Raw genomic sequence first — 72,089 nt, 5'->3', positions numbered from 1 at the left:
ATTCAACACTGAATTTCATAACAATATGTTTTATTTTATATTTTACATTACCATAAAATACAAAGATTTTACAACAGAAACATACCTGCATTAACATGAAAAATATTCCAGAGAGGCCATGAGCAGCTCCAAAATATTTCTTTTCATGCCATTCATACATTAATGGGCATTTACTGCGTTCTCGATGGGCTGTTTGTTGACCAGATTTTAACATTTTCTGGCAAACCTATAAAAAAAATTATTAAAATCTTGTTTAGTTTTTCTCTGTATAGGAAATTAAATGAATTCTAATTTAAGAGGATAAGAATCTCTTACCTGCAGAATGAGCTTTCCATCAAGAGCATCTCCAAGATAATGTCGCACAAACAGTAATGCATAAACATAGCCTGCACGACCATAAAGTATTTCATCTGGGAGAGATTCATCTTGTATGACTTGTGGCAACATGTCACACAACCTATAAGAAAAAGTACTTTGCTTGCAATAAACTGTATGGTTAACATATATCACTAGGTTATAATCGAATATAGAGAATGCTTAACTAGGGAATGTGAGTCGCAGCATGTCAAATTACAAATATTCTAGTTTATTATGATTTATACACTGATATGTTCATGGAAATGGAAGAAATTAAATGAAATATACAATTAAATAATGACTACATTTTCATTGCCATGGTGATGGAAAAAGAATGTTAAAGGATAGAATAACACTAAAAAATACTTTTTAATAAGTCATTTAATGGTGTATCTTGAAGTGAATACAGTCATAAATAACGGTTCACATTATATTGGGCTAAAAACCCCTTGGATGAATAAAAGGGCAAAAGTTATCTGTAGGACTCAAACCACACATGTCCTTGGTTGTTCTCTTTCATCATCATCATTATCATCATCGTTTAGCGTCCGCTTTCCATGCTAGCATGGGTTGGACGGTTCAACTGGGGTCTGGGAAGCCAAAAGGCTACACCAGGCCCAGTCAAAAGATAAAAATGGTAAAGAAAGTGAAATAAAATTATATGACTAACTTGCGGATACATTCTTCACTGCGACCTTCTTTACCAAGTTTACTGTAGACAACAGCTCCAATTGCTAGCGGTCCAGCATCTCCACAAAGAAATGTAAAACGATGTTCTTTCAAATGACGAAGTGGCCGTTCAAGTATCTCAGCAGCATCTCTTAGATGTTTGGAATCTCCTCTAGATGGTCCCGCATTATAAAGGTGAAAGTGTAACAAAGCTATTCCTGTAATAGAAATAACAAAAGAAATTTATAATTAATTCCTCAGTAATAAATTACTTACCTTCCTTTAGCATTTCAGAATTCATAACGAGTAAAACTTAAGGATATGAAACTCCAAAACATTGAAATCAGTTGCTTTTGAAAACTCCTCAAAAATATACAATAAAAATTGTTATAGATTTTGATAGATTCTTATGCAGGAAATTTTCAATAACTAAGTGTTTTCTGATGATGTTGAAAATGATATTCATCAAATAACCAAATATTTATAGATGAACAGATTTGACTCTCAAACAAAACTTGCATTTTCCTCCCTTTATGCATTTTACTAAGGCAGCATAGACTTGGTTTTTCAAACATGGATATTTGCTTATTTTTTAAGGAAGCACATTTATAAATTGAATCTATCTACTCCCAATTCTTTAACTATAAAAATGAAAATTCTTTATTTTCAGTGATGCAAACTGAAACAAGTGGTATTAATCATGTGCTTTGCCAACATTCATAAGGCAATAATACACCTGTTGAAAAATAAAATTTGAACCCGCATGTTTGTCCCTTCAGGTGCTGGTGTCACATAAAACGTACTTGTGTCAGTGGCATGTAAAAGGCACCCAGCATACTCTGTTAAGTGATTAGCATAAAGAAGGGTATTCAGCCTTAGAAACCATGCTACAACAGATAACTGGAGTCTGGACAGCTCCCAGCTGACCAGCCCCATGTCAAACCATCCAACCCATGCCAGCATAGAAAGCGGACATATGATGATGACAAAGATGATGATGACAATGAATGTAAAGATGCTGTTCAATGAAGGTTTTTTGCTGGAAAAAATAACCCATTGTATATCAACATCAGGACATCCCTAGAAGTGTATCGCTCATGAGTTTTTACTTAGCTCTCCTGCAATGTGGCACTTCTCTAATGCATACTGCATTACTGAAGGAGAAAATCACTGAAAGCCTCTATCTTCCAGAATTCTTGTGGTTTATAATCAAACCCAGTTACCTTCCTTTCATGTCCTTTTCAGTGTGTTAGTGAAAGAATTAGTTCAGATCATTGTATACCATTTACCTGAATTTTATTGAGATTATTGAAACAACAAACAGAAAACTTCACTGAACAATGAAGAAATCTGTCAACAATATGTTGTATCAAACACAGGTTTGAAGCATTGCAAGTAGAGACTGAAAGCAACTCCTTAAATACAGTATATGATAATTTTGTCCATTCTTGGCACCTGTGTCGGTGGCACATAAAAAACACCATCCGAGTGTGACCGTTCGCCAGCCTCGTCTGGCACCTGTGTCGGTGGCACATAAAATCACCCACTACACTCTCGGAGTGGTTGGCGTTAGGAAGGGCATCCAGCTGTAGAAACACTGCCAGATCTGACTGGCCTGGTGCAGCCTTCGAGCTCCCCAGACCCCAGTTGAACCGTCCAACCCATGCTAGCATGGAAAGCGGACGTTAAATGATGATGATGATGATGATGATATCACAGAAGAATGCTTTCTCATCAAGACAAAAATCAGAAATGCCCCATGGTAATCTAAAGCAATTCACAGAGAAGTACAATCAGCTGAAGTGTAACATCTAATTAAAGTGAAACAAATAGCACTAAATTCAAATAAACTCAACAGGATCTTATTTATACATACGAAACTAAACAAAGACACTTTGAAAATAAAACAGATTTGACTGCACATGCACCAAAAAAAAAAAAACAATCATTCTTGGCAGCAGGAAAAGAATGAATAAGTACAAACTAAAAGCCCTGAGAATAAATAGAAAGTCAAAGTCACATCCAGAATATTCTCAGCAAATCCCAGCAGCTTCAGATAGAGCCACAGAAGCAGTTATTAAATAAAAAGCACCCATGTTGGTGCCACATAAAATGCCCCAGTGCTGGTGCCACATAAAAAGCATCTAGTATACTCTGTAAAGTGTTGGCATTAGGAAGAGCATCCAGCTACAGAAACTATGCCAAAATAGACATTTGGAAACTGCTGCAGCTCTCCAGTTGGCACTCTCCTGTCAAACCATCCGACCCATGCCAGCATGAAAAATCAGATGTTAAATGAGAATGATGAAGGATGATGATGATATCAAACTTGGTGAGCTCATACTGAAATGGATCCCCCAAAATAACAAAAAATATATATATAATTTCTTTTGAAAAAGTAATTAAGACAAAATTTAAAAAACATTTTATACTGACCAGTAACTCCAGTATAGACAGTGAAGTCATTTTTATCCTGACTTTTCAGTCCATAATCTAATTTGCTCAAAAGACTTTGAATACAATCTTCCAGCTTTACAGAAAATTCTTCAGCAATCTGAAAATAAATAATATCAATTCAATTTATTGTCATTTTATTGTAATGAAAATATTTGATTTAAGCAGCAAAAAAAACAAGAATATATGAAGATATGCAAGATTAATATCCTTCCCTACAATAGACACAAGAGCTGAAATTTTTAGGGAGTGAGAGGTGGTAGTCGATTATATCAACCCCCAGCGCTTCACTGGGTACTTATTTTATCAGCCCCCAAAAAATGAAAGGCAAAGTCAACCTCAGCAGAATCTGAAGACAGAACATAAAGATGAATAAAATGCTTAACAGCATTTTGTCTGGCATGCTAACAATTCTGTCAACTTGCTACCTTTACACAGAGTAATAATGCAAGCATAACACTAATACATGATGATAAACATGCAATAATGGGTGAATGATTTAACAATCTTATGTATTGTTTCTAACTTAGCTAGAAGACCAGAAATTTGGAGAAAAAGTTTAGTTGATTAAATCAGTCCCATTGATTAACACATTAGGATCTTTTCGGTTTGAATGGCAGTTTTTTCTAGCGATGTCACATGAAATTGTCACCCATAATTATGACCCTAGTATCGATCTATTGCATTTCAATCTATTTTAAGGTTAGGAGTGGGGGGAAGGGTTTCTTTTTTTCTTCACAAATGTAAATAAACCCAATCTGTTTCTTAAACGAGGGACATATTCATACGGCACAGAATGTTGTTTACCTCAATGGATGTAATTGATTGGTTGAAATTGCAGAAATTGAAGAAAAAAACAACAAATATCTTACAAACTATAGAATTTTCTCAATAAAGCCAAGAGAAAAAGATGTTTTATAAACACATTCTACTAGTATACGAAGTTTAAAATTTTTTAGTTACCTAGAAATTATGTTAAAAACTACCATTCAAACCGAAAAGATCCACACGTTATTTTATTGACTAATCTCACTCTCCTCAAAATTGCTGGCCTTGTGCCTAAATGAAAAACAGTTATTAAAATTATATTATTGTTATTAAGGCAGTGAAGTGGTAAACTGGCAGAACCATCAGTATACTGGACAAAATGCTTAGCAGCATTCATCCATCTTTACATTCTGCATTCATATTTTCCACTAAAGTCGACTTTGCCTTTCATCCTTTTGAGGTAGAAGAAATAAGTACTAGTTGAGCACTGGAGTTAATGTAATCGATTACTTCACTCCCCTAAAATTTCAGACTTTGAGCCTATAGTAGAAACATTATTATGAAGACAGTGAGCTCACAGAATCATTAGCACACCAGACAAAATGCTTAGCAGCATTTCTTTCAAATGGCAATGAGATCAACTTTGTCCATCTTTTTGGGTGAGGTCAAAAAAAACAGAGAATAGGGGTTGATCCAATCAACTAGTCACCTCCTACAAAAATTTCAGGCCTTGTGACAGTAGTATAAAGAATTGTTATTACTGATTTGATTCAGGTTCATTCTCATTCCTAGTAGAATTTATGTGAGAAGCAGGTTACAACTAGTAACCTTAGGTATTCACAAGCTTTCAATAGTCTTTCAAGTGCTTAAGACCCTCCTGATAAGCTTTCCTGTCCCTAAAAGGCAAGCTTTCTGTAGAAGCTCTACAGGACATACTATTCTAACCTCCTTTGACCATTTGTCGACATCTTTACTTAAAATTCCCAAGGCACCAATTATTACCCAACAATTTCATTGAAAGGTGGAGAGAGTAGTGAACCAGCCTGCTCTGTGCATGTGACTGTAGATTAGAAAAGAACAACTGGGAGAGGGAAAACTTGCCTTAGTGATCAGGGTGAATGTGGTCTATGTAAGTTTCCACAAGTAATCCTTGGATGTCGCCTTTGCATTTTTTAGAAAATTTTTCTATTTTCAATTTCTTTCTTTTTTTAATCTTACTAGTTTATGTGGTTTTTATGTAAGCACAAACTGCACCATCTTTGATCTTTTTGTCAACACTTATGGTTAGTAAAGAAAAGAATTATTATTATTATCATCATTATAGATTACATTACATATCAAACAGAAAAACTACTGAATAATCTTCTTTACAATAGCTTTTTTCATGATTTTTCAGCAGCTAGGCATGATGAAGTAGAGTAAAATCTTTATTGAGAATATTCTTTATATGAAGAGAATTGCAATAACTAGATTTAGACAGATGTTGGACATAGATTACGAGTAATGATTACTAGACATTGAATAATAAATAAATTGACTTTGTTGTCTTGTGCTGATTTGCACAATATATTGGGATTACTCTCAACCAATAATGACTGATACCAGATTCCAGCACAAGCCCCTTGTTATGTTCCACTTTTCTGACAAAATTTCAGTAACTGAGTGAGGGTTCCATTTTTAAAAGTTATTATAAAAATTATATTTCACGTTTCTGTTGTTTGATTTCTTTTTTATTAGGAAGAAAGGCACAACCAATAATACAGATTTTAAATTTTAGTACAAAGTCAGCAATTTTAAGGAAGAAGGTTGTGGTGGTAAGTTGATTATATCTACCCCACTCTTCAAATGGTACTTATTTCATCAAACATGAAAGGATGAAAGGGCAAAGTCAACCTTGGTGGACCTTAAACTCAGAACATAAAGACCCAGATGAAATGCTTCTAAGCATTTTGTCCAACTTAATGATGATTCTGCCAGCTCACTCACTGCTTTAAGTAAGGCAATAATAAGTCTTATCAAATTCTTCATTCTATTTAATCTTAAAGAAAAAGTTTCCCAATAAAGTGTCATCTGGGAGCAGTTGATCAAGACAAAGTCAGTAACTAGACATGAAAATTCAACATTTTCTAGACATGTCAAAATGTGTGATAATTCTTCAAGCTCATTTTAGCTATCTTCATATTCTATGCCTTTTTTTTTTTTTTCTTTTGTAGACTCAAAATTATTAATAATGGGTGTATAAAAACGGTTGTAATATTTCTTATCTAGCATTTTTTTAAAAAACCTTTATATGATGAGGTGTCTATAAGCGAAGCATATACACACGAATGCTCAAGTAAGAAAAGATGCAGCCGCTTTTTTTTTTTTTTTAGAAAAAAGAACTAAATAAATAATTGAATCGAAGTTATCGAAAATATAATCATTAGAATTTAAGACTGATGGCAAAGATTCTCATTTTCTTAAAAATCAATACAGTAAAAGCTAAATGTTAGTGTATGTATCTATGTATGTTAGTGATGCGGAACGAAAAAAAAAAAATGACGTTTCAAAGCAGAGCCCTTCATCGGAAAAGAAAGGCTCTTTCTGAATCGATAATTTACCTCTCCCCAAAAGTAAAACTGATTCAGAGACGTTAACAATCTTAATTCTCTTTTTACATTAAAATACAGGCTAAACATTAAACAATATATACTTATTTGCATGTAAATTTCAAGCACACACACACAAAAATGTTTTTGTTGTTTGTGTGTGTGGGTGCCTGTGTTGTTTTGTTTTTCTAATTTAAGGATTTTTTTTTTTGTCTGAATAACTTTTTCTAACACTCGTTTGTTTCTTGTTATGATAATAAATTTCATAAAAAGTGGTAAAAAAAAAAAACACGAAGTTGTTGAAAACAAGGCGTAAAATATATGAAAACTATTCGATGATTGCTATTATACAAGCAACCGTTGTGTTGATATATTAAAATATGAAAACATTCTTTAATGAACTATTATCATTTTAGCATTGCAATTATCTAACAATAATCACTTTATTTAAAGTTTGAAAAAATAATCCTTGGTCTATATTTTTGAAATATGTCATCTAAGATTCAAACGTAAAACTGAATTTTATTGCAATTAACTGAATATTGACAAAATAATAATAATAATGAATATATATTATTTGTTGTTTTTTTTTCATTTTACTAAATACATGCTTTATATTCAACAAATAAAAATTAAAATTAAAATGAATTGACTAAAAATAGTTTCAATTTCCCAGATTTATAAAATTATTTTACCTTTCCCTGGGGACTAAGAAGGTTCTCTCCATGGAAGGGAGGAAAGGGATTTGGGAATTCTCTTCGATCGCCCATTTTTAAAATTCAGTGGTTTGAAGCACACACAAAAATATTGATTAGTGGATTGTACTGTACGCAAGAGGAGGCTGTGAGAACCACAGTTTTAAGGGTCCTGCATTGAATGCATTCCGTTTAAAACAGATATTGTGTTTCGGCAACAATAAAATAAAACGTCATACATACCTGCGTATACATATGTGCATATGTGAATACACGCTTATTTTAAATATCTTAAATTTTAAATTTTAAATCCAAATTTAAATTTATATATATATATGTATAAAAATTTGAATTTGAATTTAAAATTTAAAATATTTAAAATAAACGTTTGCTAAATTTTCTTGAGAACATTCCATTCTTAGTGGTAAGACTATAGCGGATCTACTTCTAGCATAATGGATGTCCACTTACAGGTCATCCTTCTTATATATATATATATATATATATATATATACATATACAAATTGAGATAGGGGTTGTAAATGCTTCCAAAATGTCATTAATGTTAGCATCATTATCATTGTCATTACCACTAATGCTACCAATATCATCATTCATATTATTATTAATAACGCTAATACTAGAAAAACAATATATAGATTCCATTATTAGCAATATAGTCACATTGTAATTATCACAATATTAAGTTGAAAAACTGTAACATTGAATGTGGAACATATGTATGTTTATTGATTTATATTATTTATATTATTATGTATATGTATAGGAGTATGAGTATATGCACTCATATGTATATGTATATGTTTTATTATGGGTATGTACCCACACCTATATAAGTGTGTATGTAATCTGATTTGTATCACATAATCTCCGAAGAGGCCTTAGGATATTTTTGTAAATGTCTCATTTATAACTACATATTGACCTACCATAAATGGCTAATATAAGTAAAATGGGTCATACTTATCTGCATGGCCGAAACAGCTGTAAGATGTAGTCTATATTTATATTTATATTTACTTATATTTATATTCTCTTATACATATTGTACTTATTGTATAACATTACTCCTTTATGTACACTGTTTTGTTCTACATTATTATGTTTGACCTTAAAGTTTCTTATGTGGTGGTTTAATAATGTATGTGATTGGGTATTATATGGTAATTGATATTTGATTTGGATGTATTTCTCCATTTTCTTATTTTGTATATATATTTGTGAAGACGTGTTGAGGCAAGTGAGGATCAGAATCGAAATCGATCAATGGAAATTGCGGATGTGCTACCAGTGCCGGTGGCATGTCGAAACTCTGCTTGTGAAGACCCATTGAGGCAAGTGAGGATCAGAATCGAAATCGATCAATGGAAATTGCAGATGTGTTACCAGTGCCGGTGGCATGTAAGAGAACTTTCCGTTTCGCGACCGTTGCCAGCACCGCCCCGTTTCGTGTCCGTTGCCAGCCTCGCCTGGCCCTCGTGCCGGTGGCACATAAAAAGCACCATCCGTTCGTGGCCGTTTGCCAGCTCTGTCTGGCACCAGTGCGGGTGGCACGTAAAAAGCACCCACTACACTCACGGAGTGGTTGGCGTTAGGAAGGGCATCCAGCCGTAGAAACACTGCCAGATTTGACTGGTGAAGCCTTCTGGCTTCACAGACCCCAGTAGAACCGTCCAACCCATGCTAGCATGGAAAACGGACGCTAAATGATGATGATGATGATGATGATATATATATATATATGCTTTCACTGCAAATGGTTTTGTTATATGGTGCCGTATTTTATAATCCTATAAATAATAATAATGGTATTTTTATGTAAGCTTGTAGATTATGGCTATCACCGTGCAATGACTAAAGAAAATAGTCTAATAACAGGGCATATAAGCCCTCGACAGCTTGTTAATCCCAGGACTTCAGTAGGAATCTCCTGAAGTGTAAGCAGGGTCCAAAGACTTCCATCCTGGAATTTAAGATGTTCCCTGGGTTGAGGAATTTCTTTAATATACTCACCCATTCAGTTACGCACGGCTTGCAACATTTGCTCCCGTTGATGTAGAGGCCCAGTTTTTCTAGGATCTATTATGAGACTACATGTGGAATCCCTTCATCTTCCAGGCTGGCTGGCCAAGGGCATGGAATATTGTCTGTTTGGGATCCTAAATGAGGATCTGGGAATGGAGAGGCCCTGCTTGAAGGTGTTATACATATATATATATAAATACATACATACATACATACATATATATATATGATCCTGGTGTCATGTAACTAACACCCATGCCGATGGCACATAAAAAGACAACTTTCAAGTGTTGGGCCTCATGGAGGCATAATGGCCAATGCTGGTGGGTAGCACCTGTGCCAGTGGCACATAAAAAGCACCTTTGGAGTGTTGGGCCATGGCGGCAGTGTGGCCAATGCTAGTGTCACGTAACAAGCACCCATGGCAGTAACACATAAAAAGAATGTTTTGAGTGTTCGGCCTCACAGAGGCAATGACAAATGACTGAGACCTTTGGCAATATGCCATGCTTGAAAAGAAGATCCATCAAGCCAAGTGGAATCGTAGTTACAACAGATACTAGTGCCATGCAACTGACACATAAAAGCACCCATTACACTTTCAGAGTCATTGGCATTAGGAAGGGCATCCAGCCATAGAAATCATGCCAAAACAGACTGGAGACTGGTGCAGCCTTTTAGCTTACCAGTACTGGCCAAACCATCTAACCTATGCCAACATGGACGACAAACATTAAATGATGATGTTGATATATATATGTGTGTGTGTGTGTGTATGTGTGTGTGTGTGTGTGTGTGTGTGTATGTGTGTGTGTGTGTGTATGTGTGTGTGTGTGTATGTGTGTGTGTGTGTATGTGTGTGTGTGTGTGTGTCCAAATAAGCAATAAGTATATCCAAGTTAGAGTGGTACAATTGTTTTATGCTACTTCATTTTATTAAACACTAAGTATTACATCAGTTTTAAAATGTCGAGCAATCTTCAGCCACTTAGAGAAATTTCCCAATCAAATGGACAATGCACATTCTTATCTCTATTTCGTTTGCCAACATTATAAAGAGGGTAGATATATAGAGAGAGAGGTTGATTTCATTCTTAAGAACATGATAGTAGTAAATTTACTCTCTGACTGTAGATTTTTTCACTTTGTTATTTAGATCTGTCAGTGGGGAGGGTGATTTTATTTTTGGTTGGATGGAGACAAAGAATTTTTCTATTTATAGATATAGGAAGGGGTAGAACAAATGTCAAAACCATAAACCTATTTCCATTCTGAGGAACCCAGGCCAGATACATTTGAATGCACAATAGCAAAAAGCTAGTATGTTGAAGTTAGAGGGCTAGGGGAACATAGATTACTAGTGCTCTAGAGGTTTTAATGTCTCTTACCATTTGACATCCAGATTCTATATTAAGAAATTTAAGTAAATATTCTTTAGACAATTTTCTAAATGATTTCAATAAACATTAATATCTTATATAGGGATAGAAAATATAGAAATCATTTCATATTTATATAAATATATATATATCCATTTCCATTAATATATAATCATAATTAGCTAGTAACTGATGATTATTTTAATGAGTTGAATTAAAAGAAAATGTTAGACATAATATTTACTAACTGTGGAAAAAACATTAATTTAGTACATATATCAGGAGTTAATAAGATATATTAAAAAGTAATGGAAGGGGGGGTAATCAAGATGAACCAAGTAATTTCTCTAGATATATAGAATTATTTGTGATTATTCCATATTTATATATCCCCATTTCCATTAATATAGAATCATAATTAGCTAGTAAATGGTGATTTGTTTTATTAATGAGTCGAATTAAAAGAATATGTTAGACATAATATTTACTACCCGTGGAGAAAAGTTTTATCAATTTAGTAAATACTAGCAGTATCGCCCGGGGTTTGTAAGGGAAATAACTATATAAGCATTTTTAGAGAGTTATAGCCAAAAAATAGCAAAAAAATGCATTAAAAATGGAAAAAAAACGATGGTAAATTTTTTTTTAAATCGTTGACTCATCGTAGACATTTTTAGAGAGTTACTTCCCTTATATAATAGCGAAAAAATGCATTCAAATGGAAAAAAATGATGGTAAATTTTTTTTTAAATCGTTGACTCATCGTAGACATTTTTAGAGAGTTACTTCCCTTATATAAAGGCGAAAAAATGCATTCAAATGGAAAAAAATGATGGTAAATTTTTTTTTAAATCGTTGACTCATCGTAGACATTTTTAGAGAGTTACTTCCCTTATATAATAGCGAAAAAATGCATTCAAATGGAAAAAAATGATGGTAAATTTTTTTTTAAATCGTAGACTCATCGTAGATGCGCGCAAATACCCAGAAGGGATCGATATGAATCACGACTATAAGATACCCGCTTTTGCTTACACTGCACCGCAAAATGTGGGAGTAGTTAGGAATCTAAATCGTTGGAGACAGACACACAACTTGACTTTTATATATAAAGACTAGCAGTATCACCCGGCGTTGCTCGGGTTTGTAAGGGAAATAACTATATAAGCATTTTTAGAGATGTAAAGTATAATAGCCATCTCAATATGGCTAACCACAAAGGGGGTGTTACTGTAGCTTTTTATGTTCTGAGATTTAATAATACATTTTTAGAGAGTTACTTCCCTTATATAATAGCAAAAAAATGCATTAAAATGGGAAAAAATTATGGTAAATTTTTTTTTAAATCGTAGACTCGATATGAATCACGACTATAAGATACCCGCTTTTAGTAACACTGCACCGCAAAATGTGGGAGTAGTTAGGAATCTAAATCGTAGGAGACAGACACACAACTTCACTTTTATATATAAAGAAGATATCAGGAGTCAATAATATATATTAAAAAGTAATGGAGGGGAGGTAATCAAGATGAACCAAGTAATTTCCCTAGATATATAGAATTTTTTTCTTTCCAATATAGGAGAGTATCAAAAAGAAAAAAAAAAATTCTAATTTCATATATTCAGATTTATATACATAATGAAATTTCTTAGTAATCTATGCAGGTTGAATAAAAGCTAGTATGGTATATTAATTTTTATTTGGTTATAAAATATTAGCATTTGAAAATTTAGCAATGGTCAGAATGTTATTATTTAAAATACTTAAATGTACGGGTAGCACAATGTATACAAGATACTCCCAGTTCGAAACGGTTATTCAATAAGTTTTCCACCTTAGGATCCATTGATGGGCAACCATTGTTGCCCACCTTCTTTCTTTTCCTCCCTTTCTTTTTCGATGGGGCTGTCTCCCCCTCAACTTCCTCTCTCTCTCCCTCCCCCTCCAATGGGGGAGCAAGGGGCTCTTCTATTAACTGTTCCAGGACCTTTGCTTGGTCCCAGCAGCAGTTTTTCTTTATGTGGCCCAATTCCAGACACAGTGACACTTTGGGGGGGGGCGTCGTTCAAGGATCCCTGGGTACCTGGAACTGGCCATTGTTAAAAAATCTGGCAAAACCAGATCATCAGCTGATTGGATCCATAGGGTCAAAATTGCTTTCGACCCCACCCAATCAGCCACAGTCAGAATTCTGACATTCAAGAGCCTGGCCTGGCTGCCACCCAGACCCTAACAGATAATGTCTTCTAACCATTCAGGCTCTATTCCAGGTGGTAGCTCACACACCCAAGCTCTTGTCAATCTTCTGCCTTCATATGTGGGGAGAAACAGAATTTTCTCCCCCTCCAATGGTTGGCTCTCAAATTCTTGAGCCTCTGCAGGGGTATCAAACAGCAACCACACCGTTGTGTATTTGATATCTCTTGCAATAAATTTAATAGTTGGCAGGTATTCTGCCAACTCCTTTTCTATTTCTGTCTGCGAGAACACAGTGATGGTGTTGAGAGACCTAAAATACATCCTCAACACCATTGTTCTCACATCACACAGCCACTCCTACGCCTTCTAGAAGTTCAGCATAATGGAAGATATGGATAACAATAGCTGAGTCATGGGATGAAGTGAAACCTCTAGCTTTGAAGGGTGCCTGGAAAAATATATAGACAGATTGTATCCATGATTTTGAGTTTTTCCACAAGGAGGAAGTCTATATCAAATTTAGAAAGATACCATGACACTTGCAGATGATGTGAGATTTGAAGACATCATGTAGGCTGATGGGATTGAGTAGCTAATGTTCCATAGAGAAAATTGTCCAACAGGGAGCCAATACAGTTAGAAGAGTAAGCTGAGAACACAAATGAGAAAATGGAAATTCTACCAATCCCTACTTAAACAAAGAACACTGCTTAAGGTTTGCAATTATGGAGCAAAATCTGCAAAGTTTTGCTGATAACAACCCCAATCATGAATGTAGTATAAAAAATACAAGGGGTGTTCGCAATAAACCCAGTTCCTCTACTAAGCTATACAAAAGGATGATGCATCATAAACACCAAACAATTTTGGATATTCTACACCACCCATCATCCTTCACAGCAGTCAACTTCTTTGGTAAGAACATATCCTATTCTTATTTATTCCCAAACATATTTCTCTTCAAATGTTTTCATGTATACATAAATATTGTACTGAATATTTTAGAAGTTGTTATTTTCATGAATAAAAGTGGTCATGTTGCTTTTATTTTGCAACAAATCTTTTGTAATGTATTATCATTTTATAATATCAAAATCAATGAGAAATTATTTTTGCAATATGGGAAGTTTTCCAAGAACATATTGCTCGTATAACACAAAGGATTCCTATATTAATTATCACGCTTGTTTTTATACTTCATATTACATTATCATAGAATGGTTTATTCAGACAATAATTATCAACTAGAAATTATTTAAAATTTTCTCAAGTAACAGTTCTTTGTTGCTGATTAAAGTTTGGTACTTGAATATCACTTTCACATTCTTTTGTGCCCTCAGCCTTGATTGGTAAATTTTTCCTATTCTAATCTTAATTTGTTTTACTTAAATTATTTCATGCTCATATCAACGCTCCACTTCACACTTATTTGAAAGACAATTTTGAACATCATCCAGATAAGGAGGATCCAATAATAGGTAAACCAGCTGGTGACAGTTTGTATTGTGCCGCATCAGAAAAGGACTTTCCTTTGGTGTCTCTGGTTGGGCTAAATTCAAGTCGATTAAGATATCTTTACTCTTTCAATGAGGGTAAAATTTTCGCTGGTTCTATCTTCACATGTGGCATTGAAGGAATATTTACCAATCTTTCCTTCCACAATTGTTTGTAGGTAGATTATTTGAAAAAAATCAACAGGAACGGCGAATAATGACTACTGAAATTATCCACACCTTTAATCTTCCTCGTGTTTATATTAGAATGAACTGGTCGAATCGTTAGAGAGCTGCTCCAAAACGCCTATTTTCCTTACAGCCTTTTATACTGAGTTCTCATCTTTTCGAAACAAACTTTAATCCTTTACAGATCGATAAAATAAAGTTCCAATCAAGTACTCAAATCGTTATAATAGGCACACGTTCGTTCTCACCCACTATCCGGCAAGTTCGAGAGTGCTTTATATATTTTGCTATGATGGCATCTAGTAAGCAATTCATGCACAGCAGCTCTTGCCTATTACCACCTCCTATGGGTGCTTGCCTAGATCCTTAAAGACTAATATCTTGAATGGGTATTAGCCTAGCTCCCTATACACCATTCTCGAAAGGTAGCTTTAATTCCCTAAACCTAATGCTGTTAGGAGAGGAAAAGATGAACAAGTGCTAATTTGGTGTCATATAATGCATTCTAGATGTCAATAAAATTATAGTGGAAGAATTTATCGATCTCACATAACGAATCTTCCAATATTTTTGTTTAAATGAAAAGTAATATCGATGTCGACAGATAGGTTATGTTTCTTCACCATATGAACTCTCTTAAAGAGAAGGTAGTTAACTATTTGTTATGGATTCAGGACTTGCTATATAGCAGTTTCAATTTATCGTTATTATAGTTTTTAATTATTTTAGTTTTTTTAATTTATTTTTCACGTTGTCAATAGTATCCCTGTTGCAAATAATTTTCTTTGTATACCATGACTCTACAAAGATTATTATTTCTTAGAATTCACTTAAAGAATGACAACATAAACATAATCGAAGTTGCCTGAAATGCAATTACTGCCTTTAAATACGTGATTGTTTACGATTCCGAGAAAGATCTGTTGATTGACTCTAGGTAATACCATATGTCTTCTTTCATTAGCTTTATTGTGCTGGAAACAGTTTAATTACGCTTATTATATAAATAATAATGACAATTGTCACATGCTTGTAAATTAATTCGAGAGAGAGAGAGTGAGAGAGACCGAAAGTTAAACTTAGTTACATTAGCGAATATAATTGATAGGAGTAACATTTCCTGATTATTATTTTTGATAGTTTTCTACAAAGTTTCTTTTTTTGTTTTATTAATTATCCATTTAAATCACGAATAACAATAATTACGATTTCGAGTAATTCTGGAAGTTTTTCAGAATAAGGATTGAAGTAAAGACAAAAAAAAAAAATCGATCATGCTGACGAGGAACTAAGTTTCCTCTAAGATGTTTTAAAATATAAATTGAAGGCTATATATAAAAACAAAAGAGCAAAAAAAAACAACATTCGAACGTTGGTACCATGTATTAAAAGAGACGTTTACTGCCATATATTTATGTAATATAGAAAATTTGCATTTTATTGGAGAAAAGAAAAGAGATTAGATGGTGTTCATGCCTTTCACAAGGTCATTAGCAACTAAGCGAAGAAAAACTTTAAAAGTAACTTTTTCATATCGCAGATTTCTCGGCCAGAACTTAGATAACTATGACAATAGATATTTCTTTTAAAAAATCTAAGCTAAAAACAAAAGTATTCCTTAAAAAAACCCTAATTTAAAAAAAATATAAAAAGGAACGTACTGATATAATTGATTTCTATGCTGTAGAAGAAGAAAATGAAAACTTTGTTGATACTATGGAAAATTTATAAGCTGAAATAACCAATAAATATTTAGAAAAGTTCCATATTATCTTAGAAAAAATAAAATGAAAATAGAAATAAATTCTTGAGTTTCGTCTTCTAGGCTTTGGGATCAAATCCTGTGAAAATTAACTTTCTCACTTCCTCAGAGCCAATAAAATAAGTACCAGTAATATGTTGCAGTTGAATTGGTCAATTGTAACCCAATTTATAAAAATTAACAGCATACCTAAAAAAAATGAACAAATTTGTGAATAAAGATTATATCAAGGATACAGCAAACCTTTAGTGAAGAATAAAATCTATTATCATAAGTCAAGAATAAGAAACTTAAGAGAACTCTGAAAAAATAGATTAGATACGAATTAAGGATCTCAGGTTTAAACTGAGTAATCAACTACATTTCCGTATATGTGATTTTATTTTATTATTTCCTGTTATAAAGGAAGGGTAATTCCTATGAAAATTTACAGGGTCTCCAAGACTGATAGGAAGAAGATCTTCAAACCAGAGACTTGATCTGAATACTCGCAACAGGTGGCAGTGTTAAACCATGTAACAGATTGGGTCTACAACTTAAACAAGCTATCATGAAATTTGAATTCACAATGCAAAGAACTGGAAAAAAATACCTCAAGGCATTCATTACAAACAGCATTCTTACACTTGTACCAATCCAGAGTTGGTGGATTGGTAGTTTTTAATTGACCCTGAAATGATGGTAAAACAAAGTTGACTTTGATAGGATTTGAAATGAGAGCACAGAGGGTCAGAATAAATACTGTGTGGTATTTTGTTTGTCACTTTAACAATTTTGTCAGTTTAGTGTCTGTTTATATGTATGGATGATTACTGATTGTAGATTTAATTCATAAGGGAACACATGATCTCTCTTATTGAGGATTTTATAAAATTTATAGAGAACTCATAGTATAAAATATTTAGAATATATAGTCATCAGTCAGCAAGTAAATTTCAGTAAACTGCTTTTTGAAAAGGTAATGAAAGTGATACTGTATTTTCTGGCATACAAGTAAAATTTTTCAGAGCAAAATTTACAACTGAAATAATTAAATTGACTTATACATCAAGATAACTTTGGAGGATGAAAAATTCCAAGTGAACTGCAGCAGGATTTGTAAAGATAGGGACAATGTTTGGATACTTACACTACATGTTTACACTGTATACTATGTTAAACTTGTATGCTGGAAATACAGTAATACTAGATAAATTTCAATTCATTTTCTTATTGTCTGGTATTCACATTCATGCTTCCACCAATCTTAAGACTTCCAATATCATTATTTCCAAAGATTATAAGCTTAGAATAAACTTTTCAATTAAGCATCTTTAAAAGCACAAAAAGCAGTTATTTTTTTTTTCATTATGAATAAGGAATTAGACAGTTTTCCACCAAGTGAGTTATTTGGTAATTTAATGCCAAACTTAACGTTATATTCATTGTCTCAATGTTTCATTTTTTTTCTTTGTTTTAATATAAAAATCATTATGAATTGTTTATTTTCTTGCATATGACAATCCTGATTTAAAGATGATTTTTCTTCAGAATGGATGAACAAATTTCTGCATTTTGTGTGGCATTGGAACGAGATGGAACTACTTTTGCTCAATCGGCTGTCCAATTTGATGAAACTGCACAACATGATATTGCAATATTTTACTACAATGTAAGTCTCTAGTTATTTTGAGAGTTGATTATTTTTTATTTTTCTAAATTCTGTTCAGAAATGTTTCATTGTATGGTTCTCTTATTTGAATACCAGGAAGCTATACAAGCATTATTTATGGCCAAAGAAGAAGGTTCGAGAATTCCAAACATTGACAGCCGTATAAAAGATTATGCTGAAAGAGTACATTTCTTGAAAGAAAAATGTGAGTTTAATCTCTCTTATGTAAATTCCACTCATCTGCTGCAAATACTTTTAGTTTTTACAATTTGAATCACTTTCTTTGAACAGGAATTCTTTCCTTTCTATTTGTAGCATCAGTTAAATATTTTCAAATATTCATTTGAAAATATTACTGTTATTACTGCTTTTATAATTGATTTTGGGAATATTTATTTTTCATATTTCTCTTTAAATCATTTAAAAATGTATACCTTTCGGAATATTTAATAACAAATGTGTATGCACAAAATTATCAGATTACAAAATTTATAAAGTAAACTTCTAAAGAATAATGTCATGAATTGTACGAGTTTTATAAGATTTTATTCAATATATGCTGTTTGCTGCAGAATGTGGAAATTTAACATATACAAAACAATACTAAAAACCAATATCAAATTAAATTAACCCTTTAGCGTTCAGATTACTCTGTCAAATATAATGCTTATTCAGATTGTTTTGAATTAATCATACATTATCTTGTAGCTCTAAGATTCCAATGATAGGCTTGTATATTTTTTAAAATGACACATTGGGGTAGATGAAAGGGGCCAGATTTGGACAGTTTGAACATAAAACATGTAGAATATTCTGACCGGATATGGCCAGTTTAAATGCTAAAGGATTAAACATATTTATTGATTAGTTTTAGTGAGACAAAGTTATCTAAATTTATCTTTACATATATTTTCATTAGAAAGTATCATCCATTCTTATTAATTACTCATTCTAATGTAATCATCTCTCTGGTATACATTGGCAGTGGAAGATAAGGAGTAAATATCTATGGGGCCTCTTAACCTGCCAGGAATAGCTGCCAAATGACCTTCAAATCAAACCATACCATCTTAAAAGTGGTATGGGCACATTAAACTAATGTACTCCCAGATATTCAAAAAGTTGGGATGGCCTGGACTGCCTTTAACCCTTTCGTTATCAACCTAGCTGAAACCAGCTCTGGCTCTGTAGTACAAATGTCTTGTTTTCATAAGTTTTGAATTAAAATCTTCCACCAAACCTTTGTCACAATTTATGTTCCTAACACAAGCTTAATGGTAACTAAGTTATTTTTCTAAGTTCATTGTTATATTTAAAATAGTTGAAAGAAACACAGAGCATCTCAAAATAAATACGGTAACGAAAGGGTTAATCATAGATCTTGATTAAGAGTGACTTAGTGCTAACCAACAACAGCAACATTGCTACTGTGTGTCTTGCTAAGATATTGAAACATTATAATGACTTTATGCTACTAGTCATTTGATAATTTACAGTTCAATGATTTATTACCTCTGTTGGTCAGAAAAAGTCTCTCTCTGCGAAGGTAGATTGTACAATGTTTGCATATGAACAGCAGTGTTATATGGTAGTGAGACATGAGTGCTGAATACAGAGGACAAGCAGAGATTAGAAATGAATGAAATTAGTATTCTATGATAGCTGTGCGCATGTATGACAAAGTGTAAATGTGTTGAGAGAAAAGTTGGGTATAAGGGGCATCAGATGTAGTATGCAAAAGAGAAGAGGGAAACACAGGATGAAATAGTGACAGCTGGTAACAAAATATTGAGTCTCATGGTAGAGATGACAAAGAACCAAAATGATTGGCATTCTGCTGTTTGATGAAATCTGTTCATTACAGCAAAAGTGAGGTCCTAAAAGTGTCATGTTTGTGTCCTTATACTCATGGGGCCCTGCTTCAGCACACAACTTATCCCCATCAAGCTAGTAGGCTCTGATTCCGGTTATGTTAGTGTTGTAAACTATCCAATAACTATTCAGACTAACACATTTCTATCTAGCCTTAAATGCATGCATTTCTCATCTAGTTGTATTTTCAGGTCAATCATTCCTAGGTTTTTGTAGTATATATCATTTTGCTTTTATTTTACTCCTATGTATCTGTGTTGTAAAATGCAATGCAGATATGAGAGAGGCCAAGAGAGTTCTGTAATTCTGCCAAGTCTGGAATGATTTGACAAATAATGGAGAGGATGTCCACTCTGAAAGCACATTGAACCAAACTCATATAAACGATCTGTAATACTGAATAAAATCTGTACAGAGTAGAGGGGGAATTCTTTAGTCCTACCACAGACAACTTCTTTAGTACTAGAGACATGATAAAATATCCTGAATCCCTGCTATAAATGGTTGGCATCCTGTTGTAAAAATCATGCTGAAATTTATAGTATGCATAACAAAAAGTGGTCAGATTTTTCTGTTTTTGTGTGTATAAGATGACAAAGGACTGTAACAAGTAGCAAGATGCTCTACCAAACCTGTCCAATCTATGCCACCATGGTAGAAAAAAAAGAAGCAGATATATTATAATGGCATAAATGTATATGTCAATCCCTTGGACATTAACTGTCTTAAGTCCTGGAATTCATAGGGTTGGTTACCCAGTTTCCATTGCATATAAATAAGATCATACACTCACCTTGAACAGGACACCAGTCTGTTAAAGATTTACTCCTTTACAGCTGAGCGGACTGGAGCAAGGTGAAATGAAGTGTTTTGCACAGGGTCGCAATGCCCTGTCTAGGAATCAAAACCACGATATTGCCATCATGAATGTTTGAATATCAGGCATCACTATTTAAAGAGATTTAAGAGGCTAGTTATGTATATATAAATAAATACATATGTGTGTGCACGTGTATGTAGGTGTGAGTTTGTGTGTTCAGGAATCAAAACCATGATGTTGTAATCATGAATGCAACTCCCTAGACCATATACTTCCACAAAATAATGGTGACATAACACAAATTAGAGTTCAATAAAAGGCTATCTGCAAGAAAGTTGCTATGGAAGCAGTTGTGACCAAGAGTGACTTGGGAGAAAGAAGTTAACTTAGGTTCAGGCCATTGAGTTTCACCAACAAGATGATCCTACATTGAGAGATATGTAGAAATCCTACTTTGTAAATCTATTCTCTCTATGCAAGCATGACCGGTATATGAAAATAGTGGTGGTGGTGGCAGTAGTGACAGATAAGGTTGATAATGTTCCTTTTGTTATTTTTTGTATTGTTTTTGTTTTTAGCAATGCAGTTGCTTTTAATAATTTTTTTTTTTAGAAAATTGTTATTGACTTTCTTTTTGTAGGTACGAATGTAAAATCCACAAAGACAGACAGAAAAACACCAGAACAAGTCAGTATATGAAATTTGTTTTCTTGATTGTTTCTCAAATCATAAATAAATCACTAGATTATTCATTCATATGATGTTTTTTGAAATTTGTGTTCTTATTTTAATGAAATTTAAAAAATCTTTTGCCTTCATTAATTAAAAGAAAATAATTTAACCCTTATTCAAATGAAATTTAATGAAATAATTAATACATTATAAATTTTATTTAACTATGAATATTTATGATCAATGAATATATGTAAAATTTTTATAAATATTATAAAATTATGATCTTGAAATTATAATTACCATAAATAAATTATAATTAATAAAAAGGTTAATTTGATTTTTGATTAATTTCATTTTAAAAGTAAAGTTTTTCTTTCAAATATAAAATTATACTGCTGAATTATTTTTTGCTATTCATATGACACACACACTCACACATGCACACGTGGATGGATCATGATAACCACAGCTGTTAAGCCGTTGGACGACTAACAAAATGTTAATGAGTTCAAATCTTCATGCTTCTGCTATTGTGGCTTAGAACAATAAGGAACTACAACGCATGGAATATCAAGTGGATTCTCCATATCTCAGTTTGGTTAGTCGACAACTGACTCTCACTTGTTCATCATGGTTGAATGATTAGTAACAGAAAGGTCAAACAACTGTAAAAGCAAGTGCTCCATTGTTATATAAATATTACCTTACATAAGCCAGTATGGGGAAAACATAAAACAATAAAATAGATAAAATATAAAGACAAAATATAAGAGATTTCATTAACTTTCTTTCTTCTTATGCAAGGATGAATCAGAATTTCTTTGTCCCTACAAATAAACGATCAGGTTATCACTTTCTTTCGCCCTTTTCAAGCCTAGCCAGGCTCATGGGCCTAGTTTCCTGGTTTCTGTGGCGTATGTGTTCCCCCAGCTGGATGGAACGCCAGTCCATCGCAGCATTACTCAAGAAACAGGAAGAGAGAGTGAGAGAAAGTTGTGGCGAAAGAGTACAACAGGGGTCGCCACCACCCCCTGCCGGAGCCTCGTGGTGCTTTTAGGTGTTTTCGCTCAATAAACATACACAACGCCCAGTCTGGGAATTGAAACCGCGATCCTCTGACCATGAGTCCGCTGCCCTAACCACTGGGCCATTGCGCCTCCACTCAGGTTATCACTACCATCACTCATACTGAAGAAATACTTTTACATTAGAAGTAATATTTATCCCCACTTAAACATGGATGTTCTGTTAGAACAAACTGTATTGTGGTAGATATCATGAGAAAAACTCTCATATTGGCCTTTGGTGTAAAATGCACTCTTGTTTATAAATCCTTGCCATGTCCAGCATTGAGACCACCAGATCTCATGATTTCGACCTTCCTTGGTTTCATCAGTGATATATAGAATAACAGTGACAAAACAGGCACTGGTGTCACTGGTGAGCTTTTTAAAAAATATATATTAGCGAGAGAGGCAGTATTAATACTGAGAGATAATATTTATTCCCACTTAAACGTGGATAATCTGTTTTCATATTTTTCAACAAGCTCACTGGATAATTGTAATACCAGCACCTGTTTTGGCACTGTTTATCTATGTATCACTGGCAGGGAGATGAGTCACTGCTATTTTTAGTGGTCAAGTGTCCATCATCAGTGAAACCAAGGAAGGTTGAAATCACTTGGTGCTGGAGATGGCAGGGATTTATCTCCCTGCTAGTGATATAAACAAATGTGCATTTTGTACCAAAGGCCAATATGAGAGCTTCTCTCATAGTATCTACAGCTGTACAGTTTGCTCTAACAGAGCAGCCATGCTTAAGTCATCATTGTCATCATTTAACATCTGTTGTCCATGCTGGCATAGGTTGGATGGTTTGACTAGGGTTGGTAAGCTGTACCAGACTCCAGTCTAATTTGGTATGGTTTTCTACAGCTGGATACCCTTCCTAACGCCAATCACTCCAAGAGTGTAATGGGTGCTTTTATGTGCCAACAGTATCTGCCACAACTGCAATTTTGCTCAGCTTGATGGGTCTTCTTCTCAAGCATGACATAACGCCAAAGGTCTTGGTCATTGCCTCTGTGAGGCCCAATGCTTGAAAGGAACTCTGGCACTTTGCTTTGAAAGGAACTTGGCCACTTTACCTCTGTGAGGCCTAATGCTTGAAAGGATCTTGGTCACTTTGCTTCTGTGAAGCCCAATGCTCAAAAGGAACTCGGCCACTTTGCCTCTGTGAGGCTCAATGCTCACAACGAACTCGGCTACTTTGCCTCTGTGAGGCTCAATGATCACAAGGAACTCGGCCACTTTGCCTCTGTGAGGCTCAATGCTCACAAGGAACTCAGCCACTTTGCCTCTGTGAGGCCTAATGCTTGAAAGGAACTCAGCCACTTTGCCTCTGTGAGGCCCAATGCTCAAAAGGAACTCTGCCACTTTGCCTCCAGGAAGCCCAACACTTGCCAAAAGGAACTCAACCACTTTGCCTCTGTTTTAGCACTGTTTATCTATATATCACTGGCAGGGAGATGAGTCACTGCTATCTTTAGTGGTCAAGCATCCATCATCAATGAGACCAAGGAAGGTTGAATTCACTTGATCTGGTTGTCTTGGTGTTGGAGATGAATATTACCTCTTGGTAGTAATACTGAGTCTGTCACTTTTACATTAGTTTTTTACACCATTATTTTTAAGATCATAAAGGTAAAATAAACAAAAGTCTTTTAGTAATCCCTTTTACCTCATCTTTATACTCATCAGTGGATGCTTCATAATGTTATTTAGGAGTATCAAAATTTTTGAAAACATTTTATAGGAATTGCGTAATTGCATATGATACAGTAAATTGCAACATAGTTATATTTCCTTGTCATCAAAATAGTCATTGTTGAAGGTAGCTACTAGCTATATCAGAAAACACTCTTAATTTCAAGGATTAATTCTGAGACATATGTCACTACAACCCTCTTAGAAAATAACTTATTCAATATAGGAAAATAAGAATATCAAGGTGTAAAAAAAAAATGACATTTTCCATGAATCAAGATTTATATTTTTACTACAGTCGTCTTTCTTTTTTCACACTTCTTAAATTTCTTCTATTTCTTATAGTTTGATGTAGAGAGAGCGGCATTTCTCGTACAACAAGCCTTTGAAGAAGATGAAAAGGAAAATAAAGAAGAAGCAGTAGAATTGTACACACAAGCTGTGGAATTGTGTATTAAAGTTGTAAGACCATTTGTATCTATTTTTTTGGATTTGGTAAAATATATTCACAGTTGTCATAAAAGATTTAATTCTTTCACTCTGTCTAATATCTCTATTTGTTTTATTACGATGTTAATTACTTGATTTGCATTATTTAAATTATTCCTTACATTATTTTTTATGCTACATGTCTTTTACACTTCCTGTTAAATTTATTTGAAAACCTTGCCTTTTAAATACTGCCAAAACATCTTAATAGCTTTGAGTTTTATAAGAGATGGATTTAGGCCATTCTATCCATTTGTCTATTTGTTTGTTTTTAACCCTTTGGCATTCAGATTTCTTTGTCAAATGTACTGCTTATTTATTCATTGTTTTGAATTAATCATGTATTCTCTTGTAGCTTCTAGATTTCAACAGTGTGTTTCATATATTTTTAGAATGGCATTGTAGGGTAGGAGTGAGATTTGTATCTGGTCAGTTTTAACATAAAACAGGTTGAATATTTGACTGTATATGGCCAGATTAAATGCTAGGGGGTTAACCCTTTCATTACTGTATTTATTTTTAGATGCTCTGTGTTTCTTTCAATTACTTTAAATATAACAAAGAATTTAGTAAAATAACTTAGTTATCATTCAGCTAGTGTTAGAAACATAAATTGTGACTAAGGTTTGGTGGAAGATTTTAATTCAAAACTTATGAAACCAAAACATTTGTACTACAGAGCCAGAGCCGGTTTCAGCCGGGTTGGTAATGAAAGGGTTAAAGTCCTTTTTTCTACAATAAATGAATACATTATTGAGGCATAGTTTTACAGCTGAATGTCTTTCCTGGCACTTATCTGTTTTTTAAGTAAGAAAAATCAGCAGATGATTTCTTGACAGGGAAAATGATGATGCCACTGCTTATATCTTAGCAATTTTCAGATAAGTGCAAATAGCACAAATGTAAATAAACACACAAAATTACATGCACACATTTTCCCCAAAACACACACCTACATACACAAACATATACATACACACACATGCACACACATATGTATATAACTAGCCTCTTAAATTGCTTTAAATAGTGATTTCTGATATTCAGTCATTTCTTCCTTTTTTGAATTCATTGTTGACTTATTTCTGTCAGTATTCTCTTCAAACTTCTGAAAGTAGTATTCTTGAAGAATATCATCTTGAAGTGGTTAAAAAAAGATAAAAGGATTTATGAACTAGCTATCTGAAAATAAAAGAAGAATATTGTAATTTTATAAGAGATTCAAAGGGATGGATATTGAGATAGCTAAAAGAGAAAACTTGGTATCCAAAGTAACTAGAAATGGTCTGTGTCAGCAACAAAGAGTTTGTGTCTGTCAAAGAGTTTGGCAAATTCAGTTGTCATGAGATCTGAATAATCTACCATCAAACTATACCTTCAGTTTGTTTATCTGATGCCTAGGGTTATAATATTTACTCTCTACATCTACTTAATGTTTAATGTATACTAAAGCATAAAAAAAAAACTAAGAATGAAGTAGATATTTGTGTTATCTTAATGGAAGAATTGATCATCATCATCATAGTTATCATCATTGCAACCACCACCACCATCATCATCATCATTGTTTTTATGCTCACTTTTTCATTCTGACAAGAGGAACATCTTTCTGCTAATCTAAGTAATCCATGGTATTATGTATAGAAAGTGGTTTAAAACATTTGTGATAATCAAGTATTGTTTTATATTTACATTTTTCTCTGGTTGCAGCGTCAAGAAACTAGTGATGTTCCTTTACAAGACCGAGTTACAAATCTTGCCAAGCAGGCTTTGAACAGGTATAGCAAGATATTTCTTAGAAATTAACAATTTTTTTCTCTTATCCCTTTATGCATTATCAAAGTATCTTACTGATTACTCATACTTACCTTATTTAACTTACTGAGTTGCTTTCAGTTTTTAAAATGGATGATGTTTTCGTGGCATTAGTACTGCTTTCCAGAATAAAATGACAGCATCTTATTTCATAACCATTGGAATAACACATACTTTATAACTGTTTGATACTAGATGAAAACTCCCAAGAATATTTATTAACTAGAATGGCAACCACCATATTAATAAAAAAAATCACAGCTATTTCACACCATATACAAGAACCATCAACTATCTCAACATCACTGAAATATCCCTACTTAACAACATTTAGTCAACTAGATATATGAATTAATTTTAAGAATATATAATTATTTTCTTGTTCATGACAGTTTATTTTGTAACACTTTGCAATGTTGACCCTACCAGTGCTGGTGCCATGTAAAAAGCATCCAGTTCACACTGTAAAGTGGTTGGCATTTGGAAGGGCATCCAAATCTATACCAAAACTGACCTCACTTCTGCTGGTGCCATGTAAAAAGCACTCTGTCCATTCTGGGATGGTTGGTGTTAGGAAGGGCATGCCAAAACAGACACTGAAACTTGGTGCAGTCTTCTGCTTAACCAGCTCCTGTCAAACCATCTAACCCATGCCAGCATAGAAAGCAGACATTAAACAATGATAATGATGATGCTGATAATGTATAACTATAGAAGATGGAAGATAATTTCTGAAAAAACAATATTGTATTAGAGGGAGCATTTTAATTTTTTTTTATGATTTTCTGCGTAATTATTTGTTTAATTGATAAATTAATAGGTGTCTTTTAACATTTAAATGCAAGTATTTTGTCATCATTTTCTTTGTTGGTATTTTGTATAGGGCTGAGATTTTGAAAGGCTGTAAGAAAGAAACACCACAGCATATTCCAACAACGCATAGTACTGGTAAGACTGTTTTGAAAGATATACATACAAGAAAAGTTGTTCCACCTTTGGGTTTTGGGGCTTTCAAAGATGACAATGAGAAACGCAAAGCGAAAAGCCCTACTGCTGGACCTTCAAGCCGCAATATATCTGGACCTGGTGTTTACAGTAAAGAGGAAATCAATGTATTGAGGTGATGTTATATTTATATAATTTTACTCATATACTACCCATGACCTGTTGGGTCACTGACAGTTCAGGTTATAAAACATTGAAGCTGATTTCAACATTGCATTGAAATGAAAGTTTACTTTTGTGATGATTCAGTTAAATATTTCCATTTGGTCATGCCATCATAGGTCTGGTTTACAAGTTCATGTTAAAAGTTTTATTGATTACTTACAGCATCTAATAGAAATAGAACTTCCGGAATAAACTTGAACTCCAGTAACAGCATTTGTTTATGGCATATGTGCACACTTCTACAAAAATGCAAAAGGAACTGTTATATAATGTAAACATAAAATTAATGGAAACAATTCTCACAGTATTATATGTTCCCATTTCAGGGTTATATTATTTTCGGAGTATTTTCCCATTATGCGCCAGTTTGGCTATTTATGAAGGTATCCCAAAAAAACCCGCATATCTCAGGAATCCATGGTCTGATTTATGTGAAACTTGTTTTGTTCTGTTTGTATTCACATTTCAGGGGTACCTTACTTTCAGAGTATTTTCCCATTATGTGCCAGTTTGGCTGTATTAAATTACAGACAAGCACGCAAGCAAACAATCACAGAGTTTTAGTAGTGTATAGATGTCTTTGAACCTTAAACAAGTTTCTTAAGAATATCTTTTTATCTTGTACTTGTTTCACTCATTGGAGTGTGGCCATACTGGGTACTGGCACACTACCTTGGATGGGTTTAGTCAAACAAATTGACCCCAATACTTATTTTTTAGTTTGGTACTTATTCTATTGGTCTCTGTTGGTTATAGTTCCAAGTTCAATCCCATTGCATGGCATCTTGGGCTAGTGTCTTCTACTATAGCCTCTGGCTGACAGACCTTTTGAGTGGACTTGGTAGAGGGAAACTGAAAGAAGCCTGTCGTATATATGTATATATATATATATGGCCTTCTACATGGGATGGAGCCAGCCTACGTATGCATACCTTCCCTTCTTGGGACACAAAACTCTACTTGTGAAGACGTGATGAGGCAAGTGAGGATCAGAATCGAAATCGATCAATGGAAATTGCGGATGTGCTACCAGTGCCGGTGGCATGTCAAAACTCTGCTTGTGAAGACCCGTTGAGGCAAGTGACGATCAGAATCGAAATCGATCAATGGAAATCGATCAATGGAAATTGCAGATGTGTTACCAGTGCCGGTGGCATGTAAGAGAACTTTCCGTTTCGCGACCGTTGCCAGCACCGCCCCGTTTCGTGTCCGTTGCCAGCCTCGCCTGGCCCTCGTGCCGGTGGCACATAAAAAGCACCATCCGTTCGTGGCCGTTTGCCAGCTCTGTCTGGCACCAGTGCGGGTGGCACGTAAAAAGCACCCACTACACTCACGGAGTGGTTGGCGTTAGGAAGGGCATCCAGCCGTAGAAACACTGCCAGATTTGACTGGGCCTGATGAAGCCTTCTGGCTTCACAGACCCCAGTAGAACCGTCCAACCCATGCTAGCATGGAAAACGGATGCTAAACGATGATGATGATATATATATTTATCTGTGTGTGTGTGTCTTTGAGTCTGTGTTCTCCACCACCACTTGACAATTGTTGCTGGTGTGTTTATAGCCTCATAACTTAGCAGTTTAGCAAAAGAGTCTGATAGAATAAGTACCAGGCTTAAAAAATTAAGTACTGGGGTTGATGTTTAACTAAAATTCTTTGAAGCAGTGTTCCAGCATGGCCATAGTCTAATGACTGAAAAAAGTAAAAGATAAACCTGTTAAGTTATAGAGATGTAAACAAACCAACACCGATTGTTAAGCAGTGGTGGGAGATAAACACAAAGATACACATATAGATATACAACAAGCTTCCAGGCAGTTTCCATCTTCCACATTCACTCACAAGGCCTGAGGCTATTGTAAAAAGACATACACCCAATGTATGCAGAGTGAGAAAGGATGAAAGGTAAAGTTGACCTTGGCAGAATTTTAACTCAGAACATTAAGGATAGACAAAATGTTTGTATAAATCTATTGCAACTTAAAAATAAAAATTAATAAGATGTTTAAAATTTTAGAAGCTAAAAAATGTAATGAGAATGATCAGGACCAAAACAATGAATGCTGCAACAACAGTTATCCATTAAGAGTATCAACAGATTATCTTCAAAATATTTACAGTATTTAGATTTTGTAACAGTTGCACCAACGTATGTTACTTAGGCTAACAACTTTCAGCGTAGTTTGAAAAATCACTGGTCTGGCATTAGGCATTAATATATGTTTGTCCTTATAGACAATTTGTACAATTTAAATAATGATTTGCTGTCACATGTTTTTTTCTCTATGTTATATTTTTAATATTTAAGAATTATTAAAGCAGTGAGATGGTAAAATTTTTATCATGCTGGGCAAAATGCTTAGTGGCATTTCATCTGTATTTACGTTCTGAGTTCAAATTCCATTAAGGTTGACTTTGCCTTTTATCTTTTCAGGGTTGATAAGATAAGTACCAGTTGAGCACTGGAGCCGATGTAATCAACTTACTCCCTCCACAGAACTTGCTTGTCTTGTCCCAAAATTTGAATTGAATATTCAGAAGTTATAAGGTGGTGAGCTGACAGAATTGTTAACACATTGGACAAAATGCTTTGTGGCATTTCTTTTGGCTCTTTACATTGTGAATTCAAATTCCACTGAGGTTGACTTTTCCTTTCATCCTTTCAAGTTTGATAAAATAAAGTACCATATAGGCGCAGGAGTGGCTGTGTGGTAAGTAGCTTGCTAACCAACCACATGGTTGCGGGTTCAGTCCCACTGCGTGGCATCTTGGGCAAGTGTCTTCTGCTATAGCCCCGGGCCGACCAATGCCTTGTGAGTGGATTTGGTAGACGGAAACTGAAAGAAACCTGTCGTATATATGTATATATATATATATATATATATATATATATATATATATATATATATATATATATATATATATGTGTGTGTGTGTGTGTGGTGTGTGTGTGTGTGTGTGTGTGATTGTGTGTCTGTGTTTGTCTCCTAGCATTGCTTGACAACCGGTGCTGGTGTGTTTACGTCCCCGTCACTTAGCGGTTCGGCAAAAGAGACTGATAAAATAAGTACTGGGCTTACAATAAGTCCCGGGGTCGATTTGCTCGACTAAAGGCGGTGCTCCAGCATGGCCGCAGTCAAATAACTGAAACAAGTAAAAGAGTAAAAGAGAGTAGAGCACTGGTGGATGATGTAACTGACTGCCTCCTCTCTTCAAAATTGCTAGCCTTCTACCAAAATTAGAAAGAGTATTCTGGAGTTATTCTTGTTTGATGAGTAAAAAAACCTGAGATTATGTATTGAAACTAAAACAAATGCATCATGAAAGACCCACATTAGCCATATAGAAACACACTTTTATGTATTTTTCTAATAGTATTGTTTACTATGAAGTATACTGAATTTTTATGGTCAGGTCACAGAAGTTTATTCATATTTGTGACCTGGTCATTGATACAGTTCCACTTATCCTGGATTGTATCAACTATCTGAACTATCTGTTAATTTTCAGCATGTTGTAAATTTTTATTTATTTACTTATTGTTTTCAGGCATTCTTCTTTCATTAACAAAAAGGAATATGTTCCATTTATGTCAGTTGATAAATTAGAAAGATTTGCTTTTCCTCTACCAATGACGTAAGTATAACTTTTGTTTTTCTTAATTTCACTTGCCATGCCAAAAATATAATTAGCATATGGCCACAGCTCGTGAGCTGAAACTAGATAAAATAAAAAGTAAATAAATAAATAAAAGAATAAAAATCTGACATCATGAAATTAACTGTAATTCTAGTACATAGAATAATCTAAATTGCTGCTAAACAACCTTTATTAGTTAGAAGTCATAATCCCATTATTTGGTATATTGGTTGAAATTTAAAAATCATCCACTGTAAAATTATTGCTCTAAAAATTATTTGAAGTCCAGAAAATGAAAAAGATTTTACATATGTAATTTAACATTCTAATACAGTAGCCATATTTTCCTTGAAGTTTCTACCATCTCAAGTTCTAATAATATTTTTACCCTGTTTTCTGTTGCACATTTAACTTTACAAACATGTGTGATGAAAGACTTAATATTTCTTGTAATCTAACATGTATTTGTAAAATCTTTCTCTAATTAACCTGTCATTTGTGTTTTTTTTTAATCTACAGTGATAAGCATGGCAAACTGACACTATCTCCAAAACAATTAGAAAATTTTGCAAGATGGGCTCGACCAGAAGAATTCTGTGATAATCCAAAAATGATATATACCATTTCTAGTTTTAGTATCCGTCAGGTTAGATCCTTAAAATCTATTTTTGATGATTTTTGAAGCAATTGCTTCGCATTTCTATTATCATGTTGAAGAATTGTTAAAAAGAAAAATATTTGTATAAGCAAATATTTTATTAAGATTATAATTATAATCGTTAGAGATGAACATTTAAAAAAAATATATATGTATGCATGGCTCTGTGATAAGAAGCTTGCTTCCCAACCACATGGTTCTGGGTTCAGTTCTACTACATGACACCTCAGGCAAATGACTTCTACTATGAGTGGATTTGGTAGATGGAAACTGAAAGAAGCCTCTGTCTGTATCTTTGGGTCTGTGTCCCCCCCCCCCGCCACTCTTTGACAACCAGTGTTGGTGTATTTATGTCCTTGTAACTTGGCACTTCAGCAAAACCGATAGAATACCAGGCTTAAAAAAGAATCCTGAGATTGATTTGTTTGACTAAATAACACCAGAGAGCATAAAAATTATTAACATTTATTTATAGGCACAGGAGTCGCTGTGTGGTAAGTAGCTTGCTTACCAACCACATGGTTCCTGGTTCAGTCCCACTGCGTGACACCTTGGGCAAGTGTCTTCTACTATAGCCTTGGGCCGACCAAAGCCTTGTGAGTGGATTTGGTAGACAGAAACTGAAAGAAGCCCGTCGTATATGTGTGTGTGTGTGTGTGTTTGCCCCCCCCCCCCCCAACATCGCTTGACAACCGATGCTGGTGTGTTTGTGTCCCCGTAACTTAGCGGTTCGGCAAAAGAGACCGATAGAATAAGTACTAGGCTTACAAAGAATAAGTCCTGGGGTTGATTTGCTCGACTAAAGGCGGTGCTTCAGCATGGCCGTAGTCAAATGACTGAAACAGGTAAAAGAGTAAACTAAAAATAATGCTGTTCTTATTCATTAGACCACTTGTGCATATATAAAGACCAAAATGCATAAAAATGTTATTACTTTTAGCTTTTAAACCATGGCTCTTAGTTCGTTTCTAGTATCATACTATGTGAAGGGGTAAAGACCCTCTTTGGTCATAAATGACTATGGGATTGTACAAGTCTGGGCAAGGTTGTTTATAGAAGACCAGCAGTCACCCATTCATACCAGTCTTCCCTCACCACACCACCAATGTTACCCAAGGGAAAGGTAAAGACCAATACAGCTTGGCTGCCAGTGATGTTGCAACTACAGCTGAGTGAACTAGAGCAATGTCAAATAAAGTGACTTGCTTAAGAACACAACACATAGCCTAGTGTGGAAATCAAACTCACTGCCACATGATTGTGAGCCCCATGCTCTAACCACTGAGCCATGTGCCTTCATCATATGTACACATCCATAAACAAGACACCTGGTGACAGTGAAAAATGAAACCAGTTAAAACATATTATAAATATAAATATTTGGAAAATATGGTATTCTCTAAACATGCAGTTAAAAGTCTGAAAAATTATGATCTTATTAACAGCATATTTCGCACTTACAGACGTAATTTTTTTGTTGTTGTTTTTTTACAATTCCAATCAATTTCTTGAAATTAGAAACTTCGCAAAAAACATGTTTCATGTGTTGAAAATTTATGAAGGGAGGAGTTGGTTGAAATAATTTCTGGATGTGGCAGGCTTCTCTCAGTTTCTGTCTACCAAATCTACTCACAAGGCCTTGGTCATCTCAGGGCTGTTATAGAAAACGCTTACTTAATGTGCCACAGTGGAACTGAACCTGAATCCATGTGGTTTGGAAGTAAACTTCTTAATCACCTAGCTACACCTGTCCCTTTAGGGAAGAAAGAATTTCTTTAACTACTTTGATTTTTCTCTTCTACAAATTATAAAATGTGACACAAAGGATTAATTTGATACTATTAGCTAAAGATCATTTGATGGTATTTCTGACTTATTAAAGTTTTGCTTGTTTTTAGTACCTTTCATGTTACTTGATATTATGTTTTACCATTAAATATTTTTTTTCTTTGAATTTATACAGACTATTGTATCTGACTGCAGTTTTGTTGCATCTCTTGCTATTGCTGCACAATATGAAAGACGTTTTGATAAGAAATTGATAACAAGGTATGAAACAAAACAGGAGTCTGTCTTTTTAGTTTCAACAAAATACTGTATTATTTTATCTTTGGTATTTGAGTAGTATTTTTTCCACCTTGTTTTTCCCCAGTGTGCTCACATGCATGTGCAAGTTTGTATGTGTGTATACTTTTCTTCCTTTACTTGTTTCAGTCATTTGACTATGGCCATGCTGGAGCACTGCCTCATATACATACATACATACATACACACACATGCGCGTGCGCGGTTAGTCCACATTACTCTGTAAGGAGCATAGGCCCAGTTTTTCTGGCATGTATATTCCTCCCTGAACAAGATGCCAGTCTGTCACATGATCACCCTTTCTTACTAGCTGAGTTTACTGGAGCAAAGTGAAATAAAATGTTTTTCTTGAGAACACAACACATCACCTAGTCCAGGAATTGTGGTTTCAATTCCTGGCAATATGCTGTGCTTGTGAAGGCCAGTTGAACCAAGTGAAATTGTAGTCATGGCCGATGCCAGTGCCGCCTGACTGGCACCCATACTGGTGGCATGTAAAAAGCATCATCAAGCCAAGTAAGATCGTAGTTGTGGCCGATGCCAGTGTCACATAACTAGCCTGTTAAAAGCACCCTTCAGTGGTTGGGCAATATGCTATGCTTGTGAAGGCCAGTTGAACCAAGTGAAATTGGAGCTGTGGCTGATGCCAGTGTCATTTGACTGGCATGCAAAAAGCCCCATTTGAGCATTGGGCCTCATGGAGGCAGTGACAGGTGACCAAGACCCTTGGCAATATACCATGCTTGTGTTAACCTGTCGAGCCAAGTGGGACCATAGTCATGGCCGATGCCAGCATCAGGTTAATGGCACCCATGCTAGTGGAACATAAAAAGCACCTACTACACTCTCGGAGTGGTTGGTGTTAGGAAGGGCATTCAGCCATAGAAACCTTGCAAAATCAGACTGGAACCTGGTGCAGCCCCACTGCTTACTAGTTTTCAATCAAACCGTCCAAGCCATGCCAGCATGGAAAGCAGATATTAAACAATGATGATGATGCACTCTTGAACCAACAGCTCCACAGTTAAAAAATTTATTGATTTTTAAATACTGGTATTGTGATTGGAAATTAGGATATTTGCTTATTTCTTAATCAAGTGATTTTATAATTGGTTGTCCTTATCATGAGCTACTCAACCAGTATGTGTTGTGTGTAGCCTGTCAGCAGACAAGCAGAGTTATATACCTTCTTCAGTGCTGTAGTAAATGTACAGTGTGCAGACAGCAGTGGTTTGGTATTGTTCCTTTCAAATCTCCTATGAGTGCAGTAGTTACATGTTTTGTGGTTTGGCTTCCATCAGTTAGTTCTTTGATTGAGACACTCTTCAGGCCTTTTGTCTGAAATCCTTTCAGCTCAACATTAATGATTACTGAAGTAATGTCAGCAGGCTGAGTTTTGTTATTTTCAGGTGGAGTACTTAGTCTGGCTTATATAATAAGGCTTGGTTTCTTTTTAGCAACTTTGACAAATTGGCTTTGAAATATTTAAAAAATATTTGTATTGCAAATATTGGTTTCAAATTTTGGCACAAGACCAGCAGTTTCATTGGAGGAGGCAAGTTGATTGCATTGACCCCAGTGTTCAACTGGTACTTATTTTATCGACCCCAATAAAACGAAAGGCAAAGTCAACCTTGGTGGAATTTGAACTCAGAACATAAAGACAGACATAGTGCCACTAAGCATTTTGCCTGGCATGTTAACAATTCTATTAGCCCACTATAATATTGAAAATATCAGTATATAAAACAGAAATGGTATTTAAAATTTTTAAGATAATATTTTTATATATCCATTGAAATTTAGAATTTGTTTTAATTTTTTTCAGTATTATTTACCCTCAGAACAAACTTGGTGAGCCTATATATAATCCATGTGGGAAATACATGATCAAATTGCATCTCAATGGGGTGCCAAGGAAGGTAGTATATTTTAATATTATTTGTGATAGTGTATTATTGATAAATGTACTGTTTCTCGAATGTCATAAATGTTTATTGCCAGTATCATCAATATAGTTTGTTGTTAGTTTTTCTACACATCAAAGACACAGGCATGGCTGTGTGGTAAGATATTAGCTTTGCAACCACATGGTTCCAGGTTCAGTCCCACTGTGTGGGCCCTTGGGTAAGTGTCTTCTACTATAGCTTTGGGCTGACCAATGCCTTGTGAATGGAATTTGGTAGAAACTGAAAGAAGCCTGTTGTATATATATATGTATATATATCTATATGTGTGTGTGTCTTAGTGTCTGTGTTTGTCTCCCACTGCCAGTTGACAGCTGGTGATGGTTTGTTTATATCTCTGTAACTTAGTGGTTCAGCAAAGAGACCAATAGAATAAGTACCGGGCTTAAAAAGAAAGTACTGGGGTTGATTTGTTCAATTAAAAATTCTTCTAGGCAGTGCCCCAGCATTGCTACAGTCTAATGACTGAAACAAGTAAAATATCATATTGTGATGCCCCTGGACACATCATCAGAGATGTTTCCTGTGGTCATTAGGTGTTTTGAATCTTTCAACATTAGACACCTTCACCCAAAGCAACCCAACCAGGGTTCTTCAAGCACCATCAGTTTGTGTCCAGTTAGTACTACTCCTAGTAGCACAGTCCCTTCCAGAGCTCACACCTCTGATCCACAGCCACATTGAGGCAACCTCCATTGCCTCTACAATCATCATGATGTTGAGGTAGGATTTGCACTCCAACCTTGTAAGTCCCTCACCAGCAACAACCCCTTGTACTAACCCCCAAAATTCTCTCCTCTAGAGAAGTAACTCAACTGTCTCTATGGCATGTTGTATGAAGTGTCTGGAGAAAAATCATTAGGAACCCCATCCACTAAGCAGAGGAAACTCTGGAGGATAGCATGGGTTGAAGGGTTGTCACTTTAGTGCTGCAATGGTGCCATCAGTCGGGAGTTATTATTCATCATTCCAAAATATCTCAGCTAAACTTATAATGAAAGTTGTACACTTCAGTATAGCTTTCAACATGATGAATTCATTCAAAACTGAATCTTATTCTCTGTTAGTTCAGGAAATCACAGACAGATGTTATTCAAAGAACATCATCATCATCTTTTAACGTCCGTTTTCCATGCTAGCATGGGTTGGATGGTTCAACTGGGGTCTGGGAAGCCAGGAGGCTGCGCCAGGCCCAGTCTGATCTGGCAGTGTTTCTACAGCTGGATGCCCTTCCTAATGCCAACCACTCCGAGAGTGTAGTGGGTGCTTTTTATGTGCCACCTGCACAGGTGCCAGACCAGGCTGGCAAACGGCCACGATCGGATAGTGCTTTTTACGTGCCACCGATCGTGGCCAAAATGCAAAGTTTAATCTCTAGGTAACTATTAACAACCATTTATATCCAGTTACAGTATTTCCAAAGAAAATTTTAAAGATTTTTGTTCAATACAGAGCCCTCAAGATTTTGTTCATACAAGTTAATTCGTTAATCCTAAATATTCCTATCTAGTTTTAATGAAACATATCCATCTAGTTGACTCTCTCAGCAGTTCACCTACTGCGAAAGGCAACATATTTGTCTCTAGATAAGACTGTGAGAGCATACTTAATGCCAAAATAAAATAAAATACATGGTGAGAGAAAAAAAAAAATATCAGTCATCAGGAAGTGGCATGGCTTGTGAACCACAGCAATATCATATCAATAACAGGTTAAAAAAGAAACCCTTTATTCTTAATCGAGAGATAAATGTATGTTAGTGATTTATCTTTTACTTGTTTCAGTCATTTAACTGCAGCTGTGCTGGGCCACCACCTTGAAAGGGTTTTGTTGAACAAAACAACCTCAAGACCTATTTTGTTAAGCCTAGTACTTATTTTATCGGCCTCTTTTGCTGAACTGCTAAGTTATGGGAAAATAAACATGTCAGTGCCTGTTGTTAAGCAGTGGTGGGGGACAAACATGGACTGATCACAAGATACTGAGGCTTATGAAGGATATGACAAAGGACCAAGATATCGGGTGTCTTGCTGTACTCAAGAAGGTTTGTCCACCACAGCAGAATTGATACTGATGCTGCTACCGCATAAAAAGCCCTTGTGTTGGTTCTACATTAAAAGCATGGGTGCTGGTGTTATATATAAAGCACCCAGTACAGTCTGTGGAAGACACTTGCCCAAAGTGCCATGCTGTGGGACTGAACCTGAAACCATGTGGTTGGGAAGCAGGCTTCTTACCACACAACCATTTATAAATATAAGCCACTTTGTCTTATGGAAAGTTGTTAGTTTAGACATTTTCAGAGACTTCAACTTTGTCTAAAATCATAGAATAATCAAACATTTAAGTTAGATTCCACATTCTTTCTTTAGTTTAGATATTTATCACAATCTCAGAAACAGGTTTTAGAATGTTCTTAAATAACAAATGACTAAAAATTACTGATTTTTGCAGTCATGTTTTTCAGGTGATCATAGATGACTATTTACCTCTTGGTCGTAATTCGGAACTACTCTGTTCATTTTCTAATAATCGAAGTGAACTATGGGTCTCGCTTTTGGAGAAGGCATACATGAAAGTGATGGGTGGCTATGATTTTCCAGGATCAAATTCGGTAAGAGTTATGGAACTTTGTGCAGTTTTTTTTTCAATGTCTTCAGTTATTTTGTATATTGGTTTCAAATTTTGGCACAAGGCCAGCAAATTCAGGGGTGGGTGCAAATTGATTACATCGATTCCAATGTTCAACTGGTACTTATTTTATCAAACCCAAAAGGATGAAAGGCGAAGTCGACCTTGGTGGAATTTGAAATCAGAACACAAAGACATGAAATTCGACTAAGCATCTTGCCTAGTATACTAACATTTCTGTCGGCTTGCCACCTTAATCATCTTGTATATTAATTACATTTTTACTATAATGAAACATGTCTGTGCACGAGTACATATATGATTATACACACGAACATGTATATTCTTTTTCAAAGGAAAGTGAAAATTCTCACTAGATGCTCATGTTGGAAGTGTGTAAAGTCATTTGGTATATGTACATGAGATTCCCATTGAAAAGATTATAGTATCTATAACCTATATAACCGCATGCAACTTGTGGAGGTTTCATATCCTTGTTTGTGTCCTCCACCCCACCCAATGTTGTTGTTGCTGTCACTGTCACCATCATCATCATTGTCATTCTCATTTTTTTTTGATAATTTTGTCATTAAGTACAGCTATCTGTCTGGCATTTGTAAATTTCCAAGCTGTAAGATATTTCATAGTAAGTTTGCATAATTATATTGATAATACCATTTCCTGCAAGCTAGCTGTTGTTTAAAAAATAAATTTCTTTAAACCCTGCTTCATTTGAAAATGATTTATGTGTATATATTTTTTCTTCTATATAACATCACTAGTCTCTAGTTTTTAAGTAGCAATGTTTTCACCGTATCTATTAGGTAAGCAGATAGATGGACATACATACACAAAGAGATATTAGTAGCCTGTTTGGAGACTGAACATGTTCTTATAGTTTTAAGTAATATTTAGAAGACAGAGGTGCGGATTTCTGAACCCAAATCACACACAAAGAAATTCTGGCTGGTACATGACACTGACTCTTACACTTTCTTTTCAATGCTTAACTATGTTTAGAGTGCACTAGTCACTATCCCTGTGTTTTTGACTGTAGTTGTCCTGGGCCTCATAATATTGCAAATTGAAGAGTATAACATTATCTTGATGTAAATGTCCTGGTGATATTGTAAAAATAAATTTTTTTGTCATTGCTGCTGCTCTTGATTTATTTTTATAAAAGTTATTTTTCTTCATTTTCATTTTTCAATGCAATACAGAATATCGATCTCAATGCACTAACTGGATGGATTCCAGAGCGTATATCTATTGTATCTACTACCTCACCATTTGATAAAGATAACGTATTTAAGCGCATTTTTGAGCGGTTTCACAAAGGTGACTGTCTAGTTACAATGTCTACTGGTGACATAAATGAAAGTGAAGCTGAACGTGCTGGTCTTGTTCCTACTCATGCATATGCTATGTTAGACATCAAAGACGTTAAAGTAAGTTTTTTACATTTGTCATATTTTATTTTTAACAATTCTAAGAAAGAATATAATTAATGTCTAAAAATGTTTCTCTAGATATTTAATATGTTTTTATAAGTTGTGCAAGTATGAAGACTAAGAACTTGATGAATGTTAATATTCATTTTTATATTAAAAGTAAAGTTATTGTAAATATGCATAGCTTTAATTAGATATGAAGACATATGGCTAAGTGGTTAGAGCATTGGGCTCACAATCACGAGGTAGTGAGTTCAATTCTCAGACTGAGCTGTGTGTTGTGTTCTTAAGTAAGACACTGTATTTCATGTTACTCCAGTTCACTCAGCTGCAGAAATGAGCTGCATCATCACTGGTGCCAAGTTGTATTGATCTTTGCCTTTTCCTTGGATAACATTGGTGGCATGAAGAGAAGAGGCTGGTATGCATGGACGACTACTGGTCTTCCATAAACAACTTTGCCCAGACTTGTGCTTCTGAGGGGAACTTTCTAGGTGCAATTCCATGGTCATTAATGACTAAAGGGGGTCTTTACTCTTTTTCTACCCTTAATTAGATATATTGTTAATGTGATATTTACGTTGTTGCATTTAAGCTTTCATCTTAACTATATGCTAAAAAACAACATTTATGCAAAATCCATGAACATTATTACAAAAAAATATTATTCTTTGTTCAAAGGGTCGAAAATTATTCATGTTAAAAAACCCTTGGAATCATCTCAGGTGGAAAGGAAGATTTTCTGAGCATGATACTAAACATTGGACTCCAGAAATGCAAAGTATTTTAAACTACGATCCTAAAAGTGCCCAGAGCTTTGATAATGGTAAGGCGTCTGTTCATTATTAATCTGTGATAGCAAGAAATCATTATTATTCAAAATTAGTATGAAAATACAGAATTGTGAATATTGCCAAGATGAAGATTTTAGTTTATAGTTAGGATTAGTGTAACTCAGTATTGTCATGGAAACAGCAGGAGGTAGAATGTCCTATATAGTTTATGAAACCAATGTACAAACCACTTCGTTGAGTCTTAAGTTGACTGGCTTGGAATTCAAGTATACAGTATGAGCAAATGCATTTAATCATGTAAATAATCTCAGCATTGATTTTAATCCTAGGATTGTAGGGCAACCTGCTGTGCTTGAGGAGACCTATTGAGTCAAGTACATCAACATCAAATAAAAATCAAATGGAAATTGTAGTTGTGATACCTGTGCTGGTGGCGCGTAAAGAGCACCATCCGAGCGTGGCTGATGCCAGCACTGCCTTGACTGGCTTCTGTGCCAGTGGCACGTAAAAAGCACCAACTGATTGTGGCCGTTGCCAGCCTCCCCTGGCACCTGTGTTGGTGGCACGTAAAAAGCACTCATACACTCACGGAGTGGATGGCGCTAAGAAGGGCATCCAGCTGTACAAACACTGCCAGGTCGGACTGGAGTCTGGTGCAGCCTCCTGGCTTCCCAGACCCCGGTCGAACCGTCCAACCCATGCTAGCATGGAAAACGGACGTTAAACGATGATGATGATGATGATGATGATTAAAATCAATAGAACCAGCAGAATACAATTTCCTGATCTCATCTGGGTTTTTAGTTAGGACTAGTTGAAATATGTCTCTTCCTCTCTTAGGTACCAGTCTTATGTAGGCTTTGCTGAGTGTCACCTCTCAGTTGCAAAATGCTTCTACTACTTACAGTGTACCTTTCTCCTTATGTTTTTTTTTTAAAGGCCTGCTAAATTGAACCTTTGAGAATTAAATACTTTTATCCGAAACTATATAGCTCTGATAATAGGATGTGAACCATGGATTTTATATCCATTAACCTGGCAGCTCAAAACTCCATCACCTATGATTCCATGATGTTTCTCTTATTGTTACTATGCTTGTATAACCTCCTTTGTTATATCACATTCTTGGAAACTCTTATCTTATTCATAGGCCATTCTAATGTTCTATTACATTAACCCTTTAGTATTCCCGTTATTCTGCCAAAAGTAATACTCATTTATTCACATTGCTTTGAATTAATCATGCATTACCTTGTAGCTTTGAGATTTTTAGAATGACATTGAAGGGTTGGTGTGAGAGGCCAGATCTGGCCAGTTTGAACATAAAACAAGTAGAATATTTTAGCTGGATATGGCTGGTTTAAATGCTAAAGGGTAAAATAAAAAAAAAACTTTTCAGTTAATTCCATATCTATTTCATTCAGTATTGAAATACTTCTCAGAGAATATATATTATCTACACAGCTGGACATGGGCCCAAGAATAGTGGGTGCAGGGGGTGCAAAATCAAAATTTTCGCCCTTAATTTTCTCAGGTTTAAGGTTTAGAAAACAGTGCATAAAAAGTTATCTGTAAGAAGTAGATAGAAGTTAGGTTTTTTTTTCTCTCAAAGAACATAAAAAATAAATAAATAAATAAATAAAAAAAACAGTAAGACTTTGTTAAAAATTTTGGACCTCAGTCTGCACCTCCTAAGCAAATTTCGTTCCTGAGCCAGTGCAGCTTGAATAAATATATCCTCTGTCATTGAAACCAAATCATGGTCTGAAAAATGGAAGATAAAACTAATATTAATTTTTGAAATATTTTTACAGGAGTATTTTGGATAGATTATGAATCTATTTGCCATTTTTATGAAGTAATCCACATCAACTGGAACCCAGAATTATTCAAGCATACCACTTGTATACACAGGTAAAGCCAATATTTTTTTAAAAGCTATCTTTTTATAATTTTGGCCTTCTTTTTCATTTTAATATGAAATAATTTTTATAACTTGAGTAAGCATGTTGCTTTGTGTTTCCATTATTTGTTTTGTATTATGATAGTTGTACAGTAAACTTCCACCTACCCAACACAACTGGGACCAGACGGTTGCCAGATGACTGAATTTTCCAGATATCTGATCATTATTCTTTTAATTACCATAGCACTGTACAAAACTCATTAAAACTACAATAATCCCTCAACTATTGTGGGTGCTATGTTCCAAAATCCCTCCGCGATAGGTGAAAATCCACGAAGTAGAAATAGTACTGTATATTTTTTTATTGTTATGATTTGTATGTATTTATTTTATTATAAATGCAAAACAACACCACGGATGAATCGCTGTAAGCTTAAATAATAAACTGCAATATGGTGATGGATTACTGTATATATATATGCATCAGTGTTATTATTTATATTTTGAATCTAGTGAAAATGAGGGAAATAGGAAGAAATAAAAGTATAATTTAAGTAAAGAACAGGTTTTATTAACCTAATAAAGTAGAGGTACTTTATAGGCGCAGGAGTGGCTGTGTGGTAAGTAGCTTGCTAACCAACCACATGGTTCCGGGTTCAGTCCCACTGCGTGGCATCTTGAGCAAGTGTCTTCTGCTATAGCTCCGGGCCGACCAATGCCTTGTGAGTGGATTTGGTAGACGGAAAGAAGCCTGTCGTATATATGTATATATATATATATATATATATATATATAATATATATATATATGTATGTGTTTGTCCCCCTAGCATTGCTTGACTTAGCGGTTCGGCAAAAGAAACCAATAGAATAAGTACTAGGCTTACAAAGAATAAGTCCCGGGGTCGATTTGCTCGACTAAAGGCGGTGCTCCAGCATGGCCGCAGTCAAATGACTGAAACAAGTAAAAGAGTAAAAGAGTAAAGAGAGTACTGTGAATGCAGTAAAATAAAATACTGTACTGTACTTTGAGAAGCAGTGATCCATTTTAGATACAATAGAAACTACCTTTCTTTTAATGACATTTAATTAACACAATTAGCACAGATTATCTTGACTCTAATTAATAACACATTTTTATTTTATTTGTTTTCTGAGTGCTGGTTACTTGAGAGACTTGGTTATTTGAGTATCACATAAAAGAGAGTTTACTGTACTAAGATGCAGTTTTCCTATTCTATGAAATTATTTGTTGTCATTCAGTATTTGTATATTATTACTCACATGAGATTTATCAGCTGTGGAGTAAATATTTTCAATCCATTAATGTGATATTGCATTCAGGAAAGCTATCAACAGGGCATACAAAGTTAATTCCCTTCTAAAGCTTTTGTATTATAATAAAATTATCTAAGTGTCTAATACAACAGTTATACTCAACATGGTTGTTTCATTGTTTTATAAATTCTGTATCAATCCAATAACTACAAATTAAAAGTATTTATTGCTTTTTATTCTCTATTATCTCATCTTTTTATTTCATATTCTTCAAAATACTTGGGTAGCATTTGTTATTGTTACTGCTGCTTTTGTTGATATTTGATATTATTACTGCTGTCATTTTTATTTATTGGGTCATTTCAGTGCCTGGCAAGCCAGAGAGGGACCAAAGAAAGACAGCTACAATATTAGTTTCAACCCACAGTATCATCTTGAAGTTAAAAGTACTCAGCCATCTACATTATGGATCCTATTAACTCGGCATATTACAGATAAGGTCTTCCTCTCTATAAAATATTTTCTCCTTTAAATATTATCATATTTTCAATTGAAACTCAATATATATTTTATATATAAACACTCTGAATTAGAAAATTTTAAATGAATTTAAGGTAGACAGTTTATAAATGTATTATTGCATGCAGTCTAACTACATTAGATTTATCTTTGATTTTTAATACATGCTGTCGTATCTCTTATTATAAAATACAAAATAATTGTTATTAAATTACACTGCTAACACATGCAGGATATGCAAATTATTTCAGCTGGGTTTTGATATTTGTTTGATTTAAATAAAAATTGCTATTAAGTCATCTTCATGAAACAGAAAAATGGGGATTACTTATCTTCTGAAGAGTAGCCAATAAGCCATGACACATTTTAGGATAAACTTCTTTGTTTTATGTGTGTAAAGAGAACAACAAGATGTATTTACATTTGTTTACTTTTCACAACAATGGTATTATAAACTGTAGTTTATCCATATTAAACTTATCTTGTTTTTTTTTTAAGGTTTGATATACTTTGCAGTAGATTTGCATGTTTCTTTAGCTTAAGTAGGAGGTTTGTCATGAGCCCAAGGACTCATAAGGCTGGAACTTAACCCAGTTCCCATGTTGTGTAAGTGATTGATATTACAACACTCTCACTGAATGGGATGCAGTGTGTCATAGGGTTCATTTCCCAACTATTGTTGGAAACTCATTTACAGTTGAGTGAACTGGAGCAATCTGAAATGAAGTATTTTACTCAAAAACACAGTGCACCTTCAAGTCCAGGAACGGAAACCATCTCTTATGAATTTGAGTGCTATGCCCTAACCACTAAGCCATGTGCCTTCACATAGGATAACATGTACAACCAAATTTATATACTATTTTACCTCTCTCTTACTAAAACTGTTTTCAAGATTTGTGTACAAATTTGCATTGCACTCCATTATTTCCTCCAGTTGACAAACATCTATTCCTTCAGAATGTAAACCAAAGATTGAAAAGCATGTCATACTTATGATGTTTCCTTGACTTTCACTTCTTTTTCTGTTCAGGGTACTTCCTAAGGCCGTTTCAATCAGCTTTGGTACATTCTCTTTTTCATTCATTAATTATAACAAAATGACCACATTGATGCAAGAATAATCCTGCAACAATTTGATTATTGAAGATGAGAATCATGGCTCAACTTGTCAAATTTCATCATCACTGAGCAAGAATCTCAAAATATTGGAATTTTTAACCCTTTAGCATTCAAATTACTTTATCAGATGTAATACTTATCTATTCAAATTGTTTTCATGTAATCATGCATTATCTTGTAGCTCTGAGATTGCAGTGAAGTGATTGTTTATTTTTTTAGAACGACATTGTAGGATAGGTGTGAGAGGCTAGATCTGGCCAGTTTCGACATAAAAGAGAGAGAAGATTTGGACTGGATATGGCCAGTTTAAATGCTAAAGGGTTAAATCACCAATGAATGCTACTTTTATCTCATTTGTTTTTACGACTATTTCTCCATACTAGCATGGATTATAACAATATGGTATTGAAACATTGTTTTATTGTTGCCATCAACAACACTCAAACAACATTTGAATAAATGAGTGCAAATATAAACAAAGACAAGCACACACATGTAGATACACACACACACAGACACATGTATGTATGTGACAAGTTTCTTTTCAATTTCTGTCTGCCAAATCCACATACAAGCTAGAGCAGAAAAACAGCAGTGCAAAGGGCTGTGCAATGGAACTGAACCCAAAATCATGTGGTTGGGAAGCAAATTTCTCAATCACACAGCATTGCTACTTCTGGTCTAGGTAAACTATGCTACGCTTTCATTGAAGCTTGGCTGTCCGCCATTTACAATAAAAAGTTTTTACTTTTCTGCTTCAGAACATTTTAATCAATTAAACTCATTTAAATTTATGACTCTTTCTTGAAGAAATTTTATTACAGTTTAATGACCTTCCTAATGCTAATCAATCAGCCATGAAATTAGATTGGTACACATGCACACATACCACACACACACACACATGCGTGCGCACACATATATATGCATATATACATACATATATGTACATACTTACATATATATGTATATACATATGCATATATGGGTACAGGACGTCATAAAACGTAAACAACATGAAATACGAAATCATGGAATACAAACTTTTTTTGCGAACAACGAAAGAAATAAATGGAAAACAAGACTAGTAACGTAAAGAATGGCCCTTCATCAGTTGTCAGAGAGAGTAAAGGAAGAAAAATGAGAAAGAGAGAGGGACAGAATGGTGAAGGGAAGAGGAAAAGAATTAAAGAAAGGATGAGAGAGGAAATGAAAGGGGAGAGAGAGAACAGTACAGAGAGTCGCATCAAAATATAAACACAGCAAGCAGTATATATATATATATATATATATACCATTATATATATATATATATATATATATATATATATATATATATACCATTATATATATATATATATATACAAGGTGTGGGTTTTAGTCCACAGGTGATCTTAAACGATTAGGTACACTAGGTAAGTGCTGTAATGGATTATTAGGGCTCCAAGGTTAGTTATGGAGCCATTGCAGATTTCCGATGCAGTGGATATATTATATGAGTGTGTGTGTGTGTGCACGTGTAAATAAACAAATATTACAATGCATGTATGTGGTTATGTGATATATGTATATATAATAAGGTTGGCTTGTTTGCAATTTTACAACTGAAAGGCAGAAATATATACATCGCTAAAGTGACTGATGGCACTAGTCAACACCAGTATTGCTTGAAATAAGAGTTCTCGTGACTGAGTTGTTTTAACTCTTATTTCTAGCAATACTAGTGCCCTCAGTTACTTTAGTAGCATACACACACACAACAATGTGTTACCTAGGGTATAGTTTAATGGCAATAGTAGTATTTGAACTTAGTCCAACATTTTTAACTCCACAACAGTTTCTTTTAATAAATACTATAGCTTTACAGTCATTGTGCATCTTGTTTTATCCAAAGTTATTTTTTCTCTTCTTGTTAGGATGACTTTGCAAACAACCGTGAATTTATTACACTATTAGTATACAAGAGTGATGGGAAGAGAGTTTTCTATCCATGTAAGTATTATCTATCTATCTATCAGATTGTATTCTCTTATCTTTCTATTAATTGTATTTTTTAATTGTTTCAGTCATTGGACTGGGGCCTTGCTGGAGCACGGCCTCGAAGGGTTTCTAGTCAAATAAATCAATCCCAGTACTTACTTTTTTTTAAAACTTGGTACTTATTTTATTGGTCACTTTTCCTGAACCACTAAGTTACTGGGGGATGTAAACAAACAAAGACCAGTTGTTAAGTGGTGGTGAGGTGTACAAACGCATAGAAATGCACAAAAATAACATACATATGCATATATACATACATACATACATACATATATATATATATATATATTATATATATATATATATATTATATATATATATATATATATATATATATATATATATTAGGTACATGTGATCCAGAGATCCAAGTACAGGAAGTTAGTAAGCTTCAAACATTTATGCAGTTGTACAGATGACAAAAAGTGGACAATATTCTATAAAACATGTTTATTAAAACGTTTCTTCCCATATTGAAATTAAAAGGTATTTCGATAATCTGACAGTTACCATATGGCTCATGGTTTAGCAACTAAAGCTGCTAAGAATGCAAATAAAAATCAAAAAAAGTAAGGAATAGACAAGGTAAAGCATGGGCTGGGACCATTTCATAAACTTATGTAACAAGTATCATTTTGCTATGAAATGGTCATAGTCCATGCTTTACAACGAGCATGTGGCGTAGTGGTTAAGAGCACGGGCTACTAACGCCAAGATTCCAAGATCGATTCCAGGCATGACCTGAATAATAAGAATAATGATAATAATGATGATGATGATACCAACAACAACAAGATCATTGAAAAATACCTTAGGGATGAGAACCCAGGTTCGAAATTTCCCCAAGACACCTGATGGAGGCTGGAGGGTATATCAGCCAAAACGTTGCTTTAGGGCATGGATTCACTGAAGCTCCGGCGTCTGGCGACGGACTTGGTAAACACCCACAAGGTTATCAACCACCTCACCAACAACAACACTGAACACCTTTTTGATCTCCATGTGTCTAACACACGTGGACATGCCTACAAAGTCAGAAAACAGCACAGCTCCCATGACTTTCGGAAACATTTTTTCATGCTCAGGGTTGCTGAAGCGTGGAATAAACTGCCTGCATCAGTTGTTGACTGCCATGACACTGCATCCTTTAAGGCCCTCATGCTTCCCGAAATCCGTCGAAACTACACCTGATTATATATACACTTTAGATGAGTTGTAGTGCACCTGAGCACTGTACACAATTATTATTATTATTATTATTATTATTAAAATGAGGACAAATAATGTAAATAAAATGAAATGTTAAAATTTTTATCATATACAAAATTTTTATCATATACATTTTTCTTGTACATTTTCATAAGCCCTTCTTATTTTAGCTTTATATTTTAATTATAATAGAATAAGTTAGTGTGATTAATCATGAGCAGATTTGAATATATTTTGTTTTTGCCATTCATCTTTAAAATTTATATAATTACAAAACTCACAAAGCAAAAATACAAAAATTTTAATGGAAATTGTGCTTATTCCAGTCCAAATTCCTCTCCTTCTTTAATTTTTTCATTCTCTACATTTTACTACTTTTTTCTTTTATTTTCAGATGACCCACCACCTTATATTGATGGGGTAAGAATCAACAGCCCTCACTATTTATGTAAGCTGGATGAGGAACCTGGAGTTAATTCATACACTTTGATTGTTTCACAGTATGAAAAGAATAATTCTATCTATTATACTTTACGTGTTTATGCTAATTCTGAGTTCACTCTCACAAGCATTGTGGACCTCTACAAAAAAGAATATGGCAGAAAAGTAAGTTCTTGGTATCAGCTTTTTAAAAAATTTATCTTCATCATTCAACATCCAGTTTTCATTATGTCAATATTTTAATAATATGTTAGCATGCTGGGCGAAATGCTTAGCTGTATTTCGTCTGTCTTTATGTTCTGAGTTCAAATTCCACTGAGGTCGACTTTGCCTTTCATCCTTTCGAGATTGATAAATACCTGTTGTATATTGGGGTCGATCTAATTGACTGACCCCTTCCCCCAAATTTTTAACCTTGTGCCTAGAGTAGAAAGGAATTATTTTAATAATAATCAAGATGGCAAGATGGCAAAATCGTTAGCACGCCAGACAAAATGCTTAGTGGCATTTCATCCCTCCTTTTGTTCTGAGTTCAAATTCTGCCAAGGTTAACTTTGCTTTTCATCCTTTTGGGGGTCGATATAATTGACTTACCGCCTCCCCGAAGTTGCTGGCCTTGTGCCAAAATTTAAAACCAATATTTTAATAATAACCTTGAACCAATTTCAGTGGCAGTTATACATCTAAAAGAAACCAAACAATAATCCAAGAAAACTGTTATCTTGAATGGAGTGTCAGTTTTAGATGTGTGTGTGTGTGTGTGTGTGTGCGCGTGCGTGCGTGTGTGTATATACACACACACACACGACAGGCTTCTTTCAGTTTCTGTCTATCATATCCAATCATAAGGCCCAAGGCTATAGTAGAAGACGCTTGCCCAAGGTGCCATTGAACTTGGAACCATGTGGTTGGAAACAAGCTTCTTACCACACAGCCACACCTGTTGAAAATTATTGGTAATACTGTATTTTCAGGCATGCAAGTTGACCTGTATAATGTAAACATGTAGTGTAAACATTCAAATATTGTCACTATCTTTCCAAATCCTCTGCATTTCACATGCAATTCCTGGTTCTCCAAAGCTTTCTTGGTGCATAGGTTGACCTGCTGTTTTGGGGTATAAATTTTGATCTGAAAAATTTTACTTCTTTACTGGAAAATATAGTGTCATGCCACTTCACATCAATTCAGTAGATGTGGAATTATCTGAATTTACAAGTTTTTGTGCAGTCATGGAAAACAATTGTTAAAAATTTGACTTCTTTTTTTAATCTCTTGATTTTTAAGTTTTACCTTTTTCTTCCTTGACCAGGTCACAGGACACTGGACAGGAATAAGTGCTGGAGGTTGTGCTAATTATCCAGAAACGCATAAATATAACCCTATTTACCAGATAAATATTGACAATCACCTCAGTGATAATAATATTTTGATTGAGTTGATGGGACCAAAGTAAGTGTTGATACTTATCATATAAAATAAAATGGCTAAAATTGAGGGCTTTTTAACCCAGCTATTATTTATATCTTTATCTTCTTTGAATTCCACTGTTAAAAATAAATTTAAACTTGTGAGGGTATAGAAGTAAATGTAGGAATAAGCAAGTTAGATCAATATATAATGTACATTAAATACATGAAATTCAAAAAATGTATATATGTTTACATACAAAAAGGTCTGACTTACACAGAATACAAATGATATAGAGAATTAAAGGGGTTGAAGAAAAGTATCACAAATCCAACAGCCATTTCTGGGGGCTCTGTGGTCCAAAATAATGTTTGTAGATTGATTCCATCATAGGATGAGATAAGCCTCCGTCTTCAGGGAAGAGATCTGACATTTGAGGTTTTAAAGGAAAGAAGTTCAAAGATTTTGAATGATTTTGTGGAGTGTATTAGAGGGGGGATTTGGAGAGGTTTTCAGTTGAAGAATAGTGAGAGGAAAAAAATAAATATCTAGAGTGAGGGATTAATAGTAGAAAGTTACATTAGAAATAAAGGAATGGTGAAGAAAACTAGTAAAAAAAGTAGTAAAATTATGCTTTATAGATTAGTCTTTAGACACATGGAAAATAGATTGTGTAGACCAAGCTGGCATGTTAAAAGCACTCAGCACACACTGTAAAGTAGTTAGCATTAGGAAATGCATCCAACTGTAGAAACAACCAAATCAGACTGGAACCTGGTGCAGCTTGCCAGCTCTGGTTAAACCATTCAACCCATGGGAAATGGACATTAAAGACTGTCCTTGTTTGTCCCCTCTATGTTTAGCCCCTTGTGGGTAATAGAGAAACAAAAAGAATGTTGTTGATATATATATATATATATATATATATATATATATATAAGTCATCCCATAAATAATGCAGTTCTTTTATACTTCTTTTATTTTTGAAAATTAAAATGAACAAAGTTCTTTTTTAATCTAAAATATACTCTCCTTCATTTTCTACAATACTCTTCCATCTGTCTGGTAGACTTGCAAGAACCCTCTTCCAAAATTCATTGTCCATGATGAAAAATACTCCTCAAGTACTGTTCTGACCTTGTCTACAGAAATCATATATTTTCTGTCCAAATGATTTTGAAGATTGTGAAACAAATGGTAATCAGATGGGGCAATGTCCGGAGAATATGATGGGTGGGGCATTGTTTTCCATTCAAGTTGCTCCAGCCTTTGGAATGTCATCCTCGCTATATGTGGCTGATGGAAGAACACCTTTCATCTTGAAATCAGAGACTGTCATTATTCTTCTAGCGCTGACTTAAGCTGCTCAAGCTGCTTGCAGTAGATAGCCTTTATTATCATTTGGTTTGGGTTTAAAAGTTCAAAATGTACTAAACCTTTCATATCCCACCAAACAGATAACACCTAACATGGGTGAAGACTTTCTTTAGCCTGGGGTGCCAGGGTTTCTCCTCTCCCTACTCACTGTCATTGGCGCTTGACATTTTTATAGAGAACACATTTCTTATCACCAGTCACTATTCAGTTGAAAAAAGGTTCATTCATGAGACGTGACAGCAAAGAAGAGTACACATTCACTGTCTTAGAAAGTTTGTGAACAACCCATTGACCCAATTACTTTCCTTCTTAGTAAATAAGTGAAAAATTTATCATATATTTATATAGATTACTACCAGAAATTCAATTTTGTTTCAACCAATGTTAAATTGGGATAGCCTCAGAGGTTAGATCATTAAATTATTTAACTTTTCATATTGGTAATACCATCAAATGTTTATAGCCATACTAAGTCCAATAATATTTAAATAAACATTCATTCTGTTACATTTATGAATTTGTTTTGCAAGATTCCTGATATGAAATCGTGTGTTGAAACAGATATTGTTATATTTTAGGATGGTCTTTTTTGTCTTTTCTTGCCAAATAAACGCACACTCTATATATTCATTCTTTACTTGTTTATCATTGTTCATAATTTATGTCCATTGTCTAGAAATTTTTTGTCACACACATGTGACCTCATTAGTGGCTTTTCATCCCTCATGTCTTCTTGAGGAGACACATGGGATGGAGAGTCTCTAAAGAGGTCTCTTGAGAAGACATTGGATGGAGAGTTGATGAAGAGGTCACAGGTGTGTGATGAAAGGTTTGCATACAATAGACATAAAATAAGAACAATAATAAACAAGTGGAGAATGAATGTGTGTGTGTTTATTTGGCTAGGACAAAAATGATCATCCTGAAATATATTTTTATGCAGTTTTTTTCCTTCTGCACTTTTTTTTCAAACAAGGATTAGACAAGCCTGTTTAATTACTATTTAACATATTGTTTTCACTCTAACTCCAAAGCAAAGTTATGATGAAAGGCATACTAGCCATGGCCATCCTGTCTTTTTGTATAACTAGAACTACATTTCCAAATGTGTCCTTTTTTTTTAAAGATGGTTAGGTGTGATGTGAAGGAGATTCATTTATTATTTCTAGCAAGCCAAACAACAGTATAGAGGTTCCTTCTTACTATAGGAAAGGGTAGTTTATTCAGAGTATATCTAATTAAATTGAAGGTTTACTTTTCCTAATTATATGACCAAATGGTTATGGTGTTGAACCCATATTGATGAGTTCCATTCTCAGACGTTGTGACACACCGTGTCCTTGAGCAAGACACTTCATTTCATATTGCTACTGTAGACTCAGTTGAAAATAAAGTACTAGCAGCACTTGGGCTTAACCCTGCAATGGACCAACTTCCCATTTAGTAAGGTGTCTTATATTCTCAGCTTAAGTGCCTTGAAAATCTGTATTAGTTCCAGCCCCATGAGCTAGTAAGCTGAGGGAAGATAATATTTTTGTCACATTTTCTAGTACTAATTACTCTAATGTGGAATCAAACCAAACAGTTTATTTTGTTGTATACATAATTTATAGCATTTGCTAAAGCTTTATTTCTTGCACAAAGTTCACTGGTATTTTCTTTTAAAATGTCTAGTCATTATTTTTTTGTAATATATATACTTGCATGACATCAACACTTATATCAATGCAAAATACATATACATTTGAATTATTCAGGCAATATGCTGTTGGTTTTGAGATAATAGCAGTCAGTGAAAATATTCCTAATGCCCCAGGAGCCTTCAAGCGGAAAACGTCTGGCGATTTTCGGTAAGTTTGTATTTTTCTTTGTGTGTGTGTGTGAGAGAGAGAGAGAGAGCACTTCATCAACATCATCATTTTAACGTCCACATATCTGGCATCCATGCTGGTGACATGTAAAAAGTACCAATTACACTGTTGGAGTGGTTTGCATTAGGAAGGGCATCCAGCTGTAGAAACCATGCAAATTAAATTGGAATCTGGTGCAGCTTTTCAGCTTACCAGTTTCAGTTAAACTGTCTAACCCATGCCAGCATGGAAAGCTGTGCTAATTGATGATGATGGCTTTTCATGGGTCAAATGAAACCTGTTTGAGGCAGATTTCCTACTAATGGATGCACTTCCTGTTGCTAGCCTTTTCTTGTTTCATCACATAATGACTGAATAACTGGGCCTTTGTTCACTGATGAAAATCAACAATGTCCCCATCATTTGCTTAGGTGGTGCTAATGATGATACATTAAATTGACATGGTCTTTGATTATTAAATTCATTGTCATAAATTTGGTCTTTAATTATTAAATGAAATCGTTATAAATTTGGTATAAATTTGTCATAAATTTCACCTTGATCTCAATAGCATTCAGATTTACTCTGTCAAATGTAGTGTTTATTTGTTTTCATTGTTTTGAATTAACCATGCAATCTTTTGTAGCTTTAAGATTTCAGTGATGTGATTGTTTAGTTTTAAAATAACAATATAGGGCAGGCATGAAAGGCCAGATGTGATTGTTTATTTTATTTTCAGAAAGACATTGTAGGGTAAATGTAAGATCTGGCCAGTTTGAATATAAAACAGGTAGAATATCTGGGCCAGATAGGATCTCTTTAAACCCTAAAGAGTGAAAGTCTTCAAAATGCAAAATGGCAAATGTCACCAGCATCTAGGCTATGCTGTTAATGATGTAGCTGTGTTGGGCAGAGCACATTTTCAAAATGGAGTATCATTGCTTACCCAAGATTGTACAATATTGTGAGCTCTCCATTAACTATCATGACAAAAGTGCACCACCAAAGAAGAAATGCAAGAGTTCTCTGAAGAAATCCTTTTGGAGCTTGTCACATTGACTATTACCAGTTTGTCTTCTCAAGCTTTGTATTGCAAGGCCTTATGGCAAACTATTCAGCAGTTTTTTGCCTCCTTTGAGAATGCATGCAGGGTTGGTCTTGAAGACAAAAGGCAAAGAGGGAAGATCTGAAATGTAGTGACATTAAACTGGAACTGCTTTCTCTTGTAGCCACTGCAACCAGGTCCAACTGTCCCCTTGTGACTTCGTCAACCATCAGTGAGTCTGCAATAATTGTGGATTGCCTTCTTTAATCTTTGTTGGTAAAGACATACCATGCTGAGAATAAGAAAAATATGAACAATAATAAACAATATATATTTAATACACAACAGTGTGAATCAGAAGAACTGAAAATAACTTGTTATTATGAAGCGTGGTTATGAGTGATATAAGAAGAATGCAAACACACTTTTTCTATATTCTCAATATGCAGTAAAAACATGTAGGGGAGTCTGATAATGGACTGTTTCACAATCTGTTGACTGCCCTCAGAGAAGATATACTTGGCTTCCTTCCCCATTAATAGCTTAGATTCTGAAGCTGATATATATATATATATCATCATCATCATCATCATCATCATCATCATCATCGTTTAACGTCCGTTCTCCATGCTAGCATGGGATATATATATATATATCATTATCATCCTTATATATATATCAGCTTCAGAATCTAAGCTGTATGTATATATATATATGTGTATGTATGTATATCTATTGCAATCATAAATTAGGTTAACACATTAAAAGATAGCCTAATTTGCATATATGTACTCTTGACCGCTCAGATTTAAATAAACAATATATATTTTATGCACAGCACAGTATAAATCAGATGAACAATTTCTAATAATGTAAACAATAAAATGTAAACAGTAATTTCTTACACTGGTCTAAGACCACATTTCTGAAGAGGAAGGTTGTGCTCAACTTAATTGGTACATATTTTATGAACTCTGGAGGGATGAAAGATAAGTCACCCTGGCAGAATTTGAACTTAGGACATAGAAATGCAAAACTAAATATTGTAAGGTATTTATTCTACCACCCAACTTCCTCTGCCATTCCACCTCTTTTACCACACCACTATCCTCACTACATCAACGTTATTTTGCTTAGATTAATCTTGACTGATCAAAAATATTCCATCCCAAAATATCCCATCATTTTAGGATATCTAGGACATTATGCAGTATGGCATTCACTTTTTTAAACATGCTATTTGAGAGCAGTGTGGCTGCTATTTCTAGCAGATCAAGTGATTGCAAGGTGGCTCCCTCACTGGTTTGTCAACTGATAAATATATTCATGGGAACTTGTGAAATTTTTCTTAAACATTTCTGTTTTCTTTAACTCGTCACAAGCTGTGTGTTTCAAATATTTCCATTGATCAGCTACCATATCTTTCATTCATTTTAAACCTCTTTCTCAATGCTAGCATGTGTTAAATGAGTACATATCATTAAGGTGTTGTTTTACAGCCAGATGCCCTTCCTGTCACTAACCCCCCCCCTTTTTTTTTGCAAGTAAAGTACTTTAGTATTTCACACATCTTTGAAAGCATACAGCTTGCAGTCAATCAGTTGACAGAGAATTGTGAAGAATGCTTTCAGTGTCTGGCTCAATCACTAGCATACCTGGGGGAGCAGTCCACCCATGATGGCACTTTTGGGTCTGCTGTAGGCAATATGTGTTTTTTAGTGGGGTCCGGGGGGCGGCACACACTCAAGCTATGCTAGTGGGCTCAGTGCTATTTACATGTACGCACAGAATGTAAACATTCATACAAATACATGCACACACATAACACACACTCACATACATGCATGCATGTGCATGTGCAAGCATGGCTGTGTGGTTAAAGTTTGCTTCTCAACTATGTTGGTTTGGGTTCAGCTCCACTGTGCAGCACCTTGAGCAAGTATTTTCTACTACAGCCTTGAGTCGACTAAAGCTTTGTGAGTTGATTGGGTAGATGAGAGCTGAAAGAAGCCCATTGTGTGTGTGTGTGTGTGTGCGCGTGCATGTGATTATGTATTTAAGTGTTTATTTACATATTCTATGAATACTGTAAGCTACAAGTGGTGATACTGTTTGAATTTCTTCTGTGCGTGTATATATAAATCATCATCATCATCATTTAGCATCTGTCTTCCATGCTAGCATGGGTGGGACGGTTTCACAAGAGCCAGCCAGGTAGAGGCCTGCACCAGACCTCTGTGACTGTTTTGGCAGGATTTTTACAGTTGGATGCTCTTCCAAACACCAACTAACTTACATGTGTGTGTGTGTGTGCATACTTGTGTGTGTGTATGTATGTGTGTGTGTATATGTATATATATATATATATATATATATATATATATATATATATATTGATCAAATAAGAGAAGTGATGTGAGAGGATAGATGTTCCATTAGTTGACAGCTGTTTTATAATCTATGTTTGTTACATAATTGATGCTACATCATCCATCGCATACATATAAAATAGACATCTGAATATATATATATATCATCATTATCATTGTCATTTAACATCCACTTTCTGGTTTGGGTTGGACGGTTTGACTGTGGACTGGCAGGCTGAGAGGCTACACCAGGCTACAATCTGATTTGGCAAGGTTTCTACACCTGGATGCCTTCCTAATGCCAACCACTCCAAAAGTGTAGTGGGTGCTTTTTATGTGCCACCAGCACAGGAGCCAGTCAGAAGGCACTGGCATTGGTCATGCGCATATGGTGCTTTTTACATGCCATTCAGGCAACACCGGTGTCAGCCACAACTACAATTTCACTTGGTTCAACAGGTTTTCACAAGCTTGGCATATTGCCTGATGAATGAAGGGTACTTTTAAATGGGCCAGTTATATGACACTGGCATCAGCCACAGCTACAATCTCACTTTACTTGCTGGGTCTTCTCAAGCATAGCATATCTCCCAAGGTCTCATTCTCTTGTCATTGCCTCTGTGAGGCCCAACTTCAAAGGTCGTGCTTCACCACTTCATCCCATGTCTTCTTGGGTTTACCTCTTCCACAAGTTCCCTCCATTGTTAGGGTGTGACACTTCTTCACACAGCTATCCCCATCCATACACAACACATCACCATACCAGTGCAGTCTTCTCTCTTGCACACCATATCTGATGCTTCTTATGCCCAACTTACTCTCAGGGCACTTACACTCTGTTGTGTATGCTCACTGACGTTACACATCCAGTGAAGCATACTAGCTTAATTTCTTTCAAGCTTATGCATATCCTTAGTAGTCACAGCTCATGTTTCACTGCCATATAGCAGGGCTGTTCACACACAGGCATTATACAGTCTACCTTTTACTCTGAGTGAGAGGCCTTTTGTTATCAGCAGAGGGAGGAGCTCTCTGAATTTTCCTGTCTCTACAAACCTAATTACCTACTAAAGAGCTTTTCAACTACTTTCTATTTTAATACCAGCTCCAGCCTTTCATCTATTAGGTTGTTCTGAAATTAATAGCCAATTTCAGTAACATAATTTTATTCTGGAAAAATTAATAATAGAAATGTTTTGATTAGTCAAAGTATGAGCCGTGAACATCTATGCATCTCTGCCATCAATCAATGAGATTATTTATGCCTCATTGATAAAAGCATATTGGCTTTGATGCTAAGAAATCTTTGAAAGCTGATTCCATCTCTGGTTTGGACCTGAAAGTTTTATCACTTAAAAACATGTTTAAATACTTTAAAAAATGCTAGTCAGTGGATGAAAGATCAGGAGAATATGGAGGATATGATAAAGTCTTGTATCCCAAGTCTGTGACTTTCTACAGCGTCATTCTTGCAACATGTGGCTTTGCATTATCGTGAAGTAGAATTGGGCCACACTGATTCACCAATGCAGGTCTCATTTTTTGCAAGTGAGCATATATTTCAGTGAGTTGATTGCAATAAACCTCTACTGTAAAGCTCTGATTGGCTTCCAGAAAGCTGTAATGGACAACAACAATTGCAAACCACCAGACAGTCACCATAATCTTTTGCTGATGCAACTTTGGCTTTGGGAAATGTTTGGGGGACTCATTATGATCAAGCTATTGACCTGATCGTTTACGGTTGTCATAAAGGATCCATTTTTTTATCACAAGTGACTATTCGGTCAAGAAAAGGATCATTGGTGTTTCGCAGAAAGAGCATCAAGCATACTTCAAAACGCTAAACTTTTTGATTTTCATTGAGTTCATGTGGTACCCATTTATTGAGCTTTTTCACCTTACCAACTTTCTGCAGATTGCATGAGACCGTTGCAATACCAAGTGCCTGAGATATTTCTCTGACACTTTGACATGGGTTTTGTTCAACAATTGCTTTCAATTGTTCATTGTCAAGACTGCATGACCATCCTCTACCTTCTTCATCTTCAAGGCTCTTATCACCAGTACAGAATTTCTGAAACCAACTATGTGCTGTGCAATCACTTGTGGACCCCTCTCCCCATGCTCTGTTGATATTGGCAGCAGTTTGGGAGGCATTGTGCCCAAGCTTGAACTCATGCAAGAGAAGTAAGCGAAGGTCCATTTTTGTCATGTTCATAATTAAGAGTGCCTATGCTTCAAGAATGTTTTCAGTCTGAAATACATAGAAAATTATTAAAAAGCATACAACAGTTATTAAGTATGTCAAAATTCACGTAAAATATAATTAAAATACTATGATAAAATTGTGTTTCAAAACACAATACTTAGAGTGGCCATTATTTTCAGAACAACCTAATAATTTGATAATCAAACTACAAAACTTTTGTTTTACATTATTGTAGTGTACAGTTGGGGGTGTGGATTGGCAGGGAGAATAGCTGGTGGCTACAAGGTATGAAAGTACACTTGAAATCATTGGAAGTAGTAGCCCACTCCCACTTTGCTCTGAATATCACCTTATATATTTTTTTAATTTTTATATCCATTTTTTTCTTTTTTGTTGAATTAAACCTCTTTCCTGTTAGGTGACACAGCAAGCGGGGGGAAGGGAAAAATGTGTTTTGTTTCCCATGTAGTAGTGGGAAAAGATTTTTGGTTTAATCACATTTATTCCCAATGCTAAATTTATACCTTTCTTTTTAGTTTTAATTAAATCTTTTTCCTTTTTTAAATTTTTTACTTATTTGTCCAAAGTACTGAATTATCTAGATATACAAGCTGTAGATATGCATTTTTCTAGGGATTCACATTTTTTTGCCAAGGTGAAAGAAAAGGTTAAAAACAAAATATCAAAATATTATTAATATACATCAGAACTTCACTAACTATATGTAGGATTGTCCAAAGGTGATGGGAAGAAGCCCAATGAACTTACTTTATACCTTTCAATGAAAGATAGCTATTTTATATGGAATGCCATTGTTAGCAATGTCATCATGCTCTGTCATATGTTCTTAATGCCACAAGATAGTTTTAAGCTACTGCAACCACAGCTAAGCAGAATAAGACACAGAAATACCATAATCCATTGGTAAATCACATTTTCAGTCTATATATATCAAAATATATCTGGATATAGTTGGACCTGTTGACAAGGAAGTTTTTGACTGTGTTAGCATCTTGTCGCATTGAAGTATTAGATAATGCTCATGAGGGTACTTGGTTATTCTGATACTTAAGCCTTGCACTTATCTGGTGTGTGGTTAAGAAGCTTACTTCCCAGTTGTGTGGTCTTAGGTTCAGTCTCACTGCAAAGCACTTTGGGCAAGTGTCTTCTACTATAGTTTCAGGCCCACTGAAGCCTTGTGAGTGGATTTAGAAGAGGGAAACTGAAAACAGCTCATCGTATAACAACACACACATATATAAAAATATGTGGGAAAGAAAATGAAATTCATGAGACTCTTTATTCACTACAATCATTTCGAACCATCATGCAACAGTACCTACCACATTGTTAATGACATTAGATAACCAAATACTGTGAACTGGCTTTAAACAGCACTCTGCAAGGTGTATACCTGAATGTAAAATTATTTCACACACACATGAAGATGAGAAGAAGAATGAGGAAGAATGCTGTGAGAGTTTTAGGTGATGTGTACCAGAGGGAGGGATGCACAAGTCTTTATTTTATGTATTTACTGATTTTTTTTCTTTATTAATTTTTTTTATAAATTGCATTCTTTTTTCATAATAAAAAAATATACTTATAAACTGAAAGATAGATATAAGAAATATACTATTAAAATTGAAGACTGAGAAGAAGCTAAACAGTACTTTCAGAAATGAGGTCTTTGGAACTACAGCTGATAAAACAGATTGGGTGTCAAGCATAATGAGTTTGTATCTCATTAACCAGGTTGTTTCCATTATGTCACTTAGTTTGTTCCACTTAACTGTACTGTGAATACAAGAGCCTATCATAAAAAAAGAACTTTCTGTTTCTCTTTCACTTTATAACTTCTCATTTTATATCCCTCCCTCTTTATCACTCTGTATACATTATGCTGTGTCCAATTTTCTCTGTGGAAATAAAATATTGTTGTCTAACACATCTTAATCTGTCATCCTTATAAATTTTAATTATGTGATTTAAAGCCTTCATCATCATCATTGTTTAACATTCGTTTTACATGCTGGCATAGATTGGACAGTTTGACAGGAGTTGGCCAGCTGGAGAGTTGTCCATTTGTCTGTTTGGCTTGGCCCTACTTTGTGAGTGGATTTGGTAGACAGAAACTGAAAGAAGCCTGCTGTATGTGTGTGTGGGGGGGGGGGAATATATGTGTATGTTTTTGTCTCCTTGTCTTGACATTGTATGATTTGCTGTAAATGAGTTTCATTGTCAAACAAGCAGTGTCGTTCATTTTCAGTATTCTATGATAACATAGATACACTGAAACTCTGATGTCTGGCAGCTGACTTGGCAGACACCCATAAAATTATTAACAATCTTACAAACAATAACTCTGAGCACCTTTTCAAACTCCACCTGTCTAACACCCGTGGACATGTTTACAAAGTCAGAAAACAGCACAGCTCCCATGACTTTCGGAAACATTTTTTCACACTAAGAGTTGCTGAAGTATGGAACAAACTGCCAGCATCAGTTGTTAGTTGTCGGAGCACTGCATCCTTCAAAACTTCCAGGCTTCTTGAGATTCACCAATACTACACCTGATTTTCTCCCCTCCATACACACGCAAGAATGTATCTGACTCATACACTGTTCACTTTCCAGACATTTGTACATTACTGCAGATGCTTTATATGCACTTTTGACAAGTTGTGGTGCACCTGAGCACTGTATACAATAATTTCATTATATTATATACAACGTGTCTGGTTTAAGGGGAAATATTACCTTGCTTAGAGTCAGGTGAGGGTTGGCGACAGGAAAGGCGTCCAGCTATAGAAAAATCTACTTCAAATAAGCTCCATCCAACCCATGTAAACATGGGGAAGGGGTCATTAAATGATGATGATGACTAAATGAAAAATTATTACCAGTGTAATGTTTCTAATACAAGCTACCACAAAAAATATTACATTCACATTTTTCTTTCTTTTTTTTTCCTTCAGGCCTGGATATAGTGTACTGCAGCTGGACAACATCTCTGGGGGAATATATAACCTTATGCCGTGTACATTTCATCCAGGGAAAGAGGGACCATTCTTTTTAGAAGTTAGCAGTTCCTCTTCTATTTCAGTTGCAAAACTTCAGTGAAAGATGATGCAATATCCAGGTATTTATTAATTTACCTAATAAATATCAAATTAGGCTTCAAATTAGACCATTTAGTTGTGTTTCGTAGTTGTTTATTTATTAATTTTCTTTCTGGAATGTACATAATAGAATCAGTAATAGTGAATATACAACACATTTTTTCTTAGAAATTGAAATAATTTCTTTCACTAGAAAGTTATGTTCATATTAGATTTTTTAAAAATTCATATTTGAAAGGTGAAAGTAAAAATTGATTTTATTTTATTCTACCTTTATGCAAATTACAGAACATCAATTCTATTTAACAGCAAGTGTCTTCACTTATAGGCTTCAGGCTGACCAATTCCTTATGTATAGAGTTGTTTCATGGGAACTGTATAGAAGCCTGTCGTGTGTGTGTTTATATTTTACTCAAACTATATCATTTTTGCATGACATAATTTGAACAAAAACAATTGATGTTATAAGGATAGAAGTATTAGTTAATGAAAATAATAGGAAGTCACTGATTAAGGTTAAGATAATACATGACCAACTCTAATATTAGCTACAATTCGGATTGCTAGAGTTAATGGTTGAACACTGATACTTATGATTTCAATTAAAGGGAGGAAAGGAATTAGGAATGTGGGTGTTCTTTAAATCTCCCTTTTGCTCTGTGCTTTGTAAAGACAAGCAGAATAAAAGTCTCTTACTTGAAGAACAGAGTATCACCAAAACTTCTTGCTCTCATTTATGAGATTCCTTGTATGACTATCTCTATGACTTGTTTGATAATCTTTCAATGAACCAGAAATGAAGCTTATTTGTAATTATAATTAGTCAGTATTGAGCTACTAATTAGCAAGTAGTATATGACTAGAAATACATGAAATTGTAACCACTGTTGGTTAAATTATGGTAATTTTATTCAAAGGCCTCAGAATTCAATGGATCCTAAAAATATAGACACTATAATACTTGTGTTTAAAGCTAGATTTAAGTTAGGATACTGCTTTCAGGTTTAGGGCACGAGGTCAGCAAGTTCAGGGAGGGGGTAGTCTATTATGATGACATTAGTATTCAGCTGGTACTTCTTTTATTGACTCTGAAAGGATGAAAGGCAAACTCAGCCTTGGTGAAATTTGAACTCAGAACGTAAGGACAGATGAAATAACGTGAAGCATTTTGCACGGCATGCTAACAATTCTGCCAGCTTGACACCTTAATTTAAGTAAATATATTGATGATCAATTAGGAACATCAGAAGATAATAGCTGGGGGGGGGGGCTCTACACTAGTAGAATCATTGTATTTGAAAGAGTCAGATGCTTTCCAAGGATAATGACTTTTATGAATGAAATCAAGAAAGAAGGCTCTTTGTGGCTATGCAGCAAATGACCTCTTCATGCCTCATAATTACAGAGTGACTCCCCTGAATTAGGGGGTGAATTGTATCGAGATGATGTCTATGGGCCTAATAAGGTTAATCTTGAAAGGTCTTGGAAAAAAACTCTTTTAGCATCTTGGTCTCTATCTTGACAGAGAATGATTACTCTAAGGTTAACTTCTTTGATGTTACTCTGGATTTAAGTACTGAACTATACCAACCATATCATAAACCTAATGAGTGCTTAAGATATGTCAAAAAAATTCTAATCCTCCTAGAAACATCATTAAAAATATATCAACTCATATTTTGAGGCTTTTGAATAATGAGGATGTATTTGCATAAAATTAAAATTATTATAACCATGCATTATTTGAAGCTGGGTAATAAGGACAAAATTTACTATATCCAGAATCAAAATATTAATATAATTTCCAAAACTGATAGAATATTGAATATGATGAGACTTGATAGTGAGTGTAATGAAAATAAAAATAAATACATCAAGCAATCTTATTTAATTAAGATAAATGATAGTAAGAATAATGATACAAATAAGGTTAGTAAAAACAAAGTATTGAAGATAAACATATTATTAATAAGCCTAAAGATGGTGAGCTGACAGAATCATTAGCATGCCAAGCGAAATGCTTAGCAGCATTTCATCTATCCTTACATTCTGAGTTCAAATTCTGCCAAGGTTGATTTAGCCTTTCATCTTTTTGGGGTCAATAAATTAAGTACCAGTGAAATACTGGGGTCGATGCAATTGACTAGTCCCCTCTCCATAAATTTCAGGTCATGTGCCTTTAATAGAAAGGATTATTAAGCCTAGATTCAACTTTGTAGATACTATATATATATATATATATATATATTTATATATATATATATATATATATATAATATATATATATATAAAATATAAATTAGAGATAAAACCATTATTATGCAATTCAAACAATGATAGACATAAACCAAAACATAAATAAGAAATAAAATATATTTTTATAAAACATATGACTATATTTGACCACCTGAAATTTGGCTGAAATTATAGCAGCACATAACAAAAGAAGAATTAGGCAATATTTCAATTCAAAATCTGTGAACACAAGCAGAACTGATAGTGTGAATTGTAGAATTAACTCTAATGATAATTTTAAATAACTAGATTTTGATACTTTAATTAAAAGTAATTCCAATTTTGATAATAATTAATCTAGTAGTAATATTAATCATAATACTGATAATAATCCTGCCTTAAAACCTACTACTGAGAGGCAGATTAGTAATATGAGTACCACATATAAGTGAATAAATACCTTCAATTTCAAAAGCAAAATTATCTGTCCTTTAGAAAATCAGTGTTTAAGGAAGAATATAGTGTATCAATGTAAGGTAAAAACAGGGGATCATACATATTATTACATAGGTTCATCTGCTACAATTTGGAAATCTACATTTCATAATCATTCTCATTCATTTAAGTTTCGAAATAAAATGTAATTCTATAATGCATTTGGAATTTAAAAGATAGGGACATTAAGTATGATTTAAAGTGGTCCATTATTAGTTATTCACCATCATACAATACTGATAATTTTAAATGTGATCTTTCCTTTGAGGAAATGTATAATATAATTACTTCTAAATTAACATTATTGAATTATAAAGGTAATTTTACATTGAAATGTTCTTATAAATATAGGAAAGCATTTAAATATTTCAATTCTGAATAATCCATCATTTAATTATAATTGCTTCTCATATAATACAACATGCATATAATATAATATGCATAAATGTTTAGCATATTTAATAGATAGATAACTAATTGTTGTGACATAGAATTTCTGTTTCTAATTTCATGTTTTTTTTTTATTCTTTCATTATCTATTGACGTCATCAAAAGTTAAATACTAAACTGACTTGTTTAAAATATATTTCTTCTTAACGTTCTTTTTGTATAGTTCATCTACTACAGATATTTCCTTAGTTCATTTTGAATTTAACCAATTTTGGATTGCTTTGATAATTTTGTGTTAACACATATTTTCAGATATATTAATTTGGTTGATATTTTCTATAAATATACTGACACAGCAAAAATGACCATCAGCACTGCATGGTGTAATCGCCAATTAAAGATGTGATTTCCTCTCTATATATACACACATGCACACGCATGCACGCACACACACACACACACACACACACAAACAAAGGAACTCTAACAATCTGAAGTTGTCTTAGTCTAAATCTTTATTCCATTCAAAAACAGCTATGGTTGAGAAAATAGTTCCCTCACTCAACAGTATTTTAAGCAGCTTTAATTATTTTAAAAACTTAAATAACTAAACAACAATATTTTATTTTCTTCAATTTAAAGTGGTTTTCCCCAACAGACTAAACATATGCTTTTGACTTTTTTTTTTGGTTTTGTATAATTTATTTTCCATATATTTTTTCAGATTCATATCACACATTGTTTTGACACTGCCAGATGAATGTGAAAACCTGAAAATTGATATTTTGACAGCTTAATTTAAGTTTTTTGCGCTACAATGTTTACTGTAGGACTAAGATATTTAAGTTAAAATTTCAAAGTTTGTTTATTTCTTTCAAGATTTTAAGTGAAGTACATATATCCTAGCATAATCTAGTAATTTAGCTATCAGAAAATTTAAAAGAAGCATCAATTTTGTTGCACTGGATAAACAAAGATTTCATATTACAGTTAGATATAAGTGTATTTTCGGGTTTCTTTTTAATATTTTGGCTGTGAACAATGCTAACAAGCAATTAGCTTTTGGCAGAAAAATGGGAACTTGTTTTGAAAACTGAAGTTGAATATTTTATGATTTGTTATTATGTAAAGCTTAAAATTTTAGTCGTAAAACACTTCTATATTTGAAATTTGTTTCTTCTTTTTTTTTCATTTTACATTTAAGAGATTCTCAGTTTGTGGGGTGTTTTTTTTTATTTTATTTTTTTTTTTTTTTTTATATACAACACAAAACCAAAAATGTTTGGTTTTGTTTAAAATAATTTAGTCTGAATCTCTTCACCATTTGACATTCAAATTATGTCATTATTTTTGTTATCGATTTTAACATTAAAAGAACAAAACGACCTCTTCATGCTTTATGATTACAGAACTAAATAAAATACTAAAATTTTAAAAACCCATTAAAATATTGTTTTTTTAAACTTATCATTTACATTGTGATTTGTACTTCAATTAAATTTCTGTTATTATTTTATTAATGAAAGCTACTAACTCTCCTTATAAATTTTATAATTAATCTTTGAATTAAGTTTTGGCCTTTTTCTTTCTTTCTACATGTTTTTTTCTTTTTCTTATCAGAATAAAAATTGTAGGAAGTTTTTAACCCTTTAGCATTCAGATTACACAGTAAAACGAACTGTTTATTTTTTCACGTTCTTTTAGAATTAATCATGCATTATCTTGTAACTTTGAGATTTTGATGATGTGATTGTTTAATTCTAGAATGGCATTGTATGGTAGGTGTGAGGGGCTGGATCTGACCAGTTTGAACATAAAACAGGTAGTATACTCAGGCCTAATATGGTTAGTTTAACTGCTAATAGGTTACCTATGCCTTTGATATGTGGGAGAAGGGGAAGACAATAAGACTATCTGCTGTCTAATATTTTATTAGCATGTTGAACCAGAAATGTTTACAAGGTAGAATTGCTGTCCTTTACTTTATGTTATATTTTTTAAATAGTTGTTCTCTTTATCAGTAGCAACCACCAAATCTATACCTGTACTAATCTATGAATTACTGTACAACTGGGGAGAAAAATGATGAAAGAAACAATCATTATCTTCATCATTAATATATTCACTTTTGTATTACCTGCCTGTAATCCTACTGCACTGAGAAGTGCTTATGCATTCATAGTTTATATAGGATACTCTCTATTGAATTACTATCTATCTACTTCTTTCCTGCTATCAAACATGGTCATATCTAAAATGACTTTAGTGCCGTTTTCATTCCTGCTAACAAAAACTTTTGTCTTCGGAAGATTTACTTTCAAGTTTCTCAATTCTAGGCTTTGCTTCCATGTTTGAAATTTCTTCTCTAAATTTTCAACAGATTCATCTATAAGAACTAGGTCATTGGTGTACAAGAGTTCCTATGGGCAGCTGGTCTTAAATATGTTTGTTATGACCTGGAGAACTACAATAAAAAATGGCTGAAAGTTTAACTTTGACAGATATCTACCTGCTTATTAAATTCCTTGTAAACTCATGCTGATTGCATTTCTGTACACAGCTTGCATGGCTGTTAGAAACCATTTATCTATAGCTAGTTTTCTTAGTGACCATTAGACTACAAAACATAGTTCACAGTATGTATAATCTGTTACATATAGAAATAGAAACTAAAGAATAGCAGGCTCAAAAGTTCTTTGAGATGAAAACAAATCAGGATTTTTAGCTTAAATCAAAGGCCACAAAGTTTTGGGCTGGTGCTATTAGCTATAATTGATAAAATTAGGCTCAGTACTTAACTGGACACATAAGAAGTGCAGTGGAGTCACTGGAAGATTAACAGAGAAAGTAAATTTTATTTACAGCACATGCACTGGAAAAATTTCAGAGAGCTCTAACAAAAGATCTCCTTGTTAGAGTGAAAGACAGATTGTATGATACTTGTTTATGCACAACAATGCTACATGTAGTGAAACATGGGCTGTAAATGCAGAGGACATGCAAAGACTAGAAAGAAATGAAATTAGCATGGTCTGCTGGATGTGTAACATCAGTGTGCAAGTATGACAAAGTGAAGATTTGTTGAGAAAAATTGGGCATAAGATACATTAGATGTAGTGTGCAAGAAAGATGACTGTATTGGTATGGTCATGTGATATATATGGATGAAGATGGCTGCATAAAGAAGTGCTGATCACTAAATGTGAACGGAACTTGTAGTAGAGAGAGACCCAGGAAGACTTGAGACAAAGTGGCAAATACTGACCTCAGGTTCTTGAATCTCAGTAGATGACAAGGGATTGAGAGGATTAGCAAATTACTATGCTCAAGAAGACTGTCCATCTCAGCAAAATATGAGGTCCCAAGAGCATATCATTAATATCTTTGCCTTGCACCTAATCCTTCACAACACATCTTCCTAACACCCATTCCTCCATTACTCTACTAACTACAGCCCTATTATTTATGAGAACAGAACTGCTCATATTCCATCCCCCTTTTGTGCTACCAGTTAACCTTCTGCTTGAAGCCACTTTCTTATCACCCATTCTACATTCTCCATATCATCCCTTAATGCTTTATTTTACCCTTGAACACCTGCTCATATCTGTTATCAACACCTTAGGACAGAAAATCATTTCACACCTGCAAGATATGATCTCAGACATATAAACCTAAGAAAAATTTACTTATCACTGATACTCTCTCTGTAGCATATATAAAGGAGCATGATGATCTTCTGTGTAATGAATTGCTGAATGATAATGTTGTCAGCTCATTTCCAATGTCACCAAAACTAGAACAGGTTCAGGCAGCAACCAGTCAAAGTATTAGTTTAACAACACTATGTGACATTGTGCTAAATGGTTGACCAAAATCAAGAAATCAATATTCACCAACAGTGAAACCATATTGGGACATCTTTGATGAAATAGCATATCACAACTGATTGCTTTTCAATAGTAACAGGATAATCATTTCTGATTTGCTCAGAAGTGAAACAATGAACAAGATTTACCAGTTACATCAAGGCATTATAAGAAGTAAGCAGAGCCAAAGATGTACTGTTTTAGCCTGACATGAGTTCACAAATTCAGGTAGCAGTTGGAAAGTATACCATGTGTGCCAAATTCAGAACAGATAACACTTAAGAAACATTACTGCCCCATGAGATACTAGAATGTCCTTGGTCAAAGGTTGATGTTGATTTATTCTCAACCAGTAATGATAACTATCTTGTTATTGTTGACTATTACTCTATATTTTCTGAGCAATGCAATTTTACAGTTATAAACAAGCTAGAATAAGTCTTTGCTAGACATGGAATACCACATATTCTGATTTCAGATAATGCTTTGCAATTATCTTCTGAAGAATTTAAAAAAGTTGCCAAAATCTGGCTTTTCACCATATCACATCCAGTTTACAATTCCCACAATTGAATGGATAAACTGAGATTATTGTGAAAGCTTTGAAATCAAATCACTGATAAAAAAATGTAGAAAGGAAAACAAAGATCCCTACCTGGCAGTATTAGACTTAAGAAATACTCCAATAGACAAGGTTAATAAAGCATCTACACAACTCATTATGAGTTGGTTGAGAACATCACGTGCATCATGTAGAAAATCTTTACCCTCATGTAGAAAATTTATTGGATGTTCAGGATAAACATGCTGAGTGCCAAAGGCTGATGAAGAAATATTATGACCAGCACACAGGAAAGTTGCTTACATTGTTAGAACCTGGTGATTATATGTGAGTACAAGTAAATGACAAAATATGGATACCAGCAACTATCAAAGACAAAAGGGATAAGCTAAAATTGTATGTGGTTGAGATGACAAATATGAAGAAATACAGGAGAAACCAATGACACATTCAACTATCAAAAGAGGCTGATAGACAATTCAAACAAACTGAAGGAACAAATTTGGCCAACTTAGCTGAGCAGCCTACTCCAAATGAGTCTCCTCTAGAAGCTGGCAAGACTGTAAACAAAAGTAGTTGAGTAATCTGCAAACCATTACAATAAAGAACCTACTAAGTTCTCATACTGGTCAGAATAATACCATAAGAACATGAAGGTAGTCTACCCCTGTGATTATTCATATATGAAATAATTTGTCCTACATATTAAGATGGGAGATGTAATGTATTGAGTTATTTCTCTTCAATTCTAAAATTATTTGTTACTTAGTGTTTTATTTAACCAATCATATTTTAAAATATTCTGTGCAAATCAGTTTCTGATAATGGCTTCCTGATTAGTAAACCACTAGTAAAGTTTCCTTTTATTTTATCCAGTTATCTATGTAATTATAACACAACATAACTTTCTCTCTATTACTTGGTCTGTCTCTATGTGATTTAGACTGGTGGCAGCAATTTGCATTCTTGTAATAACATAGTGAATTGACTATTTGTTGCTCTATACTAATAAAACACAAACATGCAGAAAAGCCTGTCTGTAGATATACAAGAAATATGAAAAACTAAATATAAATAAATTGTATAAAAATAATTTTTTTGTCACTTTGAAGAGGAATTATTTTCAAAGCTTGCTTTTCTCTGTACAAGCACAAAAAAAAAAAGAATTAGATAACCAATCAGCAAACAGCTTTTATGAAAGATATAAAACCGTTATAACTACCATGAAGAGCTACCCAAATGTATGATGAGAAACAAACAAGTTGTTATGAATCTACACAAGAATATAATGTGTATCAGGTTCACTTTTTAGAAGACACATACTAAAGAATGACTGAGATCAAGGGGAAAAAAGCTTAATTTTAATTTTTCTTCATTCCCCACATGTCTCCAGGATGCAAACCTCTTCCATCTTAAGTGGTACTTTAATTTAAAGTAGCCAAACAGTACATGTTCTTCCAAAATAGGATATTAATAAAATAAAGTTTGAATGAAATGTGTTACCGGAAATACCTGTTTGCAAAGTTAATAAAGTTAATGGTGTGATGTATGT

At 34.2% G+C, this 72,089-nt stretch overlaps 2 protein-coding genes across 2 annotated transcripts in view; one reads left to right on the top strand and one right to left on the bottom strand.

The window, feature by feature from the left end:
• LOC115217334 (lanC-like protein 2) overlaps positions 1-7,752 on the bottom strand; it is a 15,814-nt gene extending 8,062 nt beyond the window's left edge. Inside the window, exons 1-5 of the mRNA XM_029786996.2 lie at positions 7,532-7,752; positions 3,463-3,580; positions 1,028-1,244; positions 316-457; positions 86-226 (exon numbers count right to left, since the gene is read on the bottom strand). Of these exons, the coding sequence (XP_029642856.1) occupies positions 86-226; positions 316-457; positions 1,028-1,244; positions 3,463-3,580; positions 7,532-7,606 (693 nt within the window). The 5' untranslated portion in view covers positions 7,607-7,752. The remainder of the gene's footprint in view (positions 1-85; positions 227-315; positions 458-1,027; positions 1,245-3,462; positions 3,581-7,531) is intronic.
• Positions 7,753-15,509: 7,757 nt separating this feature from the next.
• LOC115214017 (calpain-7) lies at positions 15,510-67,536 on the top strand. The gene is made up of 22 exons (XM_029783036.2): positions 15,510-15,777; positions 18,133-18,253; positions 18,350-18,458; positions 21,586-21,632; positions 24,734-24,850; positions 26,588-26,655; positions 27,576-27,812; positions 31,412-31,498; positions 32,021-32,147; positions 34,123-34,208; positions 36,073-36,166; positions 38,679-38,825; positions 40,063-40,290; positions 40,975-41,119; positions 42,902-43,001; positions 44,637-44,769; positions 47,828-47,903; positions 49,555-49,766; positions 50,914-51,053; positions 54,146-54,238; positions 62,843-63,006; positions 66,831-67,536. Exons 2-21 carry the CDS (start codon positions 18,134-18,136, stop codon positions 62,985-62,987), a joined length of 2,511 nt encoding a protein of 836 aa, XP_029638896.1. The 5' UTR covers positions 15,510-15,777; position 18,133; the 3' UTR covers positions 62,988-63,006; positions 66,831-67,536.
• The last annotated feature ends 4,553 nt before the right edge of the window (positions 67,537-72,089 follow it).

Source organism: Octopus sinensis, linkage group LG1, assembly GCF_006345805.1.
Source record: "Octopus sinensis linkage group LG1, ASM634580v1, whole genome shotgun sequence".
NCBI classification, from domain to species: Eukaryota; Metazoa; Mollusca; class Cephalopoda; order Octopoda; family Octopodidae; genus Octopus; species Octopus sinensis.
Note: the sequence above shows the minus strand (reverse complement) of the source record. Positions and strands in the feature narration are given on the sequence as shown.

Coding starts and splice junctions, on each gene's coding strand:
- LOC115214017 (XM_029783036.2), top strand. CDS start 18,134: ATGGATGAACAAATTTCTGCATTTTGTGTGGCATTGGAACGAGATGGA. Junction 26,656..27,575: donor GCCAAGCAGGCTTTGAACAG/GTATAGCAAGAT, acceptor TATTTTGTATAG/GGCTGAGATTTTGAAAGGCT. Junction 32,148..34,122: donor CTAGTTTTAGTATCCGTCAG/GTTAGATCCTTA, acceptor GAATTTATACAG/ACTATTGTATCTGACTGCAG.